Here is a 71817-nt window from a genome sequence, read left to right on the forward strand (position 1 = left end):
ATCGAGTACACTTTGGGTACTGAGCGAAGTAATATATAATTATAATTATGACTTTTAGTTGATTTTCGATGAGAAGAATTTATCATGAAATTTCATGACTTTCAATATATTGACAATTCTTAATCAATATATGGTTGATATTGTTATGATATATATACATGGAAGATTATTTGTAATTTTTGCAATTAAACAACTAATTGGGTACATATATATAGCTGCAAATATATATCTTGTTGAATCATATTCATCATCATCATCATCATCATCATCACCATCATCATGAAAATTGAAATAGCAGGAAATATAATTGAAATTTTTTCAAAATCATATGAAGATTCACCTAAACCTGAAGAACCTGAAGCTAAAGAAGCTAATAATTTATTACTTGCTAAATCACCAACACACTTTAAAATAGATCATGAAACTTTAAATAACTTCCATAAGGATAAGGTTAATAACAAGCTAATTAATGTGTTTAAAGAAATTCCTAAACCAATGAAAGAACTTACATTAAATTATAAATCTATCTGGATGATATGGAGAAAAATTGGTGAATCAACTTCAGTGATTAGACAGGCTAGATTTGAAATTTATTTAATACCTGGATATGATCCTAAGGATTTTTCAATTGAAATATTATCAAATTTAATTAAAAATTTCCAAGGTGATATACCTGCTTTTTTAAACACTGAATTATTTGGTAATGGATTGGATATGATTGAAGAAAACAAATTTATAATGTATATTGATCAGAAGGAAGACCCAAATGAAGTATATTTACCATTAAGAGTCATTCTGGAAAGTTTAGTTACATACTTGATGTCAAATGAATATGAAACTCGTGGTTCATATGATCATCTAGTTAAAGCATATGAATTCAATTATAAAGATGAAGTTAAGATTATGGCAATATGGGGAGAAAAGATAACATCAAAAAATTATGATGATATCTTGGAACAATTGAATTACATGATATCAAATGATGTTTTATCTGAATATCAATTTAAGAGGCTGATTGCATTAGTTCCTGGTTATCTAAATTATGACTTTATGGGTAAATATGATGAGCTTCCACCAAGTTATGGTTCGAGTATTAAGGAGTGAGTATGATAATTTGAAGTTGAGAATGAGACACACCACTCATTGTTACCTCTAGTATAACGAATGATATGAAAATTGGTAAGTTGTAGTGAATTTCCCTTTAAAAATTTTTTTTTTTTTTTTTTAGTTCTTAATAAATGTCTATTTCTATACCCTCTGTCAAAACTCGTAGTGTATCACTCTCGGTAAATTGATAAATCCCGGCCAACAAAGGAATTTACCCGGAACTTTCCACACCAGCAATTCTCCATAATATAAAAACAAGACCGATGGCAAAACAAAACCAACACTTTGATCTTACACAAATCAACAATTAAACAATTGAATTGAATTGAAAAATGCCTGCTGAATTATTTAAAACTAAAGTGAGTGCATTGAGTATTGTCTGGGGATTCTTGAGGTTCAATTACGGGTTCAATTGAGTTAGAATTGATCTAGAATTGATCTCTGAAGGAAGGACAAGAAGATCTTGAGATTCAAAATCATAGGGATCCACTAACAATCGATGGTTTAGGCTGAAGCTGTTAACAACTTGGCTCAAAAACCAAGTGATGATGAATTATTAAAATTATATGCCTTATATAAACAAACCACTGTTGGTGATGTTAATACTGATAGACCAGGGATCTTTGCTTTAAAAGATCGTTATAAATGGGATGCATGGAATGAACAAAAAGGTTTAGCTAATGATGAAGCTGAAAAAAAGTGAGTATGATGATGTGTTGTTATTATATTGGATATGTTACTAACTTTTGTTTTAGATATATTGAACTTGTTGATGAATTGATTAACAAATATGGTTCCAAATAAGTTTCTTGAACTTTTGATTATCAATTGCTTTCCTTACAAAAAGAGATTTAGTCATGAATGAATGGTTTATTGATATATGATGATATAATTTGCTTTATAATTATAGCTTTATAAATTTATTGAATGATATTTATTGTAGAGATTTATTAACCTTTTGAGCTGTAGTTGTATGAAGTGAATCTTAAACCAATTCTTGGATTACGCCTAGTGTCCAAGGATACCTTCCTTCTATTCGAATGGATCATTTTGATCTCATTTTGACCTCTATCTGATTTCTTTCCATTGATCTCTTTTTGTTGATCTCGTTTAACATTTGACAGCTTTTGTATATACGAAAATTAAAAAAAAAAAAAAAAAACCATAACCGTTGAACTAAATTTCTCGAGATTTCAAACATTGATCTAACACTTTTAGCTTCTAAAGTTCCATATCAAAATACCATACAGAACCATGACTGATATTAAAATCATAAGAACTGTCAAAGAACTACGTTCATGGAAATCCACAACCTCAGGTTCAATCGGATTTGTTCCAACAATGGGTGCTCTTCATAAAGGTCATCTCTCACTTGGTAAGTGAAATCCTATGAAGTACAATGATCCAAAGTACTAATAATCCACCCAGTTTCAAAAAGTTTAGAAGATAATCCATATACCGTTGTATCAATATTTGTTAATCCTTCACAATTTGCTCCAGGTGAAGATTTAGATTCATATCCTCGTACATTTGATCAAGATTATTCAATATTATCAAATCTTAAAATACAAAACAAGACAGTCTCTGTTATATTTGCACCAACAATCAGTGAGATGTATCCATCAGGTATAGATTTGGATTTAACAAAGCAAAAAGGTGCTTTTGTCACAGTATTAGGTGTTAGTGAACAATTAGAAGGTAAAACAAGACCAAATTTCTTCCGTGGTGTTTCCACAGTTGTATTGAAATTATTTAATGCGGTTCAACCTCAATTTGCATATTTTGGACAGAAAGATATTCAACAAACTGTTGTCTTGAAAAGAATGGTTAAAGATTTATTATTACCATTGGAAATTATTGTTATGCCTATTGTTAGAGAAGATTCTGGTTTAGCTTTAAGTTCAAGAAATAGTTATTTATCTGAAAGCCTAAGATCAAGATCATCAATTATTTATGAAAATTTACAAGAATGTGAAAAAATTTATCAAGAAAGTCATAATGAATTAACAAAAGATGAAATTGTTTCAAGATTTATTGATTTGATTAACAATGAACCTGATTTCCAAATTGATTATATTTCATTAGCTAATTTAGAAACACTTGAAGAATTAAGTACAATTAAACCAGGTCAATCTGCTGTTTTAAGTACAGCGGTTTATGTTACAGAAAACAATCGTACAATAAGATTATTAGATAACATTATCCTAAACTAAAACCACCCAAGTCATCCATCCACATGCAAAAAAAGTAATAAATAAAATAGATATATATATAGCATTCAATTTTAAATTGACACATATTCTTAATAATGATTTTTACCACGACAATCAGATCTATCAGGCCCTGGACCTACCAAAGGCTCATGATTAACCACACCAACTTTAAAATATTTTTTTTCAAAAAATTCATACCAACCTTTTAATCTTCTTTTTTCACTTGGTTCTAAATCTCTAATATCATAATTTAATTGATTTAAACAATTTGTTGCATAAGCTCTAGCACAATCTTTACCTGCTAAGTAATTATATGAGCCACCAGGTCCATAGATCCCTGGTGAACTACTAACATCAAATACAGTACCATTTATACCAATATAAATAGGTTTTCCTTCAATTGAACCATTAAATTTTGATAATTCTAAATCTGTAAGGTTTAAATAAGATCCAAAGATTTGAAATTTTAAGAAATGTGGATCAATTAATTTTCCTTCGTATCCAAATGTCCCTGTCCCTGTGAACCACCATGAGATTGAAACTAAAAGAACTAATAAACCTAATAACATTCGTATTATATCAAAGAAACTAAAACTTATGGTATCATCATCATCTTGTGGAATGGTTGTGGTTTTCTCTGTGGTGTTATCGTCTAATTCTTCCACCTTGTTGCTCTTGTGGATCACTTTGACACCTCTGTACTTGAGTTCGTCCATCTTGACTTGGTTATATGGAAGCTGATGAACAGAATTAAAATCAAAATCAAAATATTCAAAATCGTTTATTTGTAAGTAATATAGATCCGGTAAACGCACTCCATCACCAATAAAAATTTACCCGGTACGATGTTTTCGCGAATTCTTATAGTTTTTCAGTTTCTTTCATTGAAAAGTGAAAAATTACATATGGTGAACTAAATTAACTACGGTGGATTTGAAAGATATTGGTACTGAAAGCTATCAGTATATTCCTAAAATCATGTTTAATATAACCCAGAGAGTCATAAGGGCACCACTTGCCACCCGTCAATTATCAAACATTTCAAAATATTCAGAAATTCCAAATACATATAATAAAAAAACTTCATCATGGAAACCAAAACATAAAAATCCAAAAGGTCTTATTTATCATCCTGCACCTTCAGTATCTTCACCAACTATTGAAACACCTGATTTATTTTTACCACAAAATGATCCACGTAAAGGTTTAAATTTTGGTGAAATTAATCCAATTGATATACAGAATGCACCAGCTTTATCAATACCAAAAATTAAAAACTATATATTAAAACCTGAAGATGTTGAAGAAATCCAAAGATTAAGATTAGGTGAACCTTATAAATATACTAAAAAAGTGTTAGCCGAGATGTTTAAAGTTTCAGAATTAACAATTAGTTTAGTTTCAAATCAATCCAAGGAAAGATCAAAAGATATGAATAATAGATTAGAAATTATTAAAGATGGTTGGTCAAAAGGTAGAAAATTCGCAAGATCTGAAAGAGTTAAAAGACAAGCATATTGGTATCGTAATGAATAAACAAAGCATATTGGGGGTATACATGTAAATAGATGTAAAAACAAACGTTATATATTTAATGTTCTTTCATTGTAGATGGCTTCATGAAAACATGGTTTGGTAAGGACAATTTTGGATCTATAAATGGTATTTTCTATTCAAAAGGTATATATATTGTCTATTCACTTGATACAAAATCACCAAATTCTAAATCACTTTCATCAGTTAATTCATTTTGTTTATTATTATCAATATGTTCAATTTGTGAATCAGTGGGACTTGATAATTCAATATTTAATTTTTGGAAATTTTCTTGTAAATCATTAATTAAATCATTATGAGTATCTAATGCAGCTTTTGCATGTTTTTTAAAATCTTGTAATGAAATATTAAAATCTGAAGATTTTGTTTGATTTAAAAATTTTAATCCCAGTCCTAATTTCTTATCTTGAAATTCCAATATAACACTATATATTAGTTTTGAATTTGTAATTTGAACATTATGACCATCTAAAGTATAAGGAATATTACCAAAAATATCATTTGTAATTCCATTATTATTAATCAATATTATATTTCCTTGTATTATTTGTCTTTCATTTATAGAATCTTCATCAATATTCATATTCATTATAAATTCAGTTTCAACAAATTTTAATTTCCCTTTCCAAACAATTTCATTTAAATCCCATGAATTTATATCAATTATTGAACTAGAAGTAGAATCTGTCGTTATAGGTGGTGGGATCTTGATTAAACATACATCATCAGCTCTAAACAATGTCTTTTCCACACGATCTTCACTAACAAAGAATTCATCATCATTATTCATCATAACAGTATACCAATTGAACCAAAAACTAAAACCCAGCCTAATCAATGTAATTAACCACCAAATGTATCTAAAAATCTCTAAAAATCTCTAGTTTCTTATCCTAAACAGCCTAATATCAACCAAAACAATCCAATTGCAAATGAATACCAAAATAACCAATTAAAGCAGTTGTTAATTATCTTGACTAAATTTGTGTCTGATTTTTGGTGTCAAAAGAATAAAAATAAATTTAAATTGTCTTTTGTGATTTTGCTTTAGTTTGCTGTTTATAGGAATTAGGCGGAGGGTTAGGCAGAAGGTGAACTGGTTCTAGGCAGAGCTTAGGCGGAGCCCTGTCTAAGTTCAAGGCAGAGAACACCATGATTTCCATTCGCGAATTTTATGAAAAGTAAACAAATTTAAACGCCATCGAAGTTTTGAAAGTTTTGTTAGAAGTCATCAGGTCAAAACAGGTCGAAAAGGAAGGAATTTAGTCCAATTGAAGTGTGAGAATGTCACAGAGATTTGATGATGACGGTATGTTGGAGTGGTGCTTTTTCCTGGGCTGAAATGGTGGTTTTAAGTGATTTTTGAGTGATTTGATATTAACAAAAGTATAAAACAGATCTAGAAGATTATGCTAATGATGAAGAATTTTATGAAGATGAAGGTGTGTATTGAAAAGTTTTCCTGCTGACTATGGTGATCACTAACAAGCTGATAGTTATGAATTCAGAAGATGAAGAAAAAATGGATGAAATGTTACCATTGGTTAAAGCTGAATTGAAAGATTATACTGGATATACTGATAAAGATATTACTGATTCTTTATGGAATAATTATTTTGAATTGGAACCAACTTTAAAAGAATTGAAAAGTGAGTTATTGATTATTACTATTAAATGTCCTGATCAATTGACTAACATGGTATAGAAACTTTTAAGAAGATTACACCAAAACCAAAAGTTGAAGGTATGTATCATAATTATTGTATTCAATTTTCTTTTTTTATAATGTTGTTCAAAATTGGGTTATAATTGAAGAAATATCTAATAAACCTTCACAAAGTTCTTTTTAGTTGAGAAAAAAAGGTAGGAAATATAAGAGAAAACCAACATTTATCATTCAATTTTGGTCAATAAAAAGAAGAATAATCTTTATCAAATGAGATCCAAAATGACTAATATATATGATAAAGAAGGGAAAGGTTTATCCAAAATTCAATTATTAGCAAAAGCAAGAGCTGAAAAAAAAGCTGCAGCTTTAGAAAATTCAAAACAAAATGATGAAAATAAAACTTCATCAATTTCAATTTTAGATAAATTAAAAGGTCAACAATCTCGTTCACAAAATAGACCCCCGTTATCTTCAAGATCTAGTTCAAGCTCATCATCACAATCAAGCTCCATTAGATCTTCAAAATTATCTTCATTAGCTTCAACAAGATCAAAATTAGGTAATAGACCAATCCCAAGTCTACGACAATCTAAACCTTCATCGAAAATAGATTTATCAAAACCTATAATACCTAAAGAAGATATCAGGATTGAACCAAAAATCAAAGAACCAAAAACCAAAGAACCAGAAAAACCATCATTTGTTTTATTAGATGTAAAATTTGATAAATCACCATTTAATTCAATTTCAAATAATAATATTTCATCATTTATACCCAAATTTTCAACTTCTTCATTTGATCAACAACCAATTCAACAACAAACTTATAAAAGAAAATTAGAAGAATATCATTTAACTTCTATTTATTCACCTTTTGCTAATGAATCTATAGCTAAAAAAATTAAAACAAATTTTTCTCAACCAAGTCCTGATGACGTTATACTAAATGCTCAAAAACAAGCATTTGAAGAAAATTCAATTGCAAAATCTAAAAAACAAGAAGAATTACAATTATCAAAAGATGTATCAAATTTAAAAATTACTCCAAAACAATCAACAAAACCAAAATTTAAAATTGATTTAAATCAAGAATTATTGAAAAGACAAGAAAAACCTCATACAAGTTTTGTTGTTATTGGTCATGTTGATGCAGGTAAATCTACATTAACTGGTCGTTTATTATTAGAAAATAACGTTGTTGACAAGAATACTTATACAAAATTGAAAAGAGAAGCTGAAAAAGCTGGGAAAGGTTCATTCCATTTAGCTTGGGTTATGGATCAAACAGAGGAAGAACGTAATCGTGGTGTTACTGTGGATATTTGTACATCTGAATTTGAAACACCAAATGCAAGTTTTACAATTGTTGATGCTCCAGGTCATAAAGATTTTGTTCCAAATATGATTACTGGTGTTTCACAAGCTGATATTGCAGTATTAGTTATTGATTCTTCAACTGATGCATTCGAATCAGGTTTTAATTTAGATGGTCAAACTAAAGAACATACTATATTGGCAAGAAGTTTAGGTATAAATAAAATCATTGTTGCTGTTAATAAAATGGATAATAATGATTGGTCACAAGATCGTTTTGAAGAAATTAGAGATCAATTAACTGAATTTTTAAAAATTACTGGGTTCCAACAAGATCAAATTCAATTTATTCCATGTTCTGGTCTTAGTGGTGTAAATATTTCTCAAAAACCATCAACTGAAGATGAATTACGTAAATTAAAATGGTATAATGGAGATTCTTTATTAAGTGCTTTGGAAAATTCTGAAAAATTTTCAAGAGATTTTAATAAACCATTTGTTATGAGTATATCTGATATTTCATCAAATTATGAATTTTCAGGTAGAATTGATACTGGTACAATTCAACCTGGTGAAACTGTCTTATTTGCTCCATCAAATCAAGCAGGTATAGTTGATTCTATAGTTATTGGTAATAATAATAATAATTATAGTAACAATAAAACTAATGTGGCAATTGCAGGTGATCAAGTTACATTGAAAATTAAAGATGTTCAAATTGAAGAAATACAAATTGGTGATGTTATATCAATAGTTACAAATGAAATATCTTCATTATCAAAATTTGAAAGTAGATTAGTTTTATTTGATTTGAAAAGACCATTATTATTAGGTACACAATTTGTTTTATTTAGAGGTAATGTTCAACAACCTGCCAAAATTACCAAGATTATATCATTATTAGATAAAACTACTGGTAAAATTACTAAAAAAAACCAAAACATTTAAGTTCAAATCAATCTGCAATGGTGGAAATTGAATTAATTGGTAGACCTTTACCTTTACAAATTTTTAAAGATAATAAACAACTTGGTAGAATTGTTTTAAGAAAAGATGGTTTTACTATTGGTGCTGGTATTGTTGAATCTTATAATATAGAGACATAGATCAATATACACATTACAAAAAAAGACTTCATAAAAATGCCATCATTTAGTGTAGATGTTTTTTTTGCTTTTTTCTACCATGCTATAAAATCATAAAATAAAATAATTGAACCTAAAGTAATTGCAGTAAACATTACAATTTTAGAAGCATAATTACCTTTACCTTTAGCTTTTTTCAAAATTTTATTACCCTCGACAATATCAATTTCTGTTAAATCATGTTCATTAACTAAATTTTGAATATTTTCAGATTGAATTGTTAAATGTGCACCTAATTGAGATTCTAATTGAGCAATTTCAATAACACTTTTGGAAATTTGTTCAACTTTTGCTAAATCTTCTAATTTTGCATCAAGAATTTCACTATTTTCTTGTTGTAAAGTTTGTAATTGTTCTTGTGATAATTGATTAAATTCATTTTCATTATTTGGAATTTCAGGTATTAAATCAATATTAAAAGATTCAGCATTTATTGAAGAAATTTTTGGATCAAAATTACCTAGATCAACATCACGTTTCCTTGATAATCTTGTTTCTTGCATATCTAATAATAATTTTGAAGTATCTCTTAATTCATAACTTAATGATAATAATATCCCTTCTCTATGTTTATTAATTGCTGATGATTGAGATTTATTAAAAATTGAAAATTGTTTAGAATTTGATCTTTTTTGTTCATAAGATTCTAAAAATTTTAATCTTTCGTCATATTTTTTCAATTCAATTCTTGATTGTGTATCAATTTCATCTCTTTCAGATTCTGTTAAATTATTTGATGAGGTTGTTTGATTATATTTACTTGAATCTGATTTTAAATAATCTGATTTAATACTTTGTAAAAATCTTCGAAGTTCTGTGATGTGTGTATACTATATGAAACATCCTAGTCAGTATATCATCAATATTAAAAGAAAAACAACAAATAACATACTAAATCTAATGATTCTTTAATGAATGTATCTGACACCAAAGCATTTGAAGGATTAATTGATGGCTCAATACCTCTTTTTTTCTCAATTTTTTCCACAATATCACTGAAAGTTTCCGTTAGATTACCCATATTGTTCTTATTCTCTTCACTGGTATGAATTCTAGTTGATTTTGTTCAGCTTTTACACACAAATCTTGTAATTCAAATGTTCAAAATGTTTACGATTGTTATTATGATCTGGTAAAAGCGCCCTCGGTTTTGATTTCTCAGTCACATGACTTGTTTTCACCGGATTTCAAAAAGTTCAAAGACGCGAAATTTCAATTGTTTATATTAATTTTAACGCGTCTTGAAACTTTTCAACTGTTTATAATACTCATCATCTAAACATTGATAAAGTAATAAAGATATCACAATGACCCAAGAAGAAAAGAAACAAAAGGTATCAACAAACCTTGAAGAAAAAGCCTATTTAGACCTTTGTGAACGTATCATAAATGAAGGTGAACATCGTCCAGATAGAACAGGTACTGGGACATATAGTATATTTGGTCCACCACAATTAAGATTTAATTTAAAAGATGATACATTCCCATTATTAACTACCAAAAAAGTCTTCACAAAGGGTATCATATTAGAATTACTTTGGTTTATTCAAGGTTGTACAGATGGTAAAAAATTAAGTGAAAAAGGTGTTAAAATTTGGGAAGGTAATGGAAGTCGTGAATTTTTAGATAAATTAGGTTTAACTGATAGACGTGAAGGTGATTTAGGTCCAGTTTATGGATTCCAATGGAGACATTTCGGTGCTAAATATACTGATTGTGATGCTGATTATTCAGGTCAAGGTGTTGATCAATTAGCTGAAGTTATTCATAAATTGAAAACAAATCCTTATGATCGTCGTATTATAATGTCTGCATGGAATCCACCAGATTTCCCAATTATGGCATTACCACCATGTCATGTTTTTTCACAATTTTATGTTAATTTTCCTAAAGAAGGTAAACCACAATTATCATGTTTATTATATCAAAGATCTTGCGATATGGGTCTTGGAGTTCCTTTTAATATTGCTTCTTATGCTTTATTAACTAAAATGATTGCAAAAGTTGTTGATATGGATTGTGGTGAATTTATACATACTATGGGTGATTCTCATGTTTATAAAGATCATGTTGATGCTTTAAAAGAACAAATTACAAGAGAACCTTATGAATTCCCAAAATTAATTATTAAAAGAGATATTAAAGATATTGATGATTTTACTTATGAAGATTTTGAAATTGTTGATTATAAATCACATCCAAAAATTGCAATGAAAATGAGTGTTTAAAAGCTATTATATAAATATATAGCATAGGAGTTTACATATATTTCAATTCGTCCTTGAACTGTTTTGGTTTTTTTAGATATTAATACAACATTTATAATTATTATAATTTTCTTTAAAAAAAAAAGAGTCATTCCTATTTTATTCACATTATACTTTTAAGCTATTTCAATATATAGTCTTTTTCTCATAATTCACAACAGTGAACTATAACGCCTACTTGCAGTATTAGAACCTGCACTTTGTCTTCTTGTCTTTTTAACACTTGTATCTGGTGTACCTTTATACGTCTTTGGAACACCAACTTCACATTCATCAACTAAATCAAAAACTGATAATTCAGAAGCATCAATATCCAGTAATTTTTTGGATGGTTTAATATCTTTTTCTTTTTTAGATAATTTATTTTGAATTTGATTATTATTTGAATTTAAAGTAGCTAATGGTTTTCTTCTTTTAGTTACATTTATACTATCTTGTTCTAATAAAGGAGCAGGTCTTTTCTTAAGTTCTTCGATTGGATTTTTGGTTTCTTGTTGTGCAACCACTGGTTTTGGATTCTCAATCTCAGTTTCCATGTGTGTAGATTTTATTGGTGATTCTCTTGAAGCTTTTAATAAATGTTCATCAACACTTGGTATTTTAGAGGATGTAGGTCTTGAATTTGGTTCAGACTTGATATAATCTTCACCAGCTTCCGCAACAGCATCTGTTAATTGTTCAGATTCACGTCTCATTTTCTTTCTTAATGAAGGTTCGGCATAGTTAACAGATTTACCTCTTGTTCTTGATTTTCTTGTTGATAATTCTGAAGAAATTTGAATTGGCATACTTTCATCTTTTGAAGATTTTGATTTTTGCTTTTTAGATTTTGTATGTTTTATTTTACCAGTATCTTGAAGAATTAAATCATCTGCTTTATCTTTACTTTCATCTAAATCAATCCATTGTATTTCATTATCGTCAAGTATAGAGTTTGATTTGCTTGTAACAGTATGTTGTGTGTTAACTGATCCACTTGTTAAACTATGTATTTTGGCTTGTGATTCTTCTTCAGTTGTTACCTTCAATGTATTATCTGGTTCAACATATACAGAAAATCTTGGATTTGATTCAGGTTTTCTTGGTGATGAGAATTTGATTGGAGACAGAATGGCTGCTTGTTCAAATTCAGATTGTGTTTTTGAATGCTGTGGTTGTATTTCTTGTTGAGATTCTTGTTGATCAAATTGTTCAAAACTTTTTTCAAATTGTTGTTCTTGTTGTTGTTCTTGTTGTTGTTCATTATCTATTTCTGTTTCCTCTGGAATAAAACCTTCATCTAACATTTGGTCTTGGAAATTTAAAGCTTGTGAATAATCATGATAATTTTCATTGAATGGATTTATTGAATCATAATTACTTGGTAATTCATTACGTTCCAGTTCTTCAATATTAGTTTCTTTTTGAACTTCTTCTGCTTGTTCTTCCTCTGGTGATTGTGGTGGTGGGATATAGATGGATTGTCTTCTTGAACTTTTACGTCTTCTATCAGAAATATAACTCTTGGAAGGACTTTTAACATCATTAAATGAAACTGTTTTTTCTAATGAATTATCTTGTGATGATGAAACATTTTGTATCAAATTTTGTAAATTAATTGAAGATGTTGATAAACCTTCATTATTTCTTATAGTGGAAAACATTTGAAACATTTCTTCAAATCTTTGACTAACACCATTTTCTATAATATTTAATTTATCTTCAAGCCATCTTCTTTTTTCATCTTCACTTTTAGCATTGATAGCTCTTAGTTCAATATTTTGTTGTATAAGCTCTGAGATTTTAATCTCTAAATCTGCAACTTTTGTCATTAAAGTGGAATTTTTCTTAGCTAAAGCTTTGTTTTGTGATAGAATTTTTGTTTTAAATTGATCTGATGAATTAGATGATTGAGGTAATGTATTGAATCGTAAGTTTCTTGAAGGGGAATTGTTAAATCTGTTTATTGAATGTGACATGGCATGTCCTGCCTTGTGATAAAGACTGTTTTGTTGAAAATCTTGAGCTTCTGGGGGAGACAAATTAATGAATCTTCCTTATGATATGAACCCACCTTAAATATACAGCAGACGCGGTTTTCTTATTCCAAAATTGATGACCTCCTATTTCAGCTGATAAACACCCGATTGAACTTGAGAAAATTGATATAGCTCTTTATGATAACCTTGATATGATCTAGCAGCCCTTATTTACCACCAGCAACAACTTGTTCCACGCTTTTTCTTTAGTGTTTTTGTAGTCTTTTGACATTGTTTACAATGTTGGAAATCTCAAAATTTAACAAAAACAAAAACAAAAAAAAAACAAGTCGCGATTTTTGTTGGTTTGGACACTCAGATTTGAAGCTGTCAGAGTATAAGTGTCAGTATTAACTATGGGAGAATTACATGGATTTACTATAAATAGTGCTTTTAAAATAGATAATGGATTATATATTCTCTAATTAAATATAGTACCACTTAATAGCCTTTTACTTTCAATTCACTAACAATTTGATCGAAAATTTCACCTGCATCATTAGTATTTCTTCTTGATAAATGATAATTAGAACCAGCTAAAAATGCACTATATGAAGTTTTACAGCCTGAATTTTTAGCATCACCACCTAATGTTTTGAAAATTGAATATGGTAATGGATAATCTGGAATAGTATGGGTTGGTGATGATGTTAATTCTTTCAAATAGTCAGTTTCAATAGTTCTTAAATTTCTACCAGAAATTGCAGGTGACATAATTGTTTTTGGTGCAGGATTTGATTTAGTTAACAAGTCTTTATGAATTGGAGATGTTGTAGCCTGTGAGGTTTGAAGCCAGACTGTACCTAATTGAACACCAGCGATCCCGTAATCAAGTACTTTAGAAATAGATTCACCATTATAAAGACCACCAGCTGCAACTAAAAATGGAATTTTATCACTTTCACTTAAATTTGAATCAATATATCCAACAATTTCTTTTACTAAACCTTCAGTATCCAATTTATCATCATTTGGATCATTTGCAATAAAATTACCTCTATGACCACCAGCTTCCCAACTTTGTAAAATAACACCATCAACGCCAGCTTCTACAACTTGTTTAAATTCTTTTAAATTTGTAACTGAAATGAAGACATTAATTCCTGATTGTTGTAATGTTTGTAAGACTTGTAAATTTGGTAATCCAAAATGGAAACTAATAACTTTTGGTTTCAATTTTAATAATATTTGAATAACTGGATGTGAATCAGTTTCAATGCTTTTAAAAGTTGGATATGGTACACTTAATCCCTTAGCTTTGGAGCTAATTTCAATATTTTCCTTTTGATAATAATTATGGATTTTTTGAACCCATTGACTATGTTTTGTTTCATCATGGATTGGTACATCATGAGTGAAAAAATTTAAATTAACATTTCTTTTCAAATTTTCATCTTGAACTAATTCTTGGAATTTCAACAGTTGTGTTTCAACGGCTTCTGGATTTTCACTATGTGAACCAAGTGGTATAGATCCCAAACCTCCTTTTTTAGTAACAATGGCTGCTAATTCCAAAGTACTTGCACCAGCCATTGGAGCTTGAATTATTGGAACTTTGATATCCAAAGTTTTCAAGAAAGTATTGATTTGTGATTTCATTCTTAATGCCATGGTAGACAAACTCTTATGAACTTTGAATAAAATATCACATATATGAGGAATTCTGATTAATATATAACTTTTACAAAAGATCAAAATATTCGTTGACAAATCATTGAGATGAAATCAAAATTTAATATCCACTTCATTCGTTTGTGCGAATCGCGGATATCTGGGGAATAATGGAATAATGGCAACAAACATCGATATTTACGCCCTCTAGTAACTGAATTCAGTATATATCAGTCATCTAATTGTCCTTTATTTGTCTAATTGGAAGTGAATTGAATATAAAATTATCTTCAAATGTCTTTATATAAATTAAAAATGTCCCAGGCGTTTTAGACATTCGTTTCCCTGGAAATGTTTTTGTCCGGATTTTTTTGGGACTTTCTTTAATTTTTGGTGTCGCGTTTTATTTTCATAAGTAAAATTTCAATATTTTGATTAACATGATCAGTGAGATTTAAGCCAAAAAGTCAAAGAAAAAAACATGTCGTATTACGATCTAGATGATATTATAAGTGATGGTCAAGTGAGTTGTTCCCTGGTAGCTTTTCCTGAGCTTTAAACTAACTGATTTCCAATAGAAAATACCCTGTAAATTCAATATTAATGCTAAAGGTTTAGGTTATCTAGAAGGTAATCCTGGTAAAAATGTATGTATTATGAAGAAAACTCACCCACTTGACAATAACTAACAGATTCATAAAGATTGCTAAAGATACAAAATTAGAATTGCCAATATGGATAGCTGAAATTTTAGCAATCTGTAGTGTATCAGATGATTCATCATCATTTTTCATAGAGATGATACAACCTGAAGCAATTGGTTCAAAAGTTATGAATGCTATTAAAACAAGTCCCACAAGTATTGATATTCATTCAATTTCACAACATTATTACTCATTAGTGGAAAAATGGGGGAAATTATACACAGATAAAAAATTAGTTGATGTTGTTCAACAAATGTTAAAAGAACGTTCTGAAGAAATTAATAATCATGCTCAAAGTTTAAGAGGTGCTCAACAAGAAACTTCATTTTTATATACTTTAGATGAATTTGAGAAACAATTGTATAAAATATCACATGAAAGTCATAAAAATTTGAAGAAATGGCTACAAAATGAATCATCATGAATTTATGAAATTTTAATTTGCTACATATATACCCATAATTTTAATAAAGAAAATCATTAATTTTTTTTATACATATCCTCTTTACAAAATCTTATCTAAACTTTATTTATAAATCATTTTCAATGATTTTTTTATTTCTTTCTATAATACAAATTAAACATTGAGAGATTATTCAAAATAATCCATCCTCGTCATCATCATCGTCTTGTTTTTCTTCTCCATTTTCCACTTTCTTATCTTCTTGTTCTTCTTGATCATCTCCTTCTTTTTCATCCCCTTGAGCATCTATCTTAGCTTCAGCTTTTTCTAAAGCATCATCATCTTCATTATCATCACCTAATTTACTTTCATCGAAATCTTCTAAATCTTCATCACTATCTTCAATAATATCTGCAGATTTATATTTTTTGGAAGATAATTTTCTCTTTTTAGCTTCTGGTGATTCTTCTTCATCATCTCCATTTATAGCATTTTCATCCTTCTTTCTCTTGGATTTTTTACCACTTGATTTTCTTGATTTTTTAACAGGTTTATCTTCATCACTTAATTCATCATCTGTATTAATTGCATTCTTAGATTTTTTACCCTTTTTAGATTTCTTACCAGTATCTTCATCATCTTCAGGTTCAATGAAAGCTTCACGTTCTCTTTCCCATTCTTTAGCTTGTTCTTGAAGTTTTAAATATTCAGCTTTTAATAGTTCTTGTTTCGCAGCTTCTTCTTCTTTTCTCTTTTCTTCTTCTAATTCAGCTTTTAATCTTTCCTTTTCTCTAGCTTCTTGAGCTGCTTTTAATTTATCTTCAAATTTAGTTTCATAATCTTTTTGTTCTTTTATGGCTCTTTCTAATTGATTAATTAAAGTATTTGAACCCATACTAGCTCTTTGTTTCAATATATCTGCTGGATATGGTGGATATTTTTCATTTGCTAATTCATTCAAAGTATCAATAGCAATTTTTAATCCATCAAGTGCTTTAGAAATATCTTCCACGGTTCTTTTAGAAATATCTTGTCTTTGAATAAATTGGGCAATATTAAATTGAACAAATGCAATATTATACTTCAACGATGGTAAAATTTTCTTTAATTTAGTATTTTCAGCAACTTCAAATGCCTTTTCACTATATTCTAATGATTTTAAATAACTTTCTAATGATTTTTCAGCTGATGCTCTTGCAAACCATGCTCTACCAACTAATGTTAAGTATCTTGAATCTTTAGTTTCATCACCATATCTTCTTAATGCAATTTCATAACTTTCAATTGCCTTGGAAAATTGTCCAACTTCGATTAAACAATGACCTAAATTAATATAAACTGAAACATCATCAATAGCATCTCTAATTTTTCTAAAAGTTTCTAAAGCAACTGTTGAATGTTTATTTTCCACAAAAATAATGGCAATACCTTGAGCAGCAAAGACATTATTTGGATCAATTGTTAAAACTTTTTGAAATAATTGTGCACCTCTAACATAAGATTGATTTTTTTTTTCAAGATCTTGTGGAGTTTTACCTTTAACTTCTCTTGCAATTGAACAATATAAATTACCTAAAGAAATCAAAGCATAAGTATCATGAGAATCATATTTAACCAAAGTTTCCTTGTTATGTTTACTTTCCAAATTTTCACCTTTACCAGTGTTTGCCTTATTTGATCTTTTCAAATACCAACTATAAAATGCACGAACTTCTAAATTAGAAACATGAGATTCTAATAATTGATTTAATTTTTCCTCTAATACTTGATCATTTTTAACATCAGCTTGTAATATTTCTAAAAATAATAATCTAATTTTACTATAAATATAACTTGGTGATTTTTCAGAAATTTCATTATATTTATCAATTGATGATTGAATATCTGAATTTTCTTGAGTTCTTGCTAAATTATAAGTTAATGAAATATTCAAATCTTCATCTGTATTAGCCTGGTGAGCACTTTCGAAAAATGTATTTGCAGATTCTGGATTACCTTTAATGAAATGGAATACACCTAAATTATTCAATACTTCAATTGGAATAGTTTCACCTCTTTTCTTAAGAACATCTAATGCCTTGGATAAATGTGATAAAGCTAATGAATTATCTTTATTTTCAAATAATTTTGATAAAGTTAAATAAGTATTAAGAGCAATTGGTTCATTTTTATCTTTAGATAATCTAATATATTTTTCTAATGCTGCAATAGCCTTTTGATGATTTTTTTCATCTTGAGCATACAAAATACCCAATATATAATCAATTTCCAAGATTTTTTGATTATTATTATAAATTGATTCAAATGTTATTATAGAATCTTCAATTGAACCTCTTTGTATTTGTGATTGTCCAACACCTAACTTGGCTAATAAATTATCAGAATTTAATTTTAATGATTCTGCAAAGAATTTTGTTGAATTACTAAAATCTTCACGTTCAAAATGTACTCTTGCAATCCAAAAATTTGCATCAGATGATAAATTTGATGATAAATTACCCTTTTGAAGAACTTTTTCACAAATTTTCAAAACTGAATCTAAATCATTTTTGGAATAATAATAACTTGCTAATAATAATAAAAGGACTGGATTTTCTGGTGTTGTTTTGATTAATGTCTGTAGAGATTCTAATGCTTTTGTATAAGTTGAAATGAAATCATCATCAGTTAAAGAGTCAAATGAACTATCAAATTTGGATAATACTATTAATAATTTAGCAACTTCATTTTCTGGATCAATTTCTAATGAACGTTCCCATGCTTTTGTAGCCATCTTTTTATCTTTTAAATTCCAGAAATTCAAACCTATACCAATTCTTGGATCTGGTTTTAATAAAGGATTTAAAATTAAAATTTGTTGGAAAGTTTTCAATGATGTTTGATAATTCTTCTTATTGTATAAAGTTTTAGCCTTACCCAAAAGGGCATAAACATTTGAATCTGATTTGACATCTAATTTTAAGATACGTTCAAAATAATCTAGAGCTTGGTCATATTGACCTTGTTGATATGTGATTTCAGCACGAGCTAATCTATTCAAGATATAATGAGGTTGATATTGTAATGCAATCTTAAGACTATCAGCAGCTTTTTTCAAAAATTGATTATCTTCTGAACTTTCTATACTTGATTTAGATTGTCTAAGATTCAACCATGATAAGAAGGTATGGAAAGGAGCTGATTCTGAATTTTGATACAGATTTAACCCAGTTGTAATAACTTCCATGGCTTCATTAACTAAACTCTTATTAGCATAAACAGCAGCAATCAATAGCCAATAATGAGGAGCAGCATGTTCGTTCTCTAGCAAAGTACACAAATCTGTAGGATCTTCAGGCAATTCTTCTTCAAGATCAATTGTCACCACCTCGTTCGAATCATTCATTGGCACTTCAACGGTGCTGTTGGCCTGTTCGCCCTTGAGATAGAACGACGCGCCCAGCACATTCTCATCCACTTTTTCCACTTTTGACATCGTAGCAGCAGCAGCAGTCCTTCCAGAAGACAACAAGCAGCAATTCAGCGATTAAAAGACCACTAAAAGATCACAATTCAAGTCCAAAAAAGTATTCAAATTGTTGTTGTTGATTTGTTTGATTGAAATCAAAACGACGATTCTGAATTTTCCATGATTCGCGAATGTGTTACCCGGTATTTTTGGAGGGCATCGCATGAAAAATAAATTTATTATACTAAATTAAATTATCATGGGTATTAAATAGTTGTGAGTTTCATAATTTAAGAAGAAATTGATCACTTTGCCCGAGGACATTAGTGCTACGGTCATTCAAAAAAAGATAGTTATGAGTGTTCAAGAACCTGAGCTCCAGATAAGGCGTTTGTTTATTGGGAACATTTCCAAGGCATTAGCAGAAAATCCTAGTGATGTACAAGATAGAATATCAAAATTTGGCTCTATTAAATCAGATTTAGAATTACACCATAATGAAGTTAAAGGGTTATCATTTGGCTTTTTAGATATTGAATTGGGTGATAAGGACTATACTAGGTTGAAAAATGCCTTGAATGGTGTCAATTATAAAGGATCTAAATTGGTCATTGATATAGCTAAAGAAAATTTTGAATCAAGATGGGAAAAAGATCATAATAGACCTAATGAATTTATTCAAGCTAAAAATATTAAAAAACAATATGAATTTTGGAAAAAATTACAAAATATCAATAAAACTTTTAAAGATCAACAAGAAATAATACATGGTCGTATGAGAAATCAAAGAAAGAAAGATTTTAAAAAAATGACATTTAGAGTTAAATTTAATGGTGAAACCAAGATTATTAGATGTTTTAAAACAAAACTTTGGGGTTATGAAAAAAATAAACCTCTTAGAGATCTTGTTTATAAATTCTCACATAATGTTTGGAAAGATGGGAATGATCATATAGTGGAAAGATTAACAACTCCATTACGTTTAACAAGTCAAAATGGTCAAACTTTAACAATTGAAAAAATCGATGATGATTCAAATATTAATAGAGATGATTTATTATTAAAAGATTTAGGAGATGATGAAGATATGGATGAAGATGAACAAGAAAAAAACAATAAAGTTTTAGCTTCATTATTGGGAACTTTTGATTTTGATAAACCTATGGAATTGAATGATGATGATAATGAAGAATTTGGTCATTCTGATTACGAATATGAAGGAGCTTTTAAAGATGACGATGAAAGTGATGAAGATACATATAAGAATCAAAACAAAGTTGTTAATAATCAAGTTGAATATGTTAAAGAAGGTGAATTTGCTAATGAGAAAACTGTGAATTTTGATGATGATGATGAAGAAGATGAAGAAGGTGAGCAAGATCAAATGGATATTGATCAACCAGAAGAAGAACAAGATATTCCAGAAAATGAAGATGAAGATCATGAATTCATACCCACATTTGGTGCATCAAAACCTGAAGAAGAAGAAGAAGAAGAAGAAAAAGAAAAAGTACCACAAGTTTCTGAAGGTACAATCAGTAACACTGAAACATTACGTACATTATTCAATACAGAAGATCAAGGAACATTTAAACTTATCGAAGAATCTGATGATGATATTGATCAATCTAAAAAAACTGTTGCAGATGATGTCATAATCCCAGAAAGTAATATAACTTCAATAATTGCACCAAAATTGAAAAATAAAAAAGGGTTATTTTTCCCACATTTTGATTCTCCTTTCTTGGTTGCACAAACTCAATTAAATAAATTAAATACAAATGTTAATTTTGAAGAATGGGAAAATCAATTTTGGGATAAAAGAAGTGAATGGACAAAAGAATTTAAAAGAAGAAAAAGAGATGTTCTTAGACAACTACGAAAGAAAAATGCTCGTAATGCTCGTGTGGTGTTATAATCTTAATTTACATTTAATATATTTGCATATCATATAATCAAATTCGTATTAATTTCATGAAGTAGGTTATATAGTGTAGTTATAACTCAACTCGCTAAATTTAATATTGTCTACCAAATTTAACAGCCATTTCAACAGCAGCAGCACCCCAATCTTCACCATGGTTATGTAAACCTGGTTGTAAACCAGCTCTTTGTTCAGCTTGTAAATCAGTTAAACAAGTTAAGACACCAAAAATAATTGGAATATCTAATTGTTCATTTAATCTCATTATACCTTGAGTAGTTGAATCACAAATATATTCAAAATGCATAGTGGAACCTTTAATTAAAGTACCAATTGGAATAACTGCATCTAATTGAATGCCTTGTTTAGCTAATTTAGAAATGATCTTTTTAGTACCAAATGGTAATTCAAATGAACCTGGAACAGTTTCAACAAAGATATTTTCTTCTTTAACACCCAATTCAGTTAATCTTTTAATAGCACCATCAACTAAAGCTTTAATGATATGTGCATTCCAACGAGCATGAACAATGGCAATTTTTAAATTTGAACCTATATGTCAATTAAATTAGTATACAAAAACTTATAACGCCCCATGATTTTTATAGTTGATTTGTTTATGTATTACTCACCATCATATTCTTGATCGATTTCACCTAATCCTTTAACAGCCATTTTGGTATCCGTATATCTATAGTGTCACTTGAAACAGTTAAAAGTTTAAATAGACAAATATTATAAAATGATCTTTTAAGGACGTTGTTGAACCGTTGAATTGTTGAGGGTATAATTGATTTTGTCGGACGTCTCGAGAAAGTGTATTATGTAATGCTGTGTAATACAAAATTGATCCGATCTAAAATTTTCAATTGAATAAAATTGAATTTTGGGTTTACAAAAAATTACTTTGTGATCTATTTGAATCTCCTTGGCTTTCCAAGTATTTGAGATCTGGATCGTTGTTCAAATTACTGTGATGTTTGGTTGACTGACCATCTTGTGAGCCTTAAACAATCAATTCAAAGATGTTCAGATCACGTCAACTATGTTTGACACATTAAGAATGATTTCAAATCCTAGAAATATAAAAGTCACATATCAATACAAGCAATCATCCACTATATAACATTATCCATGATTATTCAATTATCAGTTTAAAAAGAAATAGGCTAAAGCACAGTTATATATGTTTTCAAGTTCTGGTTAAATTTATAATCAAAGCAGAAACTATCAAAAACACAAAGCTTAGTGCCCAAAAAACCAAATTAAAGTCAAATATAGATATGCTACCTATAAGATATCACTCTCAACAGTATCTGAACTAATTTTGACTTCATTTGATTGCATTAAATAATGAAAAAGATATAGTATTTCAAAAATGCTTAGTCAGCATTTTTCTTTTATTTTTTCATAACCTGATAAACAAGCCATTTTACAAACTCAACAATTCGGCCGTGTGGTCTAGTGGTATGATACTCGCTTTGGGCGAAGATTGGGTTCACTCAATCTAATATCCACAAGCATGCGAGTGGCCCAGGGTTCAATTCCCTGCTCGGCCCGATTTTTTTTTCAATGGCATATTTCTAAAATGCTTTTTTTTTTGAAACTTTTATAAGTAACATATTGTTTTTATATCATTTATATCGTTTTTAAAGCCCAATAATATCTGTGCCTGTAGAAAAAGTAAGATTTTGGGGATCTTTTTTTTTTGTTTTTGAATTTTCTTAATTTTGAAGTAAAATTAATTAAATTATCGAGGTATATAAATTTCAAAATTTGAAATTAAGCAATTTTGATCTTTTTGATATAATTAAAGTAATATATCAGTGCAATAAATACCTTATTAATGTACTTTTACCTATAAGAGTCTATTTAAATCATATTTATATTTGCAAAATTTCCCTTTAATTTATATTATTCTTTTGCTTACATAATCAATATAAGTATACATAGGAAATTATTCGCAATAAATAATTTCAATTTGTGTTAATACATCAACATTCAATTGACCCATGAATACTTTTTTTCTGAAGAAGAAAAGGGTTGATAATACAGTTATAAAGCTCTACAGAAAAGTAAATATATAAATCATGGATCTAAACGTATGAATTAAAAGTTTAGAGCTATATATAATATATAATAGAAGATTGAATTAAAATATTAACAACATTAATGTATAAGAAGTTTTGTATACCAAACCGAAAGAAATTGAAATAGCGAAAAAAATTAATAATAAATAAAAACCAAAAGAACATTAAACCATTAAATCATAACAAGTAAAATAAACCTGAAGTTAAAATCATCAAGAAACTAGATGATTTTAGGGACATACCTGAACCAACATATGTTGAGATAGCAGCAACTGATGAACCTTGAGCTGATGATTCAGAAGAACCTGAACCAACAGAAGAAGCTAAAGTTTCACCGTTTGAACCTGAAGCTTGAGTTTGTGTTACAACTTGGCCAACAGTTTCAGTTGAATCAGCAGATGATTGTTGAGCTTGAACAGCAGTAGCTTGAGCTGGTGGAATAACAGTGGTAAATGTTTCAGCAACACCATTTGAAGTTTGAACAATAACAGCGGTTTCACTACCAGAACCTTGGGCAGCTGGAACTGAAGCAATTGAGGTATAATAAATTGGTTGACCTTCATTGTTTGTGGTTGTATCAACAACAACATAACCAGTTGAACCAGCAGGAGCAACATTGTTAACAGATTCAACAGCAGTAGTAGTAGCAGCAACTGATGGAACATAGACAGAGGAGATGATAGTAACATCACCGTTTGAACCAGTTGAGGTGGATTCAACAATTTGACCAGTAACAATTGAGGTTTCACCATTTGAACCAGTTGATGTGAAAGTAATTGGGATACCATTAGTTGGAGCTGAAGTTTCTTGAACATCACTTAATGGACAATAAGTAGTAGTTAATGTGACAATGTTGTTATTGGTCTTAGTAACAATGGTATATTCTTCACCAATAACAGCTGTTGATTTACCATTAGAGCCAGTTGTTGTGAATGTAACAGCTGAACCACCATGAACAGGAGCAAAAGTAACAGTTGGAATAGCAGTAGTAGCAGCACCCGATGCAATACTTGTAGTTTTAACGGCACCTGATGAAGCAGTTAATGGACAATAAGTAGTAGTTAATGTAACAATGTTACCATTGGTATGTGTAATAGTGGTGGTATATTCTTCACCAACGAAAACACTTGATTTACCATCAACACCTGTAGTGGTGAAAGTAACAGCTGAACCACCATGAATTGGAGCGGCAGTAACAGTTGGAATTGAAGTTGAAGCAGTTTCAGCAGTTAATGGACAGTATGTAGTAGTTAAGGTAACAATATTACCATTGGTATGTGTAACAGTTGTAGTGTATTGTTCACCAACATAAGCAGTTGGTTTACCATCAGCACCAGTTTTAGTAAATGTAACAGCAGATCCACCATGAACAGGAGCAGCAGTGACGGTTGGAATTGATTTTGTATCAGTCAATGGACAATAGGTAGTAGTTAAAGTAACTAAATGACCATTTGTAATAGTTGTAGTTTTAATGATTTCACCAGTAGCTGTGATTGAATGACCTTCTGAATCAGTAGTACCAAATGTGACATAAGTATGAGCTGGTGCACCAGCGCCATAAGTTGTAGTTAAAGTTGTTGGTTTGCCATCAGTACCAGTTGTAGTCAAAGTAGCAACTTCACCACTTGAATGTGTAGTGGTATATGTTGTTGGTTTACCAGCTGAGTTTGTTGAAGTGATAACTTGAGTATTAGCAGCATTTGAAGAAGAAGCACCGGTATTTGATGGATCGACAATAGTAGTCAAAGTTTCAACATCACCATCTGATCCTGTGACAGTAGCAACTGAAGAAGCACCACCGATTGGAATCAAAGTAGTAATGGTAGTGAATTCACCTGAGGAGACAGAAACAATTAATGAAGTACCAATATAAGTTTTTGTGGTTTCAAAAGTAACAACTTGACCATCATCACTTGTTGAAGTGACTGTAGAAACACTAGTTAAAGTACTAGAAGCTTTATCTGAACCTGTATTTAAAACCGATGAAGCAGCAGATGTAATTGAGCCAGAACTGGAAGCAGAAGCAGAAGCAGAAGCAGAAATTGAGCTTGAAACAGAAACAGAAACAGAAACAGAGTCAGAGTTTGAAGCAGAGCTTGAAGCAGAAGCAGAGCTTGAATCAGAACCAGAACCAGAATCAGAACCAGGGCTTGAATCAGAAGCAGAAATAGAACCTGAATCAGAGCTTGCAACGGAAGAAGAAATAGCAGATGAAGGAATAGAGCTTGAATCAGAACTTGAATCAGAGCTTGAACCAGAAATAGAACTTGAGCCAGAAATAGAGCTTGAATCAGAGCTTGAAGCAGAAGCAGAAGCAGAAATAGAGCTTAAACCAGAAGAAGAAGAGGTAACATCACCAGCACCCGCAATAGAAGATGAAGCATCAACATCAGAAGAAGCAGCAGTAGAAGCAGCGTTAGCAACAGCAACAATATTGTAATTATCTTCCAATGAGTAAACAGTATCTCTCTTTGACAATCCTGAAGCTGGAGCTAAACCGATAAGGGCTTCATTTGGCCAGAACACCAAGTTACCTGGAGCAGCAAAGTATGTGATTCTCAAGAAAGCACCATCAATAGCAGCACCTGTATAACTCAATACCAATGAGCTGGAATCAGCGTTGACGATGTAATCAGCAGTGGAGGCGTCAGAAGAATAAGATTTGTTGTTGAAAGAATCCAAACCGGTGACAATTTCAACCTTGAGTAATTCCGGTAAGAATTGGTAGCCTTCTGAAACTTCAGAGTTGAAGTCGAATGAACCATGGTAAAGTTGGGCTGGAATATCAACAGTCCACCAAACTTTTTCACCATCATTACCAGCGTTCTTACCAACAGTGGTCAAGTCTCTTGGAACAAACTGGATTTGACTTTCAAAAGAACCTGAAGATGAATCAAAATTGAAGGATTGTAATTTTGGTGAATCAATTGAAGAAATAGCAGAATCCGTAAGTAAAGCAGTGAATGTAACACTTGTATCAACTATTGAATCATCAGCAAAATCAAATGTGAAATCATTACCACTACTAGTCAAAGTACCAACAGTTTCACCATCTTGTAAAACATCAATATCACTTTCTGGGAAACCTCTGAATGAATCTGGTAAAGTGAATGTAATATCTGAAGAAGATCCTTGTCTTTTTTCAACATCAACCTTGATTGTAAACCAATGGAATCTGGAATTTGAGGTAGCAGAACCTGTATAAGCATCGAAAACCTCAATATTTGTAATACCATCTGTACTTGGTGTACTACTTGCTGAAGAAGAACTTGAAGATGAAGCAACTGATGAAGATCCAGATGAAGTTGGTGAATAAATAAATGAGTCTGATTCAGATAATGAAGAAATGGATATACTACCTGATGAGGAGTTGAAGTATTGAGCACTAGCTGCTGAAGCTAACGCTGTTAAAGCTGTGACTGCTTTAAAAGACACCATTATTCTATAATATCAAATGAAGAAATGGGGATAGATAATGAAGATTAAAATGAGTACGATCTACAAAGAATAATCACAGGGATCAACGTGTCTTTATATACATCAAATTCAAAAGAGTCGATATACGCTAGATGAATTGAAAATCTCATCGAGATTAAGTACTAGACACGATTGAAACGCTATAAAGATGTATCTAAAAACTTAATGTTGACACCATTTCCTAAAAGAGGTTATTAATAATTTACTTTTGAATGCACTGGTCATATTTAGTACCGCATCTCGCATGGACTTTATCTACTGTTTGTGCGATTTTGATGTATCTATACGCACAAGAGTGTACGAAACGCATAAATTATATCTTGTTTCTTTCCTTAAAAAGAAATTTGCGGAAATGGTGATAAAAAGAAGAATCTGGATTTTGAAAGAAACAGACTCAACATTCGAATTATATGGGATATATCTACAATGATGATTTTATATAGATATGTCTATCTTACAACAAGAGTATCAAAAAACACGCCAGGGAACTGAAGCCTAGTAGAATTTCCTCCGTACAACGCGCTCAAAATTTCCAGCAATATTTTATCCACAGGATGCAATCTTAGATCTGAGCACATGAGATATAAACATTCAAAACGTTTTGGTTTAACTCAACCCACTAATAAGCATATTATACATGTGGCTTGCTATGGTGATTGAACCTAAATACTGTGCGAAGTGCGTGATAGCCAGCACTTGATTTATTAACCTGTCATTTGTATGAAGATTTTTGATGAGATGAGTTTTGAAAGATCAAGGTCTGTAATTTATTGTCTGACCTTGAGTATCCGTGATCAGTAAGTATTCTGTGAGATGAACGGTATATCTTTATTCTTGAATACAGAAGAGATAGATTAAAGGTGATAGCTTAAGGATCAGATAGTAATGTAATTTCTTAAGAATCCAAATCGAACAACTACGTTCGCAATGAAGTCACCGTGTCACCGTAAAGAGATTCAAAGGTACACTCGAGGTATCCAAAAAGGGTCCATAAACATACCAAACTTGCTCTTAACACTAGTTTAATTTAATAATCATACACCAGAGCTTTCTGGAGAGGGCTGTTGTTTACGAATAAAGTTTGCGGTCTCCAACCCCTTAGGTGAATGGAGTCAATGGACCCAGGATTATCACCTTGGTGATTTAATATAGTTAATCTTATAGCACTTATTAAGAACAAAGTACAAACCTTGAACTTAAGAAACATCGATGTAAATTAGTGACAAGTGCTAATCATGAGAAAACAAGGTGAACTTTTTTCACTAATAGAGTTATTGGATTTTTGACTCATATACTATTTGTTCACCCTTGATTTGTGCTCCGCTTTGAGTCAATTTGCTGGCTCAAAATTTTGAAGCCATAACTTGAAATATAGCGTATAAGGGATATTTTAATGGTTATACTGTTATACTCCCCCTAAAACTAACTCAAATCGTAACAAGTTATACTTGTGTTACTTTGTCATATTCAACTATAAAATAGGTATAGATTCAGCCACCTTTAAACCTATATAACTTCTTTCTTGAACGTAATACTGTTGCTTCTCATACTATTTAAACTCTCACGGGGAACTTTAACCATGATTAAAACACACCATCTTCCAAAGCAAACTCATTTCTTTCGTGATTCTTGAATCTTTGATAACTTTCTCGATCGTATAAAAAATCAATCATCATGTATCTAACTATTCATGCATGCATATAAGTGCATAACTCACATCGAAAAGCCAAATCCCATTTTTTCTACAAAAACAAGATTTCGAGTTTTTGAATTTTATAGATTTCATTGCATGAAAGCTAATTTATATCAACCAGCCATTGGAAAAGATACATAAAATACCTGTTATTCTATTGTTCCAATCAAACCTCATTTCATGGTTGAAGGTGAAGGAAGGTATGATGGGTTATAATGATAGATCCCGAAAGTTTAGATTCAACATATAATTATCAAGTTGAGAATAATAATTTTGCCTCCGCTGGTGATATGCCTTGCTGGTGACACTTTAGCTACTTGGTTCTGGGATTAAAATTATGGTTCATAAACTTGTGCAATTATCGACATAGAAACTAATCATTATTAAGCTGATTGCACTTATATTATAACCTATGCCACAATAGTACTCTTTTACATTGGCTTAATGTTAGAACTGATTTAGTTTCTAAACTACGCCTAGTTCTGGAGCACATTTAGACACACAATTATTGAATTATTAATGTAATATTCAACTACGTAGTGACAATTTTTAAAACAATTTTCTTTGAACATATAATTTTTTATTGTACACATAAAATTAATCTAAATTAATAAAACAAACATCAATGAATGAAACGAATTTAATAGAACTCAGTTTTTGGCGTTATTATGTTATCTCTTGCAAATTGTGAACCACCTTTAGTATCAATAGCATCTGGTAAATCTTCATCTTCATCACCAAGATCTTCAGCATCTCTTGGAACATCATTAATTTGAACACTTGGAGCAAATTTAGTACTTTCTAAATTTGAAAAAATTTGAGTCATGATTTTATCTAAATATTCTGGAGAATTTGCATTATACATATTTGAAGGTCTAACATCTAATTTATAATCTGGACCATAATATTCATAATAATCATTATAAGGTAAATCCAAATCTAAAATTTCATTATTTAATAACCCAGTTTCAAAAGCCCAAGTTCTTGCAACATTTCTCATTGTATAACCACCACCACCTAAAATCATTAATGGAACACCTAAAGATTTACAAAAATTAACACAATTTGCATGACCTTTCATTGATAAGTTGAAACAACCAAGACGATCACCAGATAAAGAATCACCACCACATTGTAAAACAATAGCAGAAGGTTGATACCATTCCATAATCTTGGATATCACAGGTTCAAAAACAGATTTATAAGTACCATCATCAATACCATCTCTTAATGGAACATTAACTGCATAATTTTTACCTTTACCAACACCAATATCTCTTAATTCACCAGTACCTGGAAAAAATTCACCATATTTATGGAAAGAACAAGTCATAACACGATCAGTGGTATAAAAAGCTTCTTCAACACCATCACCATGATGAACATCAATATCAATATATAAAACTCTTGGATGATATCTTAATAATTCAATTATACCCAAGACAATATCATTTAAATAACAAAAACCTGAAGCTTCTGATTTTTTAGCATGATGTAACCCACCAGCATAATTAACAGCAATATCACATTTACCTCTATTTAATCTTGCAGCACCTTCCATTGAACCACCACCAGAAATACCACAATATTCATAAAGACCATCGAAAACTGGACAATCATCACCAACATTGAATTTAACACTTTCTTTTTGGAACATATCTAAATTATCTGGTGTAACTCTTGAAAGGAAATCAATATATTCATCTGTATGAAATTGACACATTTCTTGCTTTGTAGCAGGTTTAGCTCTCTATTGAAATAATTGTTAGTATAATATCACAAGGACTTCATCCGCTATATTGTACATACATAAATCTCCATTTTCTTGTATAACCCATAATTCATAATCAATGAATGTGCCATTCTTATTCTATGTGGTTTCATTGGATGTCCAGCACCATAAGCATAATTACCAACATCGGCTATCAAAATTGTTAGTATATCCCCTTCACTCCAATTATATATCATATATCCATCAGTTAGACTTACCATCGTAGAAATAAGCAACTCCTAGGTATAATCTGTTAGTATACTTCTCAATCACAAATCGCCATTACTAAAAAGATATCAAAACTCACTCTTGTTATCATTTGGTTTGACCGTGATTGGATCAAACGGTTTCTGAGCATAGTTTGAAGTGACCATTGTGACTAAACAGTTCAATAAGCTATGAATTCAAACAGATAAATCAGATAAAATATCAACTAATGATCAAATTCAAAAGAACTCGTTTTGAACTATTTTTTTGGAGAAACCAAACTGATTTTATAAATCCTCACTTTTGATTTAATTTGAAAATGGAAAAATTCGCGAAAAGCTCGAAATTTGAAAAGTATCCCGGAAAATGGAAAAGGACACACAAAATCAAGGATATTATGTAATCAGTATAAACTCTTTGACACATTTTTACACTAGAATCTCTCATAAACATAATTATATTATTATTGTATATACATAAACGATTCTAAAACAAATTACCCTTGTTTTGTTTCATTTCAGAAACTTTATAGTTTCTTATTAGTGCAACCCAAATGAAACCTAAAGCCATAATAGCAGTACCAGCAGCAAGCATTCTTGTTTGTGCATAAGCATAAGCTTTTTGAATAGCTATTCTTTCTAATGAACCTTTTTCATAACTTAATTGAACTTCAATATCACCATAAATATCAGCTACTGCATCAAGTGCAGATTCTGGTAAAAATCTTTCCAATGCTTTTTCAAAACAATTTGTCCAAATAGCACCTGATATAGTATAACCAACTGATCCACCAACAGTACCTGTAACATTAAGCATAGCTAAAGCTGCTGCAATATATTGATGATCAACAGCTACTAAAACTGCCAATTGCATACAAATAGTGAAAGCACTACCACCAACAGAAATGAAAATTTGGGTCATAACAATATAACCAACATAACCTGTTGGTCTTCTGAAATAAATCATCAAACCTTGTGCAAGTATATATAATGGTAAACCAACCCATAATAACCATTTGAAATAACCAGTTTTACGAATACCATAACCAACAATGAATAATAACACACCTGAAACGATATCAAATGTATGACTGATATAACCAGCTTCTGCCACGGTTAAATAATTAACAACTTGTAAAAAAGATGTAAAATATGAATTCCAACAATAATAAGATAATTGATAAGTAAAATCTAAACAACATGCACCAATTAAAGTTCTATTAGCGAAAAATTTATGTTTCATAAATGGAACTGGAGCTAAATAAAATTCATTTAATCCAAAAAGAACTAATAATACAAATCCAACAACAATCATTGCAATAATATAACCAGTTGACCAACCATTTGGTGCAGATGCTGCAATATTAAAAGGTAAAAGGAAAATAATCAAACCTGAAGCAAATAAAAACACCCCTAACGCATCAAATTGAATAATATAATGTTTAATACTTTGAGGAATTGTACGTCCACTTGGTTCTCTTTCCAAAATACCATTTTTTTTAGCTTTTCTTAAATTATATTTTAAAATCAAGTATAAAGGTGCACAAACAACAGGAGTTATAAATGCAAATGTACCAAAACCCCAAGCCCAACCTATAGTTTCCAACATTTTTTCAGCAGCATAAGAACCTGCAAATGCAGAAATCATATAAGGAGATGAAGTGAATGCAAAAGCTAAAGCTCTGTTTTTCAATTGTGTAGCATCCGCAGTAACAACATCAATACTATAGATTAACCCTGTGAAACCAACATTATAGAAAACATTTGCAGCACAATAAGTTGATAAATCATGACTACAAGCCATTAAAATCAAACCTAATTCACAAAATCCAACCATTAATAAATAACCTTCAGCTCTTCCAAATAAATCCAAGAATTTAGCTAAAGGAATGAAAACAGCAGCAGTCATTGAGCTTGAAACAACAGAAATAACAGTCAATAAAGAATGTTCACCCCAATCACTAACAACATAAGAATCTAAACTACCAGCAGTAGAAGATTGGAATGCATTCAATAAATAGACAAACCAAATTGAAATGAATACACCAATTAATGATCTTTTAGACCATGCAACAGCAGTAGCTTCAATTGTTTTAACACCATGTTGTAAGTCCTTATCAATTTCAACATCATCTAATTGATCTGAAGTTTGATCATGGACTTGATTAGAAGTTGTAACTTCTTTTGTTTTATCACTAACATCATTTAATTCCAAATCTAAAGGTTTATCATCTGAACTATTAATTGAAATACTTTCAGTTTTTGATAACCTTGTTGTACGGAATCTATTAATTAACCCCATCTTTCACCTGATTCAAAAGATAAAAAAGAGATCTCTTGGAAGTTGGGTGTTAAATTGTATAATTCCCTTGAAGAAATACCAAAGGTTTAACCAGATGTATATATAATGTTGATGAAATTGATTAAAAGACGGATTTTATCACTTTTTAGGTTATGAATTCATGTAATATGCATAATGAAAATAAGCTTAAAATGGATTATAAAACCGTTATAATATCACCAAGAAAAGAAATTTATGCATAAATCATGGAAAATAAGAGCATTTAACGGTGATTTAAACTTGAAAAATCTTTATTTTTTTGCGGAATCCATGTAGTGATATGTAACATCTTTTAATAATAAAGAACATACGACCCCATTTGAAACCAATGATTCACAAATCACCATACAAATTAAAGATTAATCAGATAAGATTTTGGGGGAGCAGTCTTGTATTTTATACCCAGTGTTTTCAAGACTGAAGCCAGAAGTGAATATCATATAGATCTGCATTAATGTTCAAATGGATATATGGTAGCAATCTTTAAAGATGTGTCACCATTTAAGCTTAAATCAACACCGTAATCCAATCACAAGGCTGACCAACATTATACTTTCTTGAAATAATTCAAATTTTCACGAGCTGTACATAGCCAATTGGAACAAGCCTAAGCGGTATTATAATGATTCAACATCGAAATATAAGTCCTCTCCAAGCCTTTTAGTGGTCCTTCAGCTTCCTCTTCGTTTTATAGAAACGGGTGAAAAATATTAAAAAGGCAAAAAAAAATTCTCACATACATATGGTGCATCGGTGCATCATCCCATTAAAGGCCGATCAGTACATATCTACGAATTATCTACGACAACTTAACAATAAAGGATCAAAGCCTGATTCTAGAAACAAATATACATAGTCACAAATAACCGTTAGTATTTCATGTACTGCTTATATTATGGCTATTATGATTATGAGTTATGATTAGAGCTGGGAATTGAATCAACTTTTCCCTGATTCAGATTCATGAATCAAGATGGACTCATGAGTCCAGCATGAATCAAGGATGAGTCTGGCATACACAATAACCTTTCCTAATTGGGACACTTACCCTTTTGGGTATATATTCGATAATTAAATTCAGAAATAATTTACTTTCTCTAATTTCTCCCATACTATTTACTATATATAAGCTTTCGCGAATTGATTCATGAGTCCAAAAATGCTGATTCAGATTCATGAGTCCAACCTTGATTCATGAGTCCAAATCGTGATTCTCGGCTCAATTCGCGGTAAATTTCCGCGAAAATGGACTCAATTCCCAGCTCTAGTTATGATGCGAAAGCTTCTCAATTAATGAACAACATCGGGTCTAGGCCTGACTGGATTTAGGACTCTAGGCTGCAATAAAAGGACCTAGTCTATTACGGGTGGGTCTAGGAATCTCGAAATTAATACAAAAATTAATTTCAATTATATCAAAAGGTTTAAACTGATGATTTATGCCTTGAAGAAGTGAACTATGACTGGTGCTACGGATTGGTTTGGTACTATAGGCTATTCAAAAGAAAGTGATGAGTTCAATTCGTTATTAAAGTCTATCAAATTAGATTTAGACACTGCAGAAGTTAGAGAGTTTAAAGATTCAATTTCATACAATTTTTATAAAGATGGATTATCATTTACTTTTATTAATGGAATTTTAGATTCAATTGATTTTTTCATAAAAGATCGGAAATTCAAATCAATCAATGATGATTTGGAATTACCTTTCGAAATTACAAAAAATTTTACAGGTCAAAAATTTGTTGAAAAATTTGGTGAACCAATTGAAAAAGGTGGTGGATTGAATTCAAAATTAGATATTTGGTTAAGATGGAATAATCTACAAGTTGAAATTGATGAACAAAATTGGGACGCTGCACAAACGGCAAATTGGAAGTCTTTAACTATATTCAAGGATTAAAAAAATAACTATACTAAATATCATATCATTTTGAAGTTTTACCACCTTCGAAATTTTCACGAACTCTACTATAATGAGCTAATTCATCTGCTGAAACACTTGGAGTTAATTCACGTCTTGCCTTATCAAAATCAACTTCATTAACAAGAACAGTAATATCATCTTGAGTTGCAACATTATCAAACCACCATCTTGTTGACACTGGATCTTTCTTATCAAGATTATACGTTGCAATTTTATTATCAACATCATTTGCAACTCTTGTCATTGCATTTAACATTGCATCTGAACCTAAGGCATAAAAATCTGCACCTGTGAAATTAAATGGACAACTTTCAGCTATAGATTTCAATGAAATTTTTGTATCCATTTTAAATTTTCTTGTTAATGCTTCTAAAATTTTTTCTTGCTTTTCATGTGTATCAGAAACACCTAAATATAACATTTTATCAAATCTACCAGGTCTCAACAAGGCTTCATCCAATAAATCAGGTCTATTTGTAGCACCAACAACGAAAACTCCGTCACCACTATCACCACCACTCATACCATCTAATTCTGCTAATAATTGAGAAACAATTCTATCCATAACACCACCAGAATCACCTTGATTACCTCTTTTAGGTGCAACTGAATCTAATTCATCGAAAAACACAACACATGGTTTTGCATCTCTTGCTCTTTGGAAAACTTTACGAACATTTGCTTCAGATTCACCAATATACATATTTAATAATTCTGGACCTTTAACACTGAAAAAATTTAATGAAAAATTTGTTGCAATTGCTTTAGCTAATAATGTTTTACCTGTACCTGGTGGACCATAAAATAAAATACCACTTCTTTTTTTAACTCCATTACTAAATAATTCTGGATGTTTTAATGGCATATCTATAGTATCCAAAATTTCACCTTTAACCATATCTAATCCACCAATATCATCCCATGTAACATTTGGAATTCTTGGTGCACCAATTGAATCACTAAATTTATTTCTTGCATCATTTATAGCTTTTTCAAAATCTTGGGGTATTAATTTAATTGGATTATGATTAATCAAATGATTTATATCGATTTGAGAATTTTGTGATAATTCATCTAATCTATCAAACCCCAAATTTTTAGCACATTCAAAAATTGAAATTAAATCTCTTGGTGTTAAACCTGCACTTTGTAAAGCTAAAGAATTTATTGAAACATCATTTCTTAAATTATAATTATGGTTTAATTTAAATAAATATTGGAAAATTTGTTTACGTTCTTCTTCTGATGGCACTGGGACTTCAATTTCAAATCTAAAACTTGATCTAATTTCATCTGCAAGACTATCAGCATCATTTGTTGAAGCTATAAATACAACACCTTTTGAAGTGTATTCATTGATTAATTTTGTAATACCCGTAGTGGCAGGACTTGGTTTTAAATCTTGTTGATCTTTCTTAAAATTTAAAGCTTCAATATGTTTAATAAATATAATAACTGACTTGCAATTATCAACATATTTATTTAATTTACCTTGTAATGTACCAATAGTTTTCAATTCAGAACCTGGATTTAAAACATCATATCCATCAATAATTGCTAATGGGATACCTAATTGTAATGCTAAATTTTCCACAATAAATGATTTACCAACATTACGATTTAATGAACTTATTAAAGCTGTAGTTCTTAAATTTGGATTTGTTAATGAAGTTTTAATTAATTTTGATAATTTTTTAGCATATGTGAAAGTTTTTTCATCACTATTTATGAAATCAAATGTTGAGTTTAATCCTAAAAATTTTAACCAGTTTAAATCTGTAGTATTTGATGGTGGTAAAATTTGAGAATTTGTACCTTTAATACCTAATTCAGTATTTGAACTATCCAAGAGATATTGTTTGGAATCTTGTTCAATTGAATCATTAATTGAAGAAACTCTATACCAAGCAACAGAGTCCGGCTCCCCAGTTGGTAAAATGATTTCATTATTTAAATCTATTTCAGAAAGTGATTCAGCTAATACTGTATCAATTGGAATTGGAATCAAATCACCGATTGAAACAAATCTTGAAACAGATTTGAAATATGTAGTTAATTCAGCTTGAATAAATGAAGTATAAATCCTATTCAAAGTTATTGGTGATGATAAAGCTTCTAATTCAACTTTTTCAGTTAATGAAACATCAGATAATTTTTTTTCAGTTTTTCTGATAATAATTTTTTCACCTATTGTTGGATTATTTATTAAGAAAATTGGTGAAAAATATATAGTATTATTTGGATAAGAGTTTGGTTCAATAAATGTTAAAATTTTCAATAATTTTATTGAATTATTAATTTCAATTTCAATAAAATCACCACTATGAACACCAATTTTAGCTAAATCATTTGCTTTCAAGAAAGCTAATCCATGTATATCATCTTTAAGATTTGGTGAAGGGATAGTATGTATAACTTTATGATCCAAAGCCCTAACGTTATATTCATGTTGTTGAGGTTTTGATTTGGAAATAGATAAATATGTTGATATATCCAACGTGCTTAAATCATTAACATCTTCTTCTTCCTCTTTAGTCTTAACAGCATCTTTAATCAATGTTATAGTGGTATTTTCATCAATTTTACCTTGATCAATCGGTTCACATAATAATACTTCACCTTTTGTTAATAATGAATCACCTTCACGAATAATATTTAATTGTAATTTTTCCTTTAGGAAATTCAATAAAGTTTCACCAGAAAACCCTTTCAATAATTGATAAATTTCATCTGGGAATGATATAATTGCTCTTTGAATTGATATTGGTTCAATTGTAGAGATAAAAGCTTGTTCAATAGTTAAATTTGAAATATCTTTAAATCTTGAAGAATCAACAATTTTTATAGTTCCAGAACCTTCAATTGGTTCATCATCAACTTCATAAATGATTGAATTTGAAAATAAATCTGATCCTATTAATTTAATTGATAAATATTTTGTGGCGAATAATTCATTCTTTAAATCATTTGTTATCTTAACATAAGACACAGGTCCCAATTGATCTTCTTCAAATTCAACTTTGACGTTCAACGGGGTTGACGGTGGTCTTTGAGTAGCTTGTGATACAAGACCAGGCATGATTTTTATAGCAAGATTTATGAAGCAGAAGTATTTTTTTTTTGGTGTTGATGTTCTTTGTTTTCAGTAACGGCGGCTTTTCCAATTAATGTTGATTTTTTGAAAATCTGGAGAAAGGATTTTTTTTACCTTGAATCCGAGGCTCAATTTAGGCTAAATGAAGTGGTACAACATAATAAAACAATTGGAAAACCAGTATCAATATTAACCTACATGCTTTCTATACTATCTAATCATTCTTCTACGAGCCAGATTACCTATAAAAAGCTTTTTACCGTTGAAAATAACCAATCTATAACCCTTTTTTATTATTCATGAATATCTATTTATACAAGTTAACCAGAACCAGAATATTATATACAATGATGATCAAACCCTCTGTTCATCTTCTAAACATATAACTCTTCTCCAACACCTCTTTAGCTTCATTAATCTTCATAGCTAAATAAGGACTACCACCTCTATCAGGATGATTTTGAATCATTAAATTACGATGTTTCTTTTTTAATAAATCTTTATCTAAATTCATGATTTCATTCCCTTGGATCCCCAAGATCTCAAGAGCTTCACCTTCAGTCATTATTCGTTGATTAAAACCACCAGGATATTTTTTAAATTTATCTCTTAAATGAGAATCAACTCTCATATTATTTTGTGTTTGATATTGAGATATTGTTATACCATTCATCCTAGCAATTTTTATACTTGATAGTGTTTTATATTTAGAAAACGCTGATAATGCATTTCTGGCCTTTATGAAATTGTTAGTGATCCATGATATGTTGATCTTGTATTGTATTTTCAGAAACTCACTGTTAAAGCAATGAACGTTACACCAACACCTAATATTATGGGGAGTACCTGAAATATGTTAGTTAAAAAGCCATTCTTTTTTGGGATATGAGAAAATAATACTCACCATTTCATATATGAATCATTTAATCAACAAAGTTATCACAGCTGTTCGTGACTGGGTTATTCCAATATTTGCCATAAGATTTCATTTGTAGATTTTTACTAGTTATACTAAAAAAAAATTATTATACCCGCGAATTTTTGATTTTAAGTGCATCTCATCTATAAATGTCTATACAAGTCTATCAGTATCAACAGGGCTATGATTATAAGAAGAATGTTGTAATTCTCTTAATAATTGATGTTGTAATTTAGAATTACTAACCAATGCATCTTTAATCTTTGGGTTTGCCGGATATATTAAACCTTTATCATAGAAAATTTCACCTGTAGATTTATTATCAATTGGTAATAACCATTCTGACCAAGTTTCACCTAATACTGTTTGGAAATTCTTGGTGATAGAACCCAAGTTATATGCATTACCTAAATCTTTTGCACTTGGTTTTTTAGAATATTGATAATAACTATCATTTGCAATTTCTAAATTATTTCTATATCTTGTATAATCATAATATTCAATTGTGGTTAAATTTTGTGAAACGAAATAAATTGTAATAGCTGTGAATAACCCAACTGCAATACCTATAGTTAACCCTAGGACTGCTAATATCACAATATTAAAACTTAAATATTCTTCTTTATAATTTTCATTATAAAAAAATTGATATAATTTAAACCCACTGATTAATAATGCATACCAACCAAATATCACAGTATTTACTAAAAATTGAACAAATGATTTTTGATTTTTAAATCCAATACAAGTTGCAAACCAAGGACAATGATGATCCATTTTAAGCCAACATTTATTACAACTTGAACAATGATGACATCTATCAGGTTTCCAAACTTGACATTTATCACAATATCTAAATTTCCCATTTGATTTAATCATTAATGAATTTTTAATTAAAAAATCTGGTGGTGTTTGATCAATTTGATCTTGTAAAATATTAAATTCTGATTCTATATGTAATTCATTAAAATCTAATGGTGATCCAGCACCTAATTTTATAACTCTATAATATAAATAAATCCCCTGGATTGCTAAATAAAACCCTATTACACTTAATATAAGACCAATTATCCCACCAATCTCTTGTAAACATAAATCATAACAAAATGCATAAATTGCCCATAGATAAAGTCCGTTACTTAATACTTTGGGGAAAAGTGAAGCTAAAGCACAACAACATTTTTCTATCCTCCATAGCATATTGTTTCTGGGTATGGACATCTGAGTATAAGCCTTGTGATTTGTATAACTGTATGGTGTTTGTCCTAGTTTATTTGTGAATCGTGGTTTATATAAATCTCGGTTAAGTTTAGCGTGTAAAGAAATGAAAACAAATCTTCATTGAACTAATTCGCGAGAAAAAAGCACTATAAAAGGGAGGAAAATCGGAAATAATGAACTCCTTTATTTATCAAAACTCAATAACTATTAATCCTTTCTTATAGAACTCTCACCCTGACTCTGATTACTTCAGTCTATATACCAATGATGCTAAACTAGAAGAGACAGCTTAATAAATATATTAGAACCACTTTGTCAGTTGCTTTTAGTCTTTAGATCTGAGGTGTTTTGATCATATAAATTAATCATTTATTGTCATTACACCAATTAGATCCAATTCAATAATCCATATATAATTCAATGACTACATTGTTTAATGTTAATATATTAATGGTTATTTCATCTTTAATAGTCCTTTTGTAGAGGATCTTTGCAGTCGGTGGGCGATCTCATATTTTATTGTATACTGAATATTAGAGTATACTTTGAGGAATGATCAAAGTCTTTTTATAAGCTTATTGATTAGTCACGTTCTTTATTTTATACAGCGGCTAACTATCATAACTATACATAAAATGACAACAATCGCTATGTCTTCAGATCCCAGAATATCAAGCTGGTAAAAAGGTCCTAATATATTTGTTCCACATGAATTAGTGATTATGATACTGCAAATGTTGTATATGAATTTCAAATCATTGTTTAGTATTGATCAAACGCTTATATAATTGTAATTTTATCACAGCGGCTAATTTTTTTTATTATATAAACTCATGAAGTCCCGTTTATTTCTTTCACATCTATCACCATATACCATGAATACTCCATGCATGATTTATTTAGACAGAAAGCATGGATTTGGATCCTCATGTTAAATTCAATTTTTTTACCATAATTGGATTAATATTGTTAATATAATAGTGTCCTTTGCATAATTCTTAGCTTAAATCTTATGATCTTAAGTTGAGGGCAAGTTAAGCAGGTAAGTATTAGTTCATTAATAATTTGAAAGTTCATTAAGAATTTATATGTGTTGGATTCTTATATACTATTCATATACACTTGAACAATTGTAAATATGATCATAAGATTTAAAATTATAGATTCTATGACATTGAATAAATGATTGTTTTATATGTTTTAATTTAATCTAGGATCTTGAGATTCTGTAGTTGATTATACTATTCTTTCAATTATGAATGGATCTAAATATAACCTTTTAAATGCTTTTCTTATCAAACCAATTGATTTTATAATTATACAAGAATCCCATAGGAATATGAAACCATATTATAGATTGTGATTGTTAAATGATTATGTAGCTGGTTAGCGCTGTGTTCAATATACGAAACAGAAATAGATGAATACAGCGGTATCAATTGATTATAATACTTGACGACGTATATGAGCTTCAGATCATTATTTGTTATTTGTTAAACACTTATATAAGTTAATTAATACGTAGATTTTTAGAAATTAATTTGTGGTTTTGATCACAGCGGCTAATTTCAGAATCTTATATAAAGTCATGGAATCCCTCTTTTTTTGTCTAAAAGTTATTTGAGCTCATATATTTCAAACGAGTATACTTACAACAATAGTCATTCAGCACTACGTTAAGGGATTTTTTTTTGGGTAACATTCTTTTGAGAGTCTCGATAATTCATTTCATCTTGTGTTTCTAAAAAAGTCATCCTCTGTTTCTGGATCTATATAAAACCATCATGAATAATACTAGTGATTAATTAGAAGGTAAGTTATGAGTTAATTGATATATTTTGTTAAAATCTCAATAAGAATTCATACATGTTGGAAGATAATCAATTGATAACATGATAATGAGATATTCTTATATAAACTATTCATATACACTTTAACAAATCAGTTTGATCATATGATTTTGAAATTAATAGATTCTATGATTAATAAATGATTGTTTTACATTGTTGATATTTTGTAGCAGATCTATCCCATTTCTAGCGCATACAATGTCTTCTTAAGATCCAATAATCATTAGAGATCTCTAATACAAGTTAGTTTCTCTCTATGTCTTTGAGTTTTCGCTTGAGGTTGTAACTTGTCAGTAGCCAAAATCCCGATTTCTTCCTAAAATTCAGGGGGCAATTTTAGGGGAATATAAAACAATAGAAAAATCCTTTTTTCTTATCTTTTTTTGCAAACGAAAGTCTTTAAGTACAATCATTGGAAATTCGTCAATGAACCATTAAGTGTTTTGGGTGTTCCTCTTATATTTTTGTTCATGGACTTAATTAGAGCTTCTTTGTGTCTTGAATATCCACATGATGATCACTAGTAAAGTTTAATCTGTATATCCAAGTGTTTTGTCATTTAGAGGTAAATGTTCTTAACCAGATCTAAGTTTAATTTGAAAGATTATTAGTTTATATGCTTAGTTTATGATAATGTCTTTTCAAATATATGTGTTGAAGAAATCATTGTTTTATTTATATTGTTTGAACAAGATGATTGATAAGACTTGATGATTTTGAAATAAAGATTTTTCACTTGGTGTTTATGATTATTGTAGATTTGAGATTGACGATAGTACCTTAGCAGATTAGAGAAGTAAATTGAATGGTGAATATTTAAAGATACTTTAGTTGGTATCTACTTTATAGACTTCTTCTGTACGTACAGCTAACGACTAAAAAGTGTGCGAAATTAGATTTTTTTTGAAAAAACAAAATTGTCCAACTGTTGCATTGGTTTAAATCTTGTACCTAAATTGGATGATAATTCAGAATATCTAGCAGAACTGGCTTTAAATGGTTTTAATTGTGATTCTTTTCTCCATGATTCCATTTTGATTGTGGGTGATAAACATATATGGACTATGAAAAACTTTTCACAACTAATTGGTTCATAGTCATATCTTCATATCTTCTTTACTTGGGAAGCGGCGTTACAATTTCAAAATGATTGATTGATACATTGAACGATTTAATTTCAATTTATAAATTAATACAAATCATTAATATACATATCACATGAGAGTCTATTGTTACTTCATTTTGAAAATATAGATGAGACAATGGATTCTTTCATGTGTTTACAATAATTTTCTATTATAAATGGGAGTCCTTATAAAGTAGCCCCCTTATAAAGCGATGTAGTGCACTTATATCACCATTTAATTGGTCTTATAAATAAGACTATGGTTGCAATATCTTAGCTACAAATTAAATTATCAAATAATATTCATAATTTGAGTAACTATACAGTAGTTTCATTCACGGAGAGTTTAGGCAATGATTAAGGCCTTTTCAATGGCCTAGAGTTGAAGTGAATTGGGTCATTCAGTTAATGCTTTAATAACTGAACATATAGCTGAAATTTCATTTCCATAAAAACACTTTTACATTCTCAATTACTAAACAAGTGTCTACTTAAAACATAAATACACATAATATGATCATATGATTCAAAATTCAAATTCAATATCAATATCAAATCTTAACGTCGATCAGAAATAAAAATAAAAAACATTGCATGATTCATGATGTTGTCGAACGTCGCGAAAAATAAAGTAGTATTTAAAAAAGCTGGGAGAAAATTCAAAACAAATTCTAAATGATTTCTTAATGATTTCCTAATGATTTCCTCGTACGTCTGGCTCCTGTCTTTGGCATGGCTTATTTTTTTGAGAAATTTATCTTATTGGGTACCCATACAATCCAACATATGTCTGCTAATTCTAACTAATTAGAATCTATTTGTACAGTGTTTGTGGAGTTTACCGCATTCAACTCATAATTCTTTGTTAACTTCACAATTTTCTTACTAGAAGATCCAAGATCTGAGATGTATTGATCATATAAATTAACCATTTATTGTCTTTACATACACCAGATCGATTTCAATAATCCATATATAATCCAATGATTTTAATCATAAGAGTGTTTAGCAATATAATGGAATTATTTCATCTTTTTTTCATTTGTTTCCTTGTAGACTAAAGCATACCTTTGACTATCAGTGGTCTAAACGATCTCATGATTGTATGTATTAATTACCTCAGAGGATTAGTTTAATAGTTATACATGAGTTAATAGAATCATCCAATGTTAAAGAAAGTGGACTCATATACAATCATAACATAATCAGAGTGATTTTGTATACTGATTAAGAAGGAATGACACGCGTCCATTATATGTTCATGAGCTGTGATTATATAAAGTTCACTATAGTAGATTTCATGACACGAAACACGCGTAATTTTATCACGGCGGCTAATTTCAAAATTTATATATAAACTCATGAAACAATTTCCCATTTTTTCAAATTAATGAATATATCGCTGAGATATACACTTATTCTTTAATTGAGTTCGATTCTTTGTTCTACTTTTCATTTTTCATTATTGGGTAATTATCAATCAAGAATTGTTCAGATCTTTCTTCCAGAAATGTGAAAATTGAAGTTTTTAGTTCGTTGAAACACCAACGTCCAGTATTATTTAAGGTAAGTTGGTAAGTTATATAGTTCATTTAATAATTTAAGTTGAAAGTTCAATAAGAATTCATAATATACTTGATATATTAAATATGAGATATTCTTATACATACTAGATTCTTAAGTACACTTGGACAAATCAATTTGATCATATGATTTTGAAATAATAGACTCTATGATAATGAATATTAAATGATTGGTTTATTACCTATTTTTAATCTTGATATTTTGTAGCTGTTTGATATTTTTACTTATTGAACTAGTATGGTTATATGAAAATTCGTAAGATTCGCCAATGTTATACATCACAGAATCAATGAGGCACAACAACATCCATATTGTTCTTGAGTTATATGGTCATTTGAGTTTATAACCTTGGTATCTAGTTGTAGCGCAGCTATATGGTTTAATTGGGTTTAATGTTCCTGTAGATTGTTGGTAACTTTGAAATCAAAATATTAAAATTTTTAAAAAAAAAACACACACGATCACGCGAAAAAATAAAAATATAAAAGGGAGAGTAAATCCACAAACTAAAAATAAAAAAATCCCTTATAAGTTATTTTGGTGATCCAATGAGATAATTATGGGGGTGCAACCTGAATAATTTCTAATAGTTCTATGGATTTTCTTTTGCTATATCTATACATAAGATCATAGTCATTCTCAAATATGATATTATCAGCTAGCTAGATCTGTGATGTCTTGATTATAAAAATGAACCACATTTTTTGTTTTTACATAAATCAGATTCAAAATTAATCAATAGTCCATATATTATTCAATGAGACTAATCATAAGAACATTGTTTATAATTAATATCATGGTTATTTCATCTTTTTCATTGGGTTCTTGTAGATGTTGATCATTGGCTTATTGTGTATGGCCCCAGATCTTATTACAAAGTCTTTTCAGTTTATATCAATGTATCAATCAGTACAGCGGTTAACTTAATTAATATATATAATGAATGTCAAGCCAGATCAAAGGTTTATAGATAATCTAATTAATCTACACAAATCAATTCAGATTTAATAGATCTTATAATCTCTTAATGAACATCTGATTGATTGTATTGAATTGTTGAACGTTTATATACGACTTACTTAATCAGCGTAGATCTTGGCCGCTGATTTTATAATTCTATATAAACTCATGGAATTCCCCCTTTTTCAAACTGATCTTTCTCATTTATAAATACAACGAAGTTTTTGCACAGCTGGTTTAACTTTCATGGTTATAGCTGGATATGTCTTTTGATTTATTCTAGTCTTCATGACGAAATATTGATAATTTTACATCATGAAGTAGATGGTAAATTAAGATCTAAATGACAAGTTATGGAACATAATTAAAACTCAAGCGCTGGGTTTTCAACACAGTTTAATTTTAGGTAAGTTATAATAACATAAATAAGAATGTTAATTGTTGATAAGAATTTATACATGTTGGATTGTTGATGATCAGGTAACATGATAATGAGATATTCTTATTCAAATATACACTAGTCAAACAAACCAATTTGATCTAATGAATTTGAAATAATAGATTCTATGATTGAATAATATGATTGTTATGCTTGTTTTTAATCTTGATATTTTGTAGCTAGATCTGTTCTATTCGGCCAATATATTACAATCCATGAAACTCTTCATTAATCAATCATTAGATAAGGCAACACAAGTCAGTAGTTCTATATGTTCAACTATGATCCAAATTGATTCAAATCTGTGGTTCTATTCTTTGTTTAATGATCGTTGTCTTTTATTAATAGTCAAGATCCCGATTTCTTCCTTTAAATTTCAAGATGGGATATTAAGGGGTACATATAAAAACCATGAAAAAATCCTTTTTTTCTCAATCATATAAATATGTATTCACTTCAAAAAGTGGCTGTGTTTGCTCTTATTCTGTTTGCAGGGTTTTTCATAGGTTTTCATCTTACACTAGATTACGTTCTTGATTGATGCTTTCTGTTGAATAGCTGGACTTTAATATTGTCAATTATTATAAGAATTAGTTTATTTCTTAATATATTGGTTTCCATGGTGAGTATCAAGATACTGTATTGAAAGTCAATTTATTAGATTGGGTTTGAAATTCATTTGAAAGATTAATAGTTTATGTGATTAGTTTATGATGATGTTTTTTTAAATATATGTTGTTGAAGGAAATCATTGTTTTATTTATATTGTTTGAACAAGATGATTGATAAGACTTGATATGATTTTTTGGAATAAAACTTTTGAGCTTTAAGTTAATGACGTTATTGTAGATTTGAGAATGGTGTAGATTGAAAGACACGTTTGTTAAGAATCAAATTAGATAGTACTATATCTATGATTATTAAAAAATCTCGTTACCATCAAGAGGTGCGGAATTAGTGTCGTGAATTTGAAATTTTTTTAAGGATCAATTAGATTACAAAAACCGTCGGTATATAACTCTTTTTGAGGATCTTTACGTTAAAGGGCTTTGTGGAAAGCTTCAGATATTCCACTGGATATATGATGATTAGCAGCTATTTTTGTGTGCTTGATGACTCCTATGATTGAGTATCCACGTTATTCAATCGTTCAAATTGATTGATACATGATATAGCTCAATTAATACAAATAATATACACGTCACATGTGAGTTCTTTTGTTACTTCATTTTGAAATACAGACGAGACATTGGTATCTCTCATGTGTTTACATTTCTTTCCTATAAAGTCGGTGCTTAAGTAGTTTTGAATATTGCAATCCATGGTGTTACAGTGTTACTATTGATTAATACTTCGACAGATACAAGTGATCAGTCTAGGACACAACAATATTTTTCTATGGTGACCATAGCATAATGTTTCTAAGTATGGATATTCATGAATTGGAACCTTAAGGTATCTAGCGTATAGCGCTATATTATAATATTATAATTAATATGAATTTAATGGTGTTTGTTCGAAAATTTATTTGACGAGATCTCGGTGAAGCTAATTTGATCTGATGATAAAATTAAAAAAAAAAAAAGTATAAAAGGAAGATTGAAGATCCACAAAAAGTAAAGAATTCATCTTAGTTATTGTATTTTCACCAACCGTTATTTGACCAGATTAGAATTGTTATGATAATTAATCCAGCTAAATTCTTCCTATTGGAAACTCAAAGATAGATTCTTCTTTTCAATAAGAACTTACCAGTTAGATCTGTGATGTTTTGATTATATGAATTCACATATAATTTATTGTCTTTACTTAAATCAGATTCAAAATTCAATTATAATCCATATATTATGATCCATGATTTTTAATCACAAAAGTGTTTTTAATATAATGATTATCTTATCTTTAATAGCTTTAATTGTAGAGTATCTTTAATCAATTGCTTTATATGGTATACCACATACCACCCACATCTTATCGTTATACATATATTAAACAAACTCTTTCATATAGATATAGCCATTGTTTCTTGATTGTTTATGTTATTTTATACAGCGGCTAATTCATAACATTCAATGATTCCATATTGAATTCAGATCGAAGTAAACCGAGGATTGGAAAAACTATATACATGAATCAAGTGTGATCTAATAGCTAGTTGCAACTATGAACTGGATGATATTATATTGTGAGATCATCATGATTGAACACTAGTATATAATTGTTATTCAATATTGTAGGTATTGAAATGTTCTTATATAATAATCAATTTTGTATAATTTTATCACGGCGGCTAATTTTAATTACACTGCGCTAGACGTATAATATATAAACCCATGGAATTCCGGCCTCTTTTCAAAATTATTCAGTACATTTCAAATTCATTTCAATGTTATAACTCAATTAATTCTTATATTGATTGTTACTGATTGAGAGCGCCTGGCTTTGTTCATAAAGCTGACGTATAGTTGGATAGCTGGTCTGAAGGAGGGTTGCCTTTTCACGGGAACTGGCGCTAGGTGAATTTTACCTTCCATTTTGTGGAATAAATTTGATATGATTCAAGGTAAGTAATAATAGTAAAACAAGAAGTTAATGAAAGTTCAATAAGAATTCATACCATGTTGGATTAAGATGACATGATATAATAAGACGTTCTTATTTTACATACTAGATTCATTTACACTTAAACAAGTTTGTTTGTTCATATGATTTTGAAATAATAGATTACATGATTAATACATAATTGGTTTAACCATTTTTCTCAATCTTGATCTATGCTGTAGCTGATTGTAATACTTCTGAATTAGTATATTCGTAAAATTCTTCTAACAAATTCTATTTTACAGAATCATGCATGAGGGGGAAATCACAAAAACATGAAAAATATAAAAGGTAAGAAGAATCCACATTTTGATCTATAGCGCTTAACATAATTGTTCAGAACTTTTTATATATATCATGATATTTGAAATTTTTGGATAAAAATTTTTCAGCGAGTTAATTTCTTCTGTTGTTAGCTGACTCTCTGCATGCAATATAATGTTATTAATTTTGTTTAGCTCTAGATCCACAAATAAAGTAATATTAGATTTACTTCATTTAGATATTTATATTTTCCTCTTCTTGATCGTTTATTATTACATATTCAGTTCATTGAATGATTGATATATTTAAATATACAGATTGTTGATTTATCACATCTATTCTTCTTAGTTAACCTTTTGAAGATGATTGATAATATTAATGATTGATTATGATAATTATAGTTATTCTGTAGATTTTCACTTTATAAACATATTCTTGTTCTGTAAATATTCAATTTGATCAATATCATAAATTATTTTAGATCTAAGAATGTAATCTAAATTAAATCAATCATTATAGATCTTCAAATATCTCAGCGGCTAATTAATTTTCAGTAATTCTAGTAATTCAGTACCTCCATTATCAAACTTGATTGATTCAATTTTATCTAGCCAAGATCTCAATTTGTTCCTTAAAATTCCAAGGGTGATTGGTGATAGGGGAGGTGGGGAATTTTATCAAATATAAAAACCATAGAAAAATCCGTTTTTCAATCAATTTATATAGTATCAACTTGAACTTTTCTTGAGATATGTTTACAAAAAGCTTACCCCAGTAATCTTTGGTGTGTTTACATAATGATCTAATGGTAGCTCGGCGCTCTTTTTCTGGATCCATATTCAATTATTTGGTATTTGGTGAGTATTAAGATAATATTGAGTCAATTTATTAGATATGGATTCAAAGGTCATTTGAAAGATTAATAGTTTAAGTGATTAGTTTATGATAATGTCTTTTTAATATATGTTGAAGGAAATCATTGTTTTATTTAAATTGTTTGAACAAGATGATTGATAAGACTTGATGATTTTGAAATAAAGTTCTTTTAATTGAAGTTGATGCTTATTGTAGAGTTAAAATGGTTATTGTAGAGTTGAATAGGATGACTCTTCATACTAGACTAGATCAATGGTTTAGTATATATGATGTAGATTGAAATATACTAATTTGTAAGAATCAAATTCTAGTGGACGTGCTGTTTATTAAGAATAATATTCGACGTTGTCAATATCATGCTAGGGGTGCGAAATAATTTTAAGCTTTTTGAAAAAAAAATTCAAAATTTAAGGATCATCTTAAATTATACAATTTATAAGACTACGAAAAGAGACATTATATCTTTTAAGAACTTTTTAAACATTCTGTTCCGAGTTTCAATCAATCCGTTAGCTCTAGGGTGTGTATACACTGACTGGTATGAATTTTGATACCTTATATGATTTGCTTAACCCTTGTTATACAATCTTTCAAAATGATTGATACATGAACAATTCAATTAAAACAAATCACTAATATACATCACATGAGAATCTTTTTGTTACTTCATTTTGGAAATATAGATGAGGCAAAATGGGTTTCTTTGTGTGTTTACATTTCTATGATTCTTCTAGTTCAAGTAGTTTCCAGTCGATGTAGTTCTTGTAGAATCATTACGCATACCTAATTACAGGCACAAATATTTGATTATGTACGCGAAAATTTCAGTATATAAAGGGGAGAAAGGATCCTGAAATTTCTTTCTTAGCTTAATTTTTGCAAACCATTATTAGTGAAAAAAAAAACAACATCTATGTGTTTTTTCATTAACAATTTTGTTCTTGGATTATCTGCCTGGGATTTCTTACAACTTTGGGTTGACAGCTAATATTGATTTGATCAAATTCATCTTTTAAGCCTTAAAGTTAATTTCTCAATACAGCTAATTGGTAAATATTTCGACCAGATGATTGGTATTTGAAATGTAATGATCATATGATTTAATAAGTCATTGATTCTACATCAATCAGATCCAACTCCATTATCCATATATAATTTAATGACTTGTTTAATCATAGAGTCAACAATAATATAATGATTAAATTTCATCTTTTTCATTAAATGTGTTCTTGTAAAGTTCTATATATTTGATCGAAGTCTTATACAGCATAATAATAGGCGCTAATTTCGTATCACATAACTCTTGTTCAACTTCTTGATCTCTGATAAAGTCTTTTATATAGCCATCAAGTCTTAAGCTAATTATCACAATCTTTCATTTTCCGTTAATTGTCTTGTAGAGTTGGATCGTTGATGATTTTTGTACTACGACTCGATATTATATGGTTCAATCTATGATGAAATCTTCCATGTACGTCAGGTTTTCAACTGATCAGTTCGATGTTTTATACAGCGGCTGATTTTTAAATTACTATATAAAAATGACAATAATTGCATGGTTTCAGATCAAAGTAATCGTTCAGATTAGAAGATTCACCTAGCTCTACGTGAACAAATGGGATAAGATATAATTGATAATACTAAGTATAATCATATGATTAATAATTGTTGATTGGCTATTATTAACTGATCTCTTTCGTTGTTACTTAATTTAGTGGAAATTTTGAGATTTTGTAACTTTATCACGGCGGCTAATTATTATTTTGATTATTATATAAACTCATGGAGTTCCCACTTTTTAATTATCTCTTCTATCATCTTTTGTTTGAATGTTATATATAACAACATGATGGATTCTTACAATTTATTTTGGTTTTTGAATACTATACAAGGCAGTATTTGTTGATCTGATTAACTGAATAGCTGATCATATCATGTTGGGTATCTAAATTTTAACTTATAATCATCTTGTGTTCCTGCAATTTGGTTTCTTCTATCTAAGTTTTTTCTTGCCATATTTTTGATTGAGTTCAAGATTCATGAATATTCGATATATTCAACTCAAGGTAAGTAATTATATAGTTCAATAAGAATGAAATTCAATAAGAATTCGTACATGATTAAATCATGAGATATTCTTATATACTAAATTCACATACACTCAATCAAATCAGCCTAATCATATTATTTTGAAATTATAGATTTTATGATTAATTATGATGATTGTTTTACTCTCTTTAACTTTGATACTTTGTAGCTTGATCTATTCGAATTTCGTACGTATGTATTTTATATTCGTAAAATTCTCCAGCATTCTATTACAGAAACATGCATAAAGGGGAATCTTGAAAACTATTATATAAAAAAAGTATCCACTCCTTTTTAAAACTACTTATATTACACAGCTATAATGAGAAGTTCAAGCGTCCAGGATTCAGTTGTTGTCATAAACAAATGAATCAAAATTTCATAGAGCTATCATTTGATCATTGAGTTGTTTTCAGGAGAAGAAATTTCTATAATCCAGTGACGAACAGATAATTGATTATTGAGTATAATGAATAAGTTATTAAATGAGAATCAAACTCTTTCAAAAAGTATAAAAAAGATCAATATATTGTCTAAGCTTGAATTTAATTTTCTTTATCATCTTTTTTCAAATACTACAAATAAATACAAATAACTATACAAACATTAAACAAAATGGGTATTACACTTGAACAATTATTGAAGCTTAACGATGAAGACGAATTCATAGCTGAAAAAGCTAGACAATATGAAGAATTAGCAAGAGAAGAACATAAGGCTAAGAATCCAACTTCAACTGTTATTATACAAAATTATGAACAATCTAATCAAGATCTTTGGCCAACTTTAGGTGGTGCTACTGCTGCTTCAAATGAAGATGCTTCAGATATTAAACATTCTAAACCAACTTGGTGTAGACCAACCAAGCCAAAACAACAACAACAAGAATCAAAGGAATCAGAAGAAACCTCAAAATCATAGAAATATGAAAGGTTTTAATACTGGTTTGGTGGTAATCAAGCTGATAATAAACTTTAAATATTGTGGATATTCTTTTGATGAAATCTTTTAAATTGATTACATGTTGCTTTCATACATTATCTATCAATTGTAGCACCGTATGCACCCCGTGATTCAACTTGATCAAATCTAATCTATATTTACTCTTTGTTTGATATTTTCCAATCAAGACATCAAGACCATGATGTTGGATCCCGAATCCTTCCACAAAATCAAGGGGAAATAGTGGGGGTCAATATAAAAACAAAGAAAAATCCTTTTTCCTTTCAAAATTTATATAAGTATGAACTTTTCTTTATTAACGTTGATCTTGTGGAAGACGGTGTGTAATTCTTCGCTATGGATATTGGTTGATCCTGTTCCGCTTGATTCAGGTCTATTATTTCTCGTTTGATATTAATTTCATCGTTTTGTATTTATTTCAATGTATTGGAGCTCAATAATCATGTTGGGTTTTGGTAAGTATCAAGGTAGTATCCAGTCAACTTAAACTAGGTGAATTTAAAAGTCATTTGAAAGATTAATAGTTTATGTGATTAGTTTATGATAATGTCTTCTTATAAATATATGTTGAAGGAAATCATTGTTTTATTTATATTGTTTGAAGAAGATGATTGATAAAACTTGATGATTTTGAAATAATTTTTTTCTTTACTCAAGATAAATGATGGTTGTAGAGTTCAGTATGATGATACTTTATACCAGAGAAGCGGCTTAGCAAATGATACGTATAATCTAGATTGCAAGATCTCTCTTTTGAAAGAGTTTAACTATATGTAATTCTGTACTGATGCACAGCTAGAAAAAAATCTAGTTAAAGTCGCGCGACCAAAAAAAAGTAAAAAAAATATAAAAGGGAGAAAAAATCCACAAAAAGTAAATGACTTCTTAGTTACTTTTATTAATCCAATTATGAAATATTGATTCCATTAGTGGTGAAGTAATAACCATTATGACAATCATTGTTAAACATTTTCTGTTTGTATATTTGTCAATAGATTAATCGTTCTCTTTGTATGAAATTATCAGGAAACACGGATGAGATGATGAGATATCTGTGATGTTTTGATTATATGAATTCATCATTTATTGTCTTTACATAAATCAGATTCAAAATTTAATAATCCATATATTATGATCCATGATTTTTAATCAAAAGCTAGTCTTTTTAATATAATGGTTATTTTAAGATCTAATTTAATAGTTTTATTGTAGAGTATCCTCAATCAATGGCTTAATATGGTATACTACCCACATCCTATCATTATACATATGTTATAATCAACAAAGTCTTATATACTCTATATAGCCACCACTTCTTATATTAATATGTTATATTTCATACAGCGGCTAACTTGTAACGTATTAAATAATTCCATGGATCATTCAGATCGAAGTAAATCGATTGTTGGAAAATTTAACTACATCTAATATTTAGTAGCTCACTGCATGTCATGCTATATTTGAATTCGTTAAAATCTCCAACAAATTTGTACATTCATGAATATTGATATGAGGCCGAAGAATCACAAAAACATACAAAAAATATAAAATGTAAGAAGAATTCACTTTTTGATCTATAGCGCTTAACATTTTTCAAAGCTTTGAAGTCAAATTTTATGTCGAATATCTTCTGAGGCAATTCTTTTTCTTTAATCAAATTAGAACTATGCTACTAGTTCTAATTATAAAACTTGATAACTACCATATATTATTGAATATATGAATTCATAATCAAGAGCTGGGTGAAATTACAGCTAATTACATATTCAGATCATTGAGTTATTGATATACTTGAATATACAGATAGTTAATTTATCAGATCTATTCTTCATTAGTTGAAGATGATTGATAATATCAAAGATTATTTTTTTGATGCATTAAATTTTGTAGACTCTGACTTCAGTATCTTCTTGTTTTGTAAGTATGCAATTTGAAACTGTTTTTGTGGTATACGATTAATTAAGATCTAGATCTAAGTCTAATTTCAAAGTTATCAATCATTAAATCTTCAAAGATCTCAGCGGATGTATGCTTTATTATTATTAACTCATTTATCTCCATAATATTTTAGCTTAAATTGAATATTGGAATCTTTTCTATATCTATTCTCTGTCTAATGTTTCTTATCCTGCTAATCATTTCAAATTTATGATCTAGCCAAGGTCCCGAAATCTCCCTTAAAATCAAAGAGTCAAAGATATAGGGGGCATATAAAACCATAGAAAAATCCGGATTTTTTCTCTCCATTAATATAACATAGTCTTAATTAGTAATTCCCTTTAGCTGTTTATTTTTTATGAATGTTGTGCCCTTCTACAGTGAACTAGTTAAGTTGGTATTTTTCTATAACTCTGATCATGTCGGTTTCTTCATTGATGTTTGCCATTGTTTTATTCAATAATATTATAAAATATTTGATTTTGAGGAACTAATGGTGCCAGTTTATTAAAAGTTTACTTCAATATTCTGGTATTTGGTAAGTATCAAGATAATATTCAGTCAATTTATTAGACGGATTTAGAAGTCATTTGAAAGATTGATAGTTACTGTGATTAGTTTATGATAATGCCTGTTTATAAATACACGTTGAAGGAAATCATTGTTTTAATTAAATTGTTTGAACAAGATGATTGATAAGACTTGATGATTTTGAAATTCTATTGTATTTTAACTTGAAGACGTTTAATTATGTAGATTTTCAGTTGTAATGGTAATACTTTATATCAGAATAAAGAAATGGTTTATTTCATGGTGTAGATTGAAGGAAACTGATTTTATTAATGTAACTCAATTAATTCAATTTTAAGAATTTTGATGTTGTTGAACATTGTTGAACATTGTTAGGAGGTGCGGAATTAGCAATTTTTTTAGAAACCCATGAAATGGATTTTGGTGAAGAGAACCGACAAAAGGCGGTCTGGGCCACACTATATACTACAAAGTTAGTGATAGCATATATAGGTGTGTATACTCCATGGTTAGGAAACCCATTCTTGTTAATCAAGAATATAACTATATAAAATATCTAGTGGGAAATTAACCCATTTATATATTTGATTTAATGAACGATCAACCAATGCATAGAATTTAATAGAAAAGTTAATTTTCTATTCGCGGTTTATTCATGTAATGTTTGAATTCTTAAAATTTTGAAAAAAAAAAAGATCCTAATTGATTATTAGTCTACAAACTAAACCAAGGTCCAATACATAAAGCCTGTTTGATTACAGTATTTTTCCTCTCATCAATCCCGTTAGTTCTGGGATGGTAGTTTGATGCTAAATGCTAAATGGATATTTTATTTATGAGATCTAGTATGATTTACAATCCATGTTATTCAATCTTTCCAATTGATTGATACATGATTTAGTTACAATTCAATTGATAGAAATCATCAATATACACATAACACATGAAAGGCTTTTTGTTACTTCATTTTGGGAATAATAAATGGGACAACGGGTTCTTTCATGTGTTTATATTTCTCTAATATTATAAGTTCAAGTAGTTTCCAATAGATGTATAGAATCATACTTACAACTTACAACAAACAGTACAACTTTAATTATTTACACGCGAAAAATAATTATAATCCAAAAGGAAGAAAGGATCCTTAATTTTTTTTTTGCTTTGTACTTAACATTCATTTCAAATTAGCTTATAATATCATTGTTGTAGCTTTTGAAACAAGTCCTTGTTGTTTGTCAAGTAATGATTATTGTCTAATTTGAATGGGGTGATCTAGTCTTTAATTATTGTTTCATAGAGCTGTTTGATGCTTTTATAGCCTGAGATGTATTGATCATATAAATTAATCATTTATTGTCTTTACATAAATCAGGCTCAAATCAATTTATCCATATATTATTCAATTACTATTTTTTCACTAGTTTGTTTGTTGATATATGGTTATTTCATCTTTTTCATTTATTTTTAGTAGTGACGAGTGTCCAGTTATATCAATTTGGTTAAAAACTTATACAATTCATATATATCATGGACACCAATTGTCTTAGATTGATTAGCACAATGTTTAATATAGTGGCTAATTCTAGAAAGTAGTATATATAATTAATCAAGAGTAATTCTTTGGCCTTTTGGTAAATTTAGAAGACCTCTACATAATGAATTCTTTGGGATTTATAGAAATAGTTAACTTATAGTGAACTGATTGATCTTATGTCCATTTTCCTGTATTGAAATTAATCGAACGTTGAACTCATAAACGCGTTTAAATTAATATAACGCGTGTGTAGATCTTGAAATCAATATATTTTATATTATCATGGCGGCTAATTTTATAATTTTATATAAACTCGTGAATTTTCCCTTCTTTTTCAAATTTAACAATCTCTATCCTTTTACTAATTAGATTGAACAGTTTGAACTGCAGTTTGATACTTACAACAGCTTTTTTCCAGAATTGTAAAAATGTTATGATCTTTTAAGAAAGTGTTTTATTGGTTTCCAGGTAATGATTTGAAGGATATGTTTCTGAAGAATTTTCCTTTTTAATTTATATCGATGATTGATCAATTCAGTAGGTAAGTTATAGCTCACCAATTAATTTGAATTATAGGTTCCATTATAAGAATTCATATACAGGTTGGATAATTGTTTTGATTATAATCAAATAATTACATATGAGATATAATCTTATATTATACTATAGGTTCATATACACGTTCAAACAATTGATATCAAGCTGATCATATGAAATTTTGAAAGAATAGATTCTATGATGAATTGATGTTGATGTTTTACATCTTTTAATTTTCAGGTTTTGTAGTTACCTATTGTCTCTTCGTAATATATCTAGTACATAAGTAGTTACTAGTAAGTTGTGTACTTTGTGTAACCAGCTCAATTAATTTGTAAAATTCTCCAACATTCCATTACAGAATCATACATTAAGGGGAAATCTTGCAAAAAAAAATTATATAAAAGGTAAGAAATTCTCCTTTCTAAAACTACTAATATCTAATTTTATACCTATTAATCATAGACTTTAGGTGCAAATGCCTGACATAATTTTTTATTTATCCTTATTAAGTTCCCAGGGTTGATATCACATACTCATATGATAACATTGGTCAATCAAAACTATGTGGTGAGTTTCAGTTTTAATATTGAACTAAAATAGCAGCTACAAGGTTGATTCCATCAATTTGAAATAAAAATCAAACAACAATTAAACAACACTCATTTTTGCAATATGAAAATGATTGATAATATTAATGCATGGATTGATTCTTTTGAAATTATTGTTATATTCTGTAGACTTTTGATTTTATCTTCTTGTGCCATGTTATAACTTATAACTATCTTACGTATTCTATATATACTAGTCTGATCTAAGTCAGATCTTCAAAGATCTCAACCGCTAATCAAGTCAGTAAAACTTTAGTATGTCTCCATAGTCCAATTTGATTTGATTCAAATCTTGTCTGTAATATCTATCTAGCTTTGTTTGATACTTCTTATAGATCAAGTTCATCTAGCCAAGATCCCGAATCCTTCCTTAAAATTTCCAAAATTTCAAGGGGTAATAGGGAGAAATATAAAGCCATAAAAAAATCCGTTCTTCTCTATTGAAATTTATATATTATTAACTACAAACTTTTTAATGGTGTTAATTTTCGTGCCTCATGATGTGACATGATAGTGGTAACTAGTCTTACAAGACCTTCAACATTTCTTGACTGTTTTGACTAAGTTTGGTATTTATTTTAGTGTATTTGAGCTCAGTAATCATGTTGGGTTTTGGTAAGTATCAAGCTGATAGTATCCAGTCAATTTAAATTAGATGGATTTAAAAGTCATTTGAAAGATTAATATATATGTTAATAGGTGATTAGTTTATGATGATGTCTTTTTAATATATGTGAAGGAAATCATTAGGTTTTATTTATATTGTTTGAAAAAGATGATTGATAAGACTTGATGATTTTGGAATAAAAAAGTTTCAATTGAAGTTTCTGATTATTGTAGATTTGAACGTAATAATACTTTATAACTAGGTTAAAGAATGTTTAGTAGATGATGTAAATTGAAGGCTATCTTGGAAGGATCAAATTACTTTTTTGATTGTTAGTCACATCAAGGGGTGCGAAATTTGAAAATTTTGGGTTCCTAAAATCATCAGACTACAAAAATTAAGATACATTAAACTAAATTTTGCAAGATACTCTTGAATGAACTATTAACACTTTCTATTTTGCCATTTGACTTAGGGTGGTACGCTGGACTGATGGATATAATCTAATTAGCTGTTATATGATTTACGATTCATGGTAGTCAGTCAATCTTTCAAGATTTAATCATATTATAGTTCAATTGATACAAATCATCAATATACATCACATAAGAATCCTTTTGTAACTTCATTTTGAAAATATAGATGAGACGATGGGTTATTTCATGTGTTTACATTTCTTCTTTATTGGTATGAGTGTTTAAGTAGTTTTCAATCGATGTAGTACTACTATAGAATTCTAAGCTTAGAGGGAAATGATCACAGTTACTTATTTCGCTCACATGAATACATCGTGTAATGAATTTTTATTAAGATTCTAATCTATATACTAAGTAATGGTAAAATGGAAAGCTCTTTGTAAATATCCAATAAACCCTTTATTTTCTAATAAATCATTGAATGATTTCCTTTCATCTTGTGTCAATTTTTTAGAGTCTTTCAATTGATGAAGCATTCTTCTAACTTTCCATTCCCTATATGGTATTAAGGCAATAAATCCACAAAAATATAAAACACCAACAAAGATTTGACAATGGAAATAAGGATTTCTATTTGGTGATGAGTAGTCACGTAAATTTAATCCAATCACTTCTGCAATTAAAGACATGATTGCATTTATTGTATTTGCATATCCCAACCCACTTGCAAATGAATTTAATCCAACCACATCAGCAACCAATGGAACGACATTAACTGAACTTATCCCAACTAATAAACCAATCATCAATGTGAATATTACTAAAGCAGCATAATTATTAACGTTTATCCAAAATGCAAGAGACATAACAGCAGTATAAAAAGTTGCAAACATTGTAAAATTGGTTCTTCCAAATTTCTCACTAAGATAACCAATCAATGGTCTTCCTATTGCTTGACTGGCATTAAGTAAAACTGTAATTATCATTCCTTGATGTCCAGAGAACCCCATACTTGTAGCATAATTTGAAAGACTATATAATAAGATACAATATCCAGTGGCACCTATACAAGACCAAAGTGTAGCCAAATGTAAAGGATACATTTTTAAAACATTCAAATCAAATATATTCTTGAAGATTTTTTTAATAGATAAATTTTCTTAATCTTTAAATTGACTATTTTGAGGTATTCTAATCTTAACTAGAAACATTGTAACAGTACAAATAACAAATGATATAATTCCAATTATCCTTAAAGCCCATTTTTGATCACCAGTTTCAATTATAAGTTTATTTATAATAAGTGTGAAAACAACACCTCCCAAACCAATTCCAAAATGAGATATACCATTAGCTAATGCACGTTTTCTTAGGAACCAAGATGGTAAAACAATTGAATTTGCACCAAATATTATTCCATAAGATATACCGATCAAAACACCTTGTGTAATATAAAACTGAACAAGAGTTGTAGCAAAACTAGCACCTAAATATCCAGCTAATTGGATCAATATACCTATAGATGCAGTGACTTTATATCCAAATTTTAATAATAAAATAGATGTATATGGAATTAATGCTAAAGTTAAAAAAGCTAAAATTCCACCAACCAATGCATAATCAGTTGGAGTAGCACCAGGGAATACATCATTTTCCAAATAAAAGGATAAAAAAATCCCAAACCCACAATTTACACCCCAAGTAGCAAAGTTCATTATAGTGACACATGCACAACAAAGCCAACCATATCCACCATCCGGTGGGATATCAATATAATCATTTTCATTGAAAACACCATTCAATTCTTCAACTTTTGACTTATCCACTGTTATTTCTTCAGGTTTGAGATCTTTCATGTAGAAATCGTTTTCTTCTAAATCAGTCTTTTTCTTGCCCATTATAAAGGTATATAACGAGTTTATATATATAGCTATCAAGAAACTAAAGCCATGAGATACTTTATACATTTCTTTGACCTTCTTTTAAGTAATTTATTCAAAATCGCATTAATGTCCAAAAAGGGAAATGCTCCGAAATACACGTACAATTCACTTCACAAATCAAAATAAAGCTAAAATTAGAAAGAGTTATAAACCATTTGAATCCATGTATTAGTCCTTACAATAGCCTTGAAATGAGATTCTTTTTCCCAATTCCAAGAACATTTCAATATGGTCAATTGGATTAGCAACGGCCGTGTTTTGACTGGTTTTTTAAAAAGTATGTAAACAGTGAACACACGAATTACGCGAAAAAATTAAAGTGTATAAAAGGGAGTAGGGATCTTGAAATTTTCTCTTCTTTGTTTGAACTTATCCAAACCATCATTCTCATAATTACAATTGCAATTTTTGTGTTTTTTTTGTGAAAATATCGCTATAGCTTTGTTGAGATAAGTGTTGGGTATTTTGCTTTTTTATCTTTGATTTTCAATTATAATATTTGAATATAATCAATTGTGTTTTTGCTCTTTCAATGAGTCTATACGTTTCTCAATTCTCAATGCATTTGATATTTGGAGTGTAACGATCATATAAATTCATCATTTATTGTTCTTAAATTGACTAGATCCAATACAATAATTCATATATAATTCAATGACTTGTTTTATCAAAGAGTTATTATTAATATAATGATTATTTCATTTTTGATGTTAGTGTTGTTGTAAAGTTATACATTTGATCAATTGCTCATGAGACCATTTCTCTAGATTACATTACACTTGATCAACTTCAATACGTATGACAAAATCCTGTATTCATATCACCACAAAACTATGATTCTTTCACCGGGGTTTAAAGCTTAAACGTCTGTATAGTTTAATTATCTCTCTACTGATCAAAGTTATATGACGTTATATGAAAATTCGTAAGATTTATGAAGTTAAACACAAAAACAAAAAAAAAATATTATTATATAAAAGGTGAGCGCTTAAAACTTTTTAATAAATTAACTTTAAGGAAGTCAAGCTGATACTGATTAAATTATTTTCTTGCAATTTTTCTTAACGGCCACTAGTGTATTGATCTATTAAAAATTAGAAATTCGTTACTAACCAGCAAAAGTATCTTTCCCGAATGTGGGTGGTTTACTCCATTTTGTTTTCATATATATTCATTTGATCTTGATCGTTCTATACACTTATACATTCAGATCATTGAATAATTGATATACTTAAATATACAGATTGTTAGTTTATCACATCTATTCTTCAAGGATTTTCTTATGGAGATGATTGATAATATTATAATGATTGATTTTTTAATGAGAACTATTACTTTGTAGACTTAATGACTTCAACTTCTTCTTAGTGTAAGTATACAATCTGGAACTCTCTTTGTGGTATATAGGATTAATATCTAGATTTAAGTCTAATTTCAAAGCTATCAATCATTAAATCTTCAAAGATATCAGCGGATGTATGCTTTAGTCATTTCAACTCATTAGTATATTTTCTTAATCCAAATTGATTTAATTCAAATATGATCTAGATCTATTCTCTGTTTAATGTTTCTTATCCAGAGCATTAAAATTTATGATCTAGCCAAGATCCCGAATCCTTCCTTAAAATCAAGGAGTCAAAAATATAGGGGGCATATAAAAATCATAGAAAAATCCTTTTTTCTCTCCTTTTATAAACATTCAATAGTAATTTCCTTTAGTTGTTGACCGCAATTTAAAATAGTATATGCTTTGGAGGATATAAAATTTGAGCTGAAGTTTTTCTTTTAGTGTTATCTTTTCCATAGTCCAGTGAATTTGAAATATATTTGGATTGCTGCAGGCCAGTTTATTAAAAGTTTACTTCAATATTCTGGTATTTGGTAAGTATTAAGATAACATTCATTCAATTTATATTAGATGGATTTAAAGGTCATTTAAAAGATTAATAGTTTAGGTGATTAGTTTATGATAATGTCTTTTTAATATATGTTGAAGGAAATCATTGGTTTATTTATATTGTTTGAGCAAGATGATTGATAAAACTTGATGATTTTGAAGACTTTATATTGTTCTACTTGAACTGTTGATCATGATTGTAAATTGTAATTATCCAAAATATGTGAAATGAAATGATATAAAATCATCCTTTGTCGAATTAAATTCATGAAGCCAGGTGTGAACTATTTGGAACGACGTATAACGCGGTTTTTGAAAAAAAAAAATTCGAAATTAAAGAATCAGTTATATTACCATGCACTACGTTAGAAACCGATAGATATGAATGGCAGATTTTATATATTCTTGAAATGGTAGTATTCTTCTTCTACATTGAGTTTTCGATGGGATAATGTGACCAGCTACTAGTTTCCAACCATTTATATGACTCACTATACATGTTATTCAATCTTTCAAAATAATTGATACATGAACAATTCAATTGATACAAATCATTTAATACACACAACACATGAGAATCTTGTTGTTACTTCATTTTGGAAATATAGATGGGTCAAATGGGGTCTTTTGTGTGTTTACGTTTTTCTAATATTAATCAGTTCAAGTAGTTTAACTCTCAATCGACAGTTCAATTGGTACTTTTATTGAAGTTATTATTATAAAGTCTTGAAATGGAAGTTTATAAAATAAGTTTAAAGGGGAAATGACCACAGCGGCTAATTTTGATAATTACTATAAATACAAATCAAAATCTCAAAATCTTCTTTCTTATTGATATCTTTTTATACCACATTGTGCAAATCCAGTTTTACCTGTTATAATTAACTAGTAAACACATCATTATCGTAGGTGGTATGACCAGTTCCAATTGTTCATCGTGGTACTCAGAACAGAATATATTCAAGTAAATGGAAATTAATATAGTTCAATTACTATTTAGTTAATTATATATTAAAGATCCTATATACACGTTCAAATGATCAATATTATCATATTTCTCTAACCATGAAAGGTATTTGAGTTTTGATAATTAGCATGATCTTGATTTTCATTCCAGTTTATTTCCATCATAGTAGTACAAACATGATATCTCGATTGTAATTTATGATGTTTGAATAATATATGAATGACAATTACACTTTGCGGCGGTAAATTCAGATGAAGGTAATTCCAGGTTTTAGAACGTCATACTCTACAATATGAATCAATTGAGGTCTAATTGATCGTACAATAATACTGCAAGTGTAAGATATATTTCTAATTGACTTGTTTATGATTGATTGATCGATTATATGAATTACTTAATAGCTTGTAGATCTTGAAATGTTTAATTTTGTGTAATTAATTGTGATTTGATCCCAGCGGCTAATTTTTTGATGAATATAAAAACTCCTGTAATTCCCACTTTTTTAAAAAGTTTTCTATAATCATCTTATATTTCAATGTTCTTAAAGCTTCTATGAGATCTAGCATCGTGATAAACAGAATATCGACCATCAGCTCTATCACTGGATTAACGGTACTCGTTTTCAAGCTTTGTATCTTCGGTTTTTGAGTATAACCACTAATTTTTTTGACATTTTTTTCACTATTTGATATAATAATTCAATTGGTAAGTACTTATAGCCCATCGAAAAAAGTTAACAAAAGTTTAATAAGAATCCATACATGATTATTCTTATATACTATTCATACACACTTGAACAAATCAGTTCGATCATATGATCCTGAAATTAATAGATTCTATGATTAATGAATGATTGTTTGCCCTTTCTGTCTATCTATATTATGTAGTATCTTATTGATCTCCTTTCAATTAGCGCTGTATCAAATTAAAATTTATCATTTGAACCTTATATTCGTAAAATTCTCCAACATTCCATCACAGAACTATACATCAAGGGGAAATTTTGAAATTAATTATTATATAAAAGGTGAGGAAATTCCACAATTTTTTCTAAAACTAGTAACTATACTTATAACTCAAGTTATAAGAATTTTTTCTCTTTTTTATAGATGTTTGTGGTGAAATTTTCCTCCTTTGTCATGTTGGGTTGACGGTTCAGCTCATCAGATTCAGCTTCAATCTGGTTCTTCACATTTATATTGATAACTGCTTTGAATAGTTTTGGACCATTTATAATTGATTCTAACTTGAACTACAATTTGTTTGATTTATCAATTCAATATATCATTGTATTTATGATTATTTCTGATTGATAAACTTAATATATAATAGATATTTGTTAATTTAGATCACATCTATTCTTCAAATTAATTTGAAGATGATTGATATAATATTAATGATTAGTTCTTTTAAAAGATTGTTATTCTGTAGACTTTGATCCATATGTAACTTATATATAAATGAAATTGAGATCTAGATCTAAGTCTAAACTGGATGATCAATCATTAGATCTTTAAAGATACCAGAACCATAAGTCTGTTTACGCTTTATATGTCTTTCTAATCCAACTTGTTTCAATTCAGATCTAATCTGTTCATATCTTTTGTTTGATCCTTTGTCAATTTTATCTAATCAATATCCCGATTCCCTCCTTAAAATCAAGGGGAATTTTATTAGGGGCATAGAATAATTCTTTTTTTTTCTCAAGTATCAACTACAAACTATTTATCGATGGTGTTGCTGCCCTTTCTAGTTGATGATCCTGTGATGTGACGTCTTCAGTAGAAGGTGATGAAAATGAGATTTCACAGTACTTCTTACATTCTGGTTATTATTGGTCATTATTTGATCGTGTGAAATTTATCCCAGGGTGAGTATCAAGATAATATCCATTCAGTTGATAAGATATGGATTTGAAATACATTTGAAAGATTAATATTTGAAGTGATTAGTTTATGAGAATGTCTTTTTATGAATATATGTGAAGGCAATCATTGTTTTATTTCATATTGTTTGTGAAAGATGATTGATAAGACTTGATGATTTTGAAATATAGGTTTTCTTACTTGAGGATAATGGTTATTGTAGATGCTAATGTGATGAAAATTTATACTAGACTAAAGAACTGGTGTAGTAAATTGTGTAGATTGGAAGATCATATACCAGTAAGAGGGAAATTATCTGGAAATTTTTTTGATCAAGAGAGAGGTGCGAAATTACTAGCTTTTGAAAAAAAAATTGTTCCTATTGCTTACAACTTACAACTAACTTGAATATAAACAAGATATAGCTTTTAAGATTTTTTTGTATGTTGCGTTTCGCCGTTCTACTATGCCGTTTGCACGTGGATAATAAGCTTGGACTAGGAATTTACCTTAAATGATTTACAATCATGATATTCAATCTAGTTTCAAAATGACTGATACATAATTAAAATATAAATCATCAATATACATCACATGAGAATCTTTTTGTTACTTCATTTTGAAAATAAGAGATGAGACAAATTGGTTCTTTCATGTGTTTACAATACTTTTCTATAAATTTGAGTGTTTACGTAGTTTTGAATTGATATGTAGCTAGTTCTTGAAGCAATTTAATCGGTCTTTAAATGGAAGTTCATAGAATAAAGCTTTAAACAGGGGAAAATGCCCGAATGACCACAGGGGCAAATTTTGAATATTATATAAATACAAAAAATTCTCGATATATAACATTTTTAAAATATATATAGCAGTAAGAGTTTTTGTTTTGTCTCTTTTTCTAAATCTTCGAAAATATTGCCAGAATATATCGTCAACATGGTGAGCTATTTGTCCAATATATATGTTTTAATATTTATTTAACGGATCATAATTAGTGATTTCTGGTCCTATTAATTTATCTAATAGCTCATGTATGAATTCTTTATCGGTACAGCAGATCAATGTCAATATTGGATTAATATATAGCTCAATTACTTTATATATTAAAGATCCTATATACACATTCAATGATCAATGTTATCATATTTCTCTGACCATAAAAGGGATTGGAGTTTTGATAATTAACATGATCTTGATTCATTTTAGTTTGTTTTCATTAATATTGTAGTATAAGTATTCATATCTCTATACTCTTATTAAACGATTAATTATCTAAACATTAGCCGCCGACGTTCTTATTATATAAAGGATCCATCTTTCCCTTTTTTTCAAAATTAATTATACCTTTACTTTAATTGTTGATTATTTCATTAGGAGGATGATCAACTGAATGTTTATCTATATGGGACCAACCTATGAATGAAATCAAATTTGTTTGAAAGTGAACCAGCTTTAAAATATTTTAACCCTGTCATAGCAAAGATGTCTTTAAACAGTCATACAGCTTCTAAAAAACTAGTTTTATTTTAAATTTTCAAATGTCATATACATATTAATTAGTGTCATATAATTTGTTTATTAAATTAGCATTATCAGATATATGGGCAATACGCTTGTGAAGACGTTTAAATTGGATTAATCATCATGTTTTACCTTATTTTGGAATATCAATTGAGTGAAATTGAATTAAACAGATGATTTGAATATGATGTGCTAGGTTGAGAGCATGAATTTATTCATAATCCAATGATGATTTTTTTAATAATTGTTGAGAAATTTCTGCGTAAATCATGTCTTGAATTGAAAGTCTTATAATATAAAGATAATTAATTACGTCCCAGTAAAAAGCTATATACCTCGCGAATTTTACCACCTAATAACATAAATTATTCAATAGCAAATTAAGACATCAAATTTCAATCAAAATGCTTAAATAAACTGACATCTTTACTCTTTATATAAATCTCATTCTCACCATGCTTTCAGAATTTCCATAACTTTTGTCGTTGTTGAGTTACTTCGAAATTTATACAAAAATACCCACCCCTTGAATTTTTTTTAATTCGTGGCTGATACTAACAGATGTTTAGGCTTAAAATAATGTATTTTATAATATAACACAAGAACAACTAGTTCTGGGGTGTAACTTCAATACAAAAGTATTTATTTTAAATTACACAATATCTAATGAATATATCAATATTATACCATTTGCTCAAAAAATATTTAGTACTTCAATTCTTCATGTCAAAACCAAAATGACGAAAACCAAAATTTGTTCATTTTCGTCAAATCGCACCAAAAAAATTCGTTTTTAACGAAATTTTGTTTTTAACTAGTACGTACTACAAGGAAACATTGTATGAATGAGTACTTTTGTATCATTCGTTCGGCCGTTCCATTGAATTCTCTATTTACCGGTGGAGCGTTCACTACGTCGTGAATTTATAGAAATGATTTTTGAATAATTGTCATAGGTAAAGCATGTTTCATGTTGTGATTAACTCATAATAATTTGATCAGGGGTAAAAGATTATATCCCATTACAACATTGAGAACATCAAATTTTAACAAGTATAACTCATTTGTATTAAAGTTGATTACAATTACTTTATCAATGATGAATAAATATACATGATTTCATTTTCTAACTCCATATAACGTAAGTTCATACATGTTGGGGTTTCAATAAGATGTGGGATATTGAATTGACTTGGTAAAATCAGTTTAGTTTTGTGTCAAGATCTCATTATATGGCATGGTTAAGTGGATCGCATTACACAAAGATAAGAGTCTATTTTTAGTTTTTTTTATGGTTAAGGTTTTGTTACATGCCATAAATCTTTTTTTGGATTTGTGGTTTTTGTGTTTTGTGACGTTTTGTGGTTTTTAGTTTTGTGTTTTTAAAAGTTGAAAAAAAGTATAAAGTCGTCAATTTCCCTTTTTTTCTTTATAAAATTTCTTGCTTCTCTTTTTTCACCATTTCAATCATTGGTTTCTCATTATTCTTATGGATTGTTGTTGAGGGTCCAGGGGTTTAATCTCTGCTATATATCTATAGCTCCGGGGATTACCTGTTATCATTTGTTTTCACTTTGTGTTCAATTACTTTGTTATTACTTTGTTTTCTCTAGGATGTGGAATGATATTGTCTAAAAGAATTTCGTTACCATGTACTGGAGCTCTTGATGTATGACCATACTGAATGATTTGGGTGTGCCGGCCTTTTTTATGATGTGTGTGTTGTTGATTCATGAAGTCTTCTTTCAGGTTCGAATTACATATTTAGGTAAGTTTATTTTAGTTGAATTTCTGTTACGTGTTTATGATTGGAATTATATTGGTCAAGGGAATTTCGTTACCATGTACTGGAGCTCTTGATGTATGACCATACTGAATGATTTGGGTGTGCCGGCCTTTTTTATGATGTGTGTGTTGTTGATTCATGAAGTCTTCTTTCAGGTTCGAATTAAATATTTAGGTAAGTTTATTCCTGTTGAATTCCTGTTACGTGTTTATTGCAATTCAAGAATTAAATCTTCATGATCTCATTAGTCTTATGGAGTGTTTTTCAGGGGTTTAATCTCTGCTATATATATCTATAGCTCCGAGGATTACCTGTTATCATTTGTTTTCACTTTGTTGTTACTTTGTCGTTACTTTGTTGTCACTTTGTTTTCTCTGGGATGTGGAACTATATTCAAAGAAATTTCGTTACCATGTACAGGAGCTCTTGATGTATGACCATACTGAGTGATTTGGGTGTGCCGGCCTTTTTTATGATGTGTGTGTTGTTGATTCATGAAGTCTTCTTTCAGGTTCGAATTAAATATTTAGGTAAGTTTATTCCAGTTGAATTTCTGTTACGTGTTTATTTCAACTCAAGACATAAATCTCCATGATCTCATTAGTTTTATGGGTTGTTGTCCAAGGTCCAGGGGTTTAATCTCTGCTATAGATTTATAGCTCCGGGGATTACCTGATATCATTTGTTTTTACCTTGTTTTCACTTTGTCATCACTTTGTCCTTACTTTGTTTTCACTTTGTTTTCTCTGGGATGTGGAATCATATTGTCTAAAAGAATTTCGTTACCATGTACTGGAGCTCTTGATGTACGACCATACTGAGTGATTTGGGTGTGCCGGCCTTTTTTATGATGTGTGTGTTGTTGATTCATGAAGTCTTCTTTCAGGTTCGAATTACATCTCTTGACAAGTTTATTCCATTTGAATTTTTGTTACGTGTTGTGTTCATGATTTTGCTATTACAATTCAAGATATAGATTTCCATGATATCTAGGACTTATTGATAAATGACAATACTGAGTAATTTGGGAGTGCTGGCCCTTTTTATGATATGTGTGTGTTGTTAAATCATGAAGCCTTTAAATCAAGTTCGAATTAGATATTTTGACGAGTCGTGTGGGATTTCAGTTGAAAAGTTTTGTTACATGTTTATGTCTCAGTTTTGTTGGTGCAATTCGAGAGATTCAATGTGTACATTGTTTATTGATATGTGACCACATGTGCGCATCATTGATCATAAAATCTTCAAATAAAGTTTGGATTATTTTGACAAGTTGTACAAAAGATTTTGGATATTTTGAAATCTACTATTATGGTTAAAGATTAACCATTAGAATCCATCATTTAGTGATCATTTCTTGCTGGTGCCGTGAGCATTTAAAGAAATTTTTCCATATGGGAAATGCTATGATCACAAGCTGCTTAAATGTGAACAAAGCTGACGTCAGAACAAAGTGTCGCGAGGTTAGGTAAAGAATAGTTGAATTTGAATAACGGATGAACCCCATATGCTATTCTCTAATAGCATGATATCTATATGAAATGATTCTTTGGGCTTCTTGGAACGTCGTTCAAGCACCATTATGGAGGAGGTTACTTATTAGACATTATGAGGGCGAATGTTCGCTATATGCTATATGTCAATTTTTTCAAAGGGTATATTGTCACCTGCTTTCTTTATTTTGAGATTAGCAGTTCTAAAGATTGCCAACTCCATGGGAACCGATATCGTGTTGTATCTTCTGCTTCAACATTGTTAAGCTCCGGATGGGGGTTATAGGTTTGGGCTGTGGACTATGGTTCAAAGGCCCGTAAATCGTCACCTGCAATAATGTTCTCTTTGTGAGTGGGTCAAGTTCAAGTGGTCATATTGGTCTACTAATAAACTTGTGTGCTGCTAGATAAAATTATCGTCAGCTTATCATTTGGTTGTTACAGATCAACACCATCTGATTCAATCATAAAAATTAAAGATCATGACAAAATAAAATTGATCCATGTCATACTTATGTATCGGCTGGTTCTCCAGTGATATTAAGAAACTGAGTTAGACTCGTGAGTCATGCTTGATTCGAAGCTACATGGAAACACAAGGCCATAGTGTATTGTGTATTCTTACAGGGGAGACTCAAAATATCCACACCACCAGAGGAATTTGGAATGGTTTTAGGAGACTGTATGATAAATGGCCCACGTGTAGAGTCTAGACATGATTATATCTGAGAATATAGTTTCCAGATGTTTCATTAATCACATGTCTGATGTGTTCTCTTTTCTCTCTCTAGAGTCTATATATTAAGAAGCTGTATCATGTCAATGTGTCAATATATAATATACGATTTACGATAGTAATGGTATACACACCAATCATATTTTATAAAGCATATAGCTCCTGGGTACTATCTTTTTCTTTATAATATTTTTGATCTGTTCATTCTCATTGACATAGTTTTTTTTCTACCATCAAACCCATAGTTAAGCGAAATCTGAAAACTAATTTAATATTACTGCCAAACCAGGCATTTTTAAGAGATACAAGAGGCAGCAATACCACCAAACCATACTTCAGGAACAAATATATCCCACTCTGAGATTGATTGGACCACGGGAATACCATCAGAAGCATCGCTTTATCTCTCCCATAGTTAAGCCCGTAGTTTTTTTTCTTTCATAGTTAAGCCAAAAGCCCATAGTTAAGCCCGTGGGAAACCATTAGTGGAATATCACCACCAACCCAGGAACTTTAGAGAGCTACAAGAGGATGATATAAGTGATCACATAAATTCGTAAAATTT

The 71817-nt window shown here is 29.3% G+C and overlaps 24 protein-coding genes across 24 annotated transcripts; 9 read left to right on the plus strand and 15 right to left on the minus strand.

Moving 5' to 3' along the window:
- Positions 1-2361: 2361 nt before the first annotated feature.
- PAN6 (pantoate--beta-alanine ligase PAN6) lies at positions 2362-3320 on the plus strand (the record flags this gene model as incomplete). Its single annotated transcript, XM_011276563.1, has 2 exons — positions 2362-2482; positions 2554-3320. The coding sequence occupies 2 exons, from the start codon at positions 2362-2364 to the stop codon at positions 3318-3320; spliced, it is 888 nt and encodes a 295-aa protein (XP_011274865.1).
- Positions 3321-3409: 89 nt separating this feature from the next.
- On the minus strand, positions 3410-4036 carry BN7_2804 (uncharacterized protein; the record flags this gene model as incomplete). The annotated part of the gene is made up of 1 exon (XM_011276564.1): positions 3410-4036. One exon carries the CDS (start codon positions 4034-4036, stop codon positions 3410-3412), a length of 627 nt encoding a protein of 208 aa, XP_011274866.1.
- Positions 4037-4298: 262 nt separating this feature from the next.
- MRPL20 (mitochondrial 54S ribosomal protein mL58) lies at positions 4299-4856 on the plus strand (the record flags this gene model as incomplete). The annotated part of the gene is made up of 1 exon (XM_011276565.1): positions 4299-4856. One exon carries the CDS (start codon positions 4299-4301, stop codon positions 4854-4856), a length of 558 nt encoding a protein of 185 aa, XP_011274867.1.
- Positions 4857-5013: 157 nt separating this feature from the next.
- Positions 5014-5670, minus strand: BN7_2806 (uncharacterized protein; the record flags this gene model as incomplete). The annotated part of the gene is made up of 1 exon (XM_011276566.1): positions 5014-5670. The coding sequence occupies one exon, from the start codon at positions 5668-5670 to the stop codon at positions 5014-5016; it is 657 nt and encodes a 218-aa protein (XP_011274868.1).
- A 705-nt stretch (positions 5671-6375) lies between these two features.
- Positions 6376-6582, plus strand: BN7_2807 (uncharacterized protein; the record flags this gene model as incomplete). Its single annotated transcript, XM_011276567.1, has 1 exon — positions 6376-6582. The coding sequence occupies one exon, from the start codon at positions 6376-6378 to the stop codon at positions 6580-6582; it is 207 nt and encodes a 68-aa protein (XP_011274869.1).
- Positions 6583-6813: 231 nt separating this feature from the next.
- On the plus strand, positions 6814-8808 carry BN7_2808 (HBS1-like protein; the record flags this gene model as incomplete). Its single annotated transcript, XM_011276568.1, has 1 exon — positions 6814-8808. One exon carries the CDS (start codon positions 6814-6816, stop codon positions 8806-8808), a length of 1995 nt encoding a protein of 664 aa, XP_011274870.1.
- A 232-nt stretch (positions 8809-9040) lies between these two features.
- Positions 9041-10026, minus strand: UFE1 (Ufe1p; the record flags this gene model as incomplete). The annotated part of the gene is made up of 2 exons (XM_011276569.1): positions 9041-9726; positions 9969-10026. The coding sequence occupies 2 exons, from the start codon at positions 10024-10026 to the stop codon at positions 9041-9043; spliced, it is 744 nt and encodes a 247-aa protein (XP_011274871.1).
- Positions 10027-10312: 286 nt separating this feature from the next.
- CDC21 (thymidylate synthase) lies at positions 10313-11233 on the plus strand (the record flags this gene model as incomplete). The annotated part of the gene is made up of 1 exon (XM_011276570.1): positions 10313-11233. The coding sequence occupies one exon, from the start codon at positions 10313-10315 to the stop codon at positions 11231-11233; it is 921 nt and encodes a 306-aa protein (XP_011274872.1).
- A 191-nt stretch (positions 11234-11424) lies between these two features.
- SGO1 (Sgo1p) lies at positions 11425-13230 on the minus strand (the record flags this gene model as incomplete). The annotated part of the gene is made up of 1 exon (XM_011276571.1): positions 11425-13230. The coding sequence occupies one exon, from the start codon at positions 13228-13230 to the stop codon at positions 11425-11427; it is 1806 nt and encodes a 601-aa protein (XP_011274873.1).
- Positions 13231-13731: 501 nt separating this feature from the next.
- Positions 13732-14901, minus strand: BN7_2812 (putative nitronate monooxygenase; the record flags this gene model as incomplete). Its single annotated transcript, XM_011276572.1, has 1 exon — positions 13732-14901. The coding sequence occupies one exon, from the start codon at positions 14899-14901 to the stop codon at positions 13732-13734; it is 1170 nt and encodes a 389-aa protein (XP_011274874.1).
- A 481-nt stretch (positions 14902-15382) lies between these two features.
- PSF3 (DNA replication protein PSF3) lies at positions 15383-16029 on the plus strand (the record flags this gene model as incomplete). Its single annotated transcript, XM_011276573.1, has 2 exons — positions 15383-15439; positions 15604-16029. 2 exons carry the CDS (start codon positions 15383-15385, stop codon positions 16027-16029), a joined length of 483 nt encoding a protein of 160 aa, XP_011274875.1.
- A 172-nt stretch (positions 16030-16201) lies between these two features.
- On the minus strand, positions 16202-19483 carry CTR9 (Ctr9p; the record flags this gene model as incomplete). The annotated part of the gene is made up of 1 exon (XM_011276574.1): positions 16202-19483. One exon carries the CDS (start codon positions 19481-19483, stop codon positions 16202-16204), a length of 3282 nt encoding a protein of 1093 aa, XP_011274876.1.
- Positions 19484-19811: 328 nt separating this feature from the next.
- Positions 19812-21374, plus strand: NOP8 (Nop8p; the record flags this gene model as incomplete). Its single annotated transcript, XM_011276575.1, has 1 exon — positions 19812-21374. The coding sequence occupies one exon, from the start codon at positions 19812-19814 to the stop codon at positions 21372-21374; it is 1563 nt and encodes a 520-aa protein (XP_011274877.1).
- A 100-nt stretch (positions 21375-21474) lies between these two features.
- On the minus strand, positions 21475-22018 carry RIB4 (lumazine synthase RIB4; the record flags this gene model as incomplete). Its single annotated transcript, XM_011276576.1, has 2 exons — positions 21475-21932; positions 22009-22018. The coding sequence occupies 2 exons, from the start codon at positions 22016-22018 to the stop codon at positions 21475-21477; spliced, it is 468 nt and encodes a 155-aa protein (XP_011274878.1).
- Positions 22019-23647: 1629 nt separating this feature from the next.
- Positions 23648-26908, minus strand: EGT2 (Egt2p; the record flags this gene model as incomplete). The annotated part of the gene is made up of 1 exon (XM_011276577.1): positions 23648-26908. The coding sequence occupies one exon, from the start codon at positions 26906-26908 to the stop codon at positions 23648-23650; it is 3261 nt and encodes a 1086-aa protein (XP_011274879.1).
- Positions 26909-29280: 2372 nt separating this feature from the next.
- Positions 29281-30363, minus strand: RPD3 (histone deacetylase RPD3; the record flags this gene model as incomplete). Its single annotated transcript, XM_011276578.1, has 1 exon — positions 29281-30363. The coding sequence occupies one exon, from the start codon at positions 30361-30363 to the stop codon at positions 29281-29283; it is 1083 nt and encodes a 360-aa protein (XP_011274880.1).
- A 741-nt stretch (positions 30364-31104) lies between these two features.
- On the minus strand, positions 31105-32919 carry BN7_2819 (Siderophore iron transporter; the record flags this gene model as incomplete). Its single annotated transcript, XM_011276579.1, has 1 exon — positions 31105-32919. One exon carries the CDS (start codon positions 32917-32919, stop codon positions 31105-31107), a length of 1815 nt encoding a protein of 604 aa, XP_011274881.1.
- Positions 32920-34417: 1498 nt separating this feature from the next.
- Positions 34418-34861, plus strand: BN7_2820 (uncharacterized protein; the record flags this gene model as incomplete). The annotated part of the gene is made up of 1 exon (XM_011276580.1): positions 34418-34861. The coding sequence occupies one exon, from the start codon at positions 34418-34420 to the stop codon at positions 34859-34861; it is 444 nt and encodes a 147-aa protein (XP_011274882.1).
- Positions 34862-34886: 25 nt separating this feature from the next.
- On the minus strand, positions 34887-37964 carry PEX6 (AAA family ATPase peroxin 6; the record flags this gene model as incomplete). Its single annotated transcript, XM_011276581.1, has 1 exon — positions 34887-37964. The coding sequence occupies one exon, from the start codon at positions 37962-37964 to the stop codon at positions 34887-34889; it is 3078 nt and encodes a 1025-aa protein (XP_011274883.1).
- A 382-nt stretch (positions 37965-38346) lies between these two features.
- Positions 38347-38652, minus strand: MDJ2 (Mdj2p; the record flags this gene model as incomplete). The annotated part of the gene is made up of 1 exon (XM_011276582.1): positions 38347-38652. The coding sequence occupies one exon, from the start codon at positions 38650-38652 to the stop codon at positions 38347-38349; it is 306 nt and encodes a 101-aa protein (XP_011274884.1).
- A 399-nt stretch (positions 38653-39051) lies between these two features.
- Positions 39052-40119, minus strand: PFA3 (palmitoyltransferase PFA3; the record flags this gene model as incomplete). The annotated part of the gene is made up of 1 exon (XM_011276583.1): positions 39052-40119. The coding sequence occupies one exon, from the start codon at positions 40117-40119 to the stop codon at positions 39052-39054; it is 1068 nt and encodes a 355-aa protein (XP_011274885.1).
- A 12403-nt stretch (positions 40120-52522) lies between these two features.
- Positions 52523-52828, plus strand: BN7_2824 (uncharacterized protein; the record flags this gene model as incomplete). Its single annotated transcript, XM_011276584.1, has 1 exon — positions 52523-52828. One exon carries the CDS (start codon positions 52523-52525, stop codon positions 52826-52828), a length of 306 nt encoding a protein of 101 aa, XP_011274886.1.
- A 6626-nt stretch (positions 52829-59454) lies between these two features.
- BN7_2825 (putative transporter) lies at positions 59455-60054 on the minus strand (the record flags this gene model as incomplete). Its single annotated transcript, XM_011276585.1, has 1 exon — positions 59455-60054. The coding sequence occupies one exon, from the start codon at positions 60052-60054 to the stop codon at positions 59455-59457; it is 600 nt and encodes a 199-aa protein (XP_011274887.1).
- Positions 60055-60204: 150 nt separating this feature from the next.
- On the minus strand, positions 60205-60942 carry BN7_2826 (putative transporter; the record flags this gene model as incomplete). Its single annotated transcript, XM_011276586.1, has 1 exon — positions 60205-60942. The coding sequence occupies one exon, from the start codon at positions 60940-60942 to the stop codon at positions 60205-60207; it is 738 nt and encodes a 245-aa protein (XP_011274888.1).
- Positions 60943-71817: the final 10875 nt, after the last annotated feature.

Source organism: Wickerhamomyces ciferrii, contig 00074 (assembly GCF_000313485.1).
Source record: "Wickerhamomyces ciferrii WGS project CAIF00000000 data, strain NRRL Y-1031 F-60-10, contig 00074, whole genome shotgun sequence".
Taxonomy (NCBI): domain Eukaryota; kingdom Fungi; phylum Ascomycota; class Saccharomycetes; order Phaffomycetales; family Wickerhamomycetaceae; genus Hansenula; species Hansenula ciferrii.